The sequence below is a fragment of the Triticum aestivum genome, chromosome 7B, assembly GCF_018294505.1.
Source record: "Triticum aestivum cultivar Chinese Spring chromosome 7B, IWGSC CS RefSeq v2.1, whole genome shotgun sequence".
Classification (NCBI taxonomy): Eukaryota; Viridiplantae; Streptophyta; class Magnoliopsida; order Poales; family Poaceae; genus Triticum; species Triticum aestivum.
This window is the reverse complement of record NC_057813.1, coordinates 427630988-427703076: the sequence shown is the minus strand read 5'-3', so window position 1 is coordinate 427703076 and position 72089 is coordinate 427630988. Positions and strand designations below refer to the sequence as shown.

Here is a 72089-nt window from a genome sequence, read left to right as displayed (position 1 = left end):
ACCAACTTCCAGTTAACCTTGCATTTTTCTCCCATGACCTTGTCAGTCAATGTCCATAGAAAAGCGCATTGAATATTGGTGATGCTCTCTTTGGTACCCGTCAGCATATCTAGAGCGGTGATGTGTAAATCACAAGGGATGCCAGAACGGACTTGACAAGAGCTAAGCGGCCAGCCATATTGATGTTGTTGCCTTGCCAGGGTGGAAGCTTGGCTACCACTTTATCCACCAGAAATTGACAGTCAAATTACTTTGGAGAATGGTGGAAAGCGGAAGGCCAAGATATCTCAATGGAAACCCAACCTCTTAACCGGAAAACTTTGCAGTATGTCATCGAGGTTAAGGTTGTCAAGCGGATGGGCATGACCTGCTTTTGAGCGGGTTAGCTACCAGGCACGTGGCCAAGTTGGGCGAGAGATGATCAATGTCCTCTTTGATGGGAGCTACAAAGATGGTGGCGGCGGCTGCATAAAGGGAGGTGCGCACGGTGGTTGTACGGCCCCTCAGATGATGGAGGAGGCCTTGATCCGTGGCTTTGGCAAGGAGTTGCCGGAAGGGGTCGATGGCAATGATAAACAGAAACGGGGAGAGTGGGTCGCCCTGCCGCAATCCCTGCCCAGCTTAATTGGGTCCCGAGGCATGCCCTTGAGAAGAAACCGCGATGATGACGAGGGCCAAAGTGCAGCAATCCAGTTTTCTGAATTTCATGGGGAAGCCTCGGCGATGCAGTAAGTCCATAAGGTAGTCCCATCAAACCGATCTGAATGCCCTTTTGATGTCTAGCTTGAGAAGAAGGGTCTAGCTTGAGAAGAAGGGCTGACGTTTTTGTGCTGCGTAGTCGCCTGATAAATCCGCGAACGAACATGAAGTTGTCGTGGATACTTCTAGTCTTTATGAAGGTGCTCTGTGACCTGGAAACCGAGCCACTCATGAATGAAGCCAATCGGTTGGCCGTGATCTTGGCAATAATTTTGGCAAAAGAATGAATGAGGCTGATAGGTCAGAAATCCGCAATATCCTCCGCCACCTCCTTAGGCAGCAGCACAATATTTGATGAGTTCAGCCAATGCCGATATGTAATGTGCAGGTTCGAAAAGGAGTTGATCGCGTTCATTCTATTAACTTTAATGATATCCGAACAGGACTTGAAGAAATCACATTTGAAATCGTCCAGGCCAGGGGTTTTGTCTACAGGCATCTGGTTAATGGCGGCAAGTACCTCGACCTCGCTAAAATTATCGCGGAATCTTGAAAGGTCACAACTATCGAACTGCAAGGCCTCCCAGTTGAAGTCCTGATTCCTTCTCGAGCCTTTGTGGAAAATCGCCTTGAAATGGTATTGTGTCACCTTTTCCTTCTCGCTATGTGATGTGATACAGCCCTGGCCGACCTTGAGTCAGTGGATGAATTTGTTTTCTTCTTCTAGTGATGACTCTTAGATGAAAGGATTTGGTGTTGGCATTTCCTTCCTTGATTTTTTTCACTTTGGGCACATTGTTTCTTTCTTGCCCGAACCAGGGCTGCAAGATAAAGGCGATCATTTCTGCGCACCTATGACACCAGACACCACCATACGATTGGATTGGGTTTCCGTACGTGTTGACATCTGAGGCTGCACACCTCCGCCGCTGTAGTCGTCGTCATTGTGGAGGAAAAATTTCGTGTTTTGACCCTTTTCACGTCTAAAATCGGGATCTGACCCCGGTTTGAAATTATTTCGACATTTGACCCTTTTTACTACCGCCGGGCCCTGTGGCGGTAGATGTGTGCAGGCTACCGCCATGTTAGCTGGCGGTAGGGTACTTTGATGGCCGTCTGGCTGTTAACGGGGGCTGACGTGGCAAAGGGACATACCGCCGCAGGGCTTGGTGGTAGGCCCCAACACCCTACCGCCGAGGACCCCGGCGATAGGGTCCTGGAGATAATGTTTGGTGGGGTCCACTCACCACCCACCCACTCCACTCATCTTCTTCGTCCCTCCCGAGCTCACACTCTCTCCCCCTCTTCTCCCCCACCAAAACACCCACTAGATCCCCCTCCATTGCTTGAGATTTGGCCGGTGGATCGAGCTCATTTGCATCACCCAAGGTACCTCCCCCATCCCCCCTTCATTTGGTTGGTTCAAATCATCTACTTTTGTTGGAACGAACTAGTTTTGCAACCCCCTAGTTCTTCCTCTAGTTTAGCATTTATTGTGCATTTATGGCACATTTATGGGGCATTTATGGTGTATTCATGGTTGATCTAAGTAATATGTGTCACTCTTTGTTGTGGCAAGATAGCTTAAGAGTTAGGGTTAGGGGTATATTTAGGTTAGGGTTAGGGTTAGGGTTAGTGCTATGATTAAGGTAAACTAGTTGTTAGATTCAAAACCTTATATTTTAGATAGTTCATCCATATGAAATGACCGGTCCATGGATGACTCAATTTTGTTCCATTGTTTTTAGATAGATAAACTAGTGAATGTGCATTATTTGGACAAGGCGGCTTTCATGCATGGAAATGCCGACGAAGGGGAGGAGGCCATGGTTTTTGAGACAAGCCCGAGCTATGATGATATTGTCGTGAAAGTGAGGAACGTCCTCAATTGGATTAACCCAAGTGATGGTGTGAAGCTTATTGGACGTTATGATGTGGGAGTGGGAGTAAGATCCCGATTAAAGAGTATGCCCATCACCTCTCAATTGCATTGGGATGTGTATAAGGAGAAAGTTGAGGGATCACAAGAGAAGTCACTTGAGTTATTTGCCACAAGACAATTCAAGGTTGAAGTTCCTCAGCCACTACTTGACTTGAACCGGAATGTGTCCTCCCCAATACATGATGTTGTCGTGGTGTTTGACCACAATGCGGCTAGCCAACCACCAAGTAGCCAACCAAATGAAGAGGACATCATCAATGCTAGAGCAATAGTTCTTGTAGGTGATGATCATGTTGAAGATGAGGCCGTTGCTCATGTTGATGAACATGCAAATGTTCATGTTGATGGAGATGTCATTGCTCATGTTGATGGAGATGCTATTGCTCAAGATGATGTGTATGCGGAAGAAGAAGAGATTCATTACAATCCCATTGGTGTCTTGGATGTCATTGTGCATCAACAAGACATGGACCGGAACCTACCTTATAGCCGTATGTGTAGGTATGAGTCGGATGATGAGGGTCCACCAGAAGAATTGGATGAGGATGGATTCACGCCGCAAGAAAATCAAATTTACAAGAAGGTCAATGGAAAGGAAAGAGGACCCTCTTTGTTCCATGATCTAAGCCTTGCCGACAAGGCCGTTGTTGATGGTGGCATGAGGTTGGGCTTGATCGAACCATCGCCTTGCCCGAGGATGGGTGATCCAAGGCCACCGGGTGAGGACGAGAATGCTCATTTGAAGAAAGGGATCAAGTTTGGTTGTTTGCAGGAGTTCAAGATATGGTTGAGTGACTATGCCATTCAGAATCATAGGTCGTTCGTTGTTGGTCATTCCAACAAGAAAATGCGCTACACAATCAAATGTGACAAAGAAGGTTGCCCATGGAAGGTCCGTGGAAGAAAGATCAAGGAAACCGGGCAATGGGAGTTGAAGAATTGTGTGGACACCCACAAGTGCACACCGCCGGAGAAAGCAGACCGAAGCAAGGGACACCGCCAACTCACGTCCGAGTATCTAGGCTATAAATTATTGAATGAGATATCCCATGATCCAACCGTGAAGGTGAAGTTCCTAATGAGTTTGGTCTTCGAAAGATTCGGGTACCCGATCAAGTATGGAAAGGCGTGGATGGCGAAGGCAAACACTATAAGGATGTTGCATGGTGATTATGAGGCCGCATATAACATTCTTCCCAAGATGTTGGCAGCCATTGCTCATCGGAACCCGGGAATGCGCCATCAGGTGGAGTCAATTGAGGGAGTGTTTCATCGAGCTTTTTGGAGCTTTGGTCAATGCATCGATGCATTTAGGCATTGCCACCCCGTGTTGTCAATTGATGGCACGTTCTTGACCGAAAAGTACAAGGGCACATTGATGGTAGCAATGGCCCACTCGTCCAATGACAATGTGTTGCCGGTGGCATTTGCGTTGGTGCCTTCCGAGCACGATGATAATTGGCAGTGGTTTATGGATCATGTGAGGACGAAGGTGATTGGCCCCAAAAGAGAGGTGCGCATCATATCGGATCGCCATCATGGGATTCTCAAAGCAATAGAAGTTGATATTCCAGGCTATCCAAAGCTCCAACACCGTTGGTGCATGAGTCATTTCGTGGCAAACTTTTACCGTGCATGCAAGAGTAAGGAGTTTTGCAAAGATCTTACCCATGTTTGTGTGGCATTCAACACCGCCACATTCCAAAGCCGCGGATAAGCTATTCGAGGCTTTGAAAAAGAACAAAGGAGGGAGAGAATTCTTGACAAGGAATTTTCCGGAGAAGCATAAGTGGTCACGTGCTTACGACGAAGGAGGTTTCCGATACGGAGACATGACAAGTAACATGGTGGAATGCTTCAACAATGTGCTCAAGGGTGTCCGTTCTTTGCCGGTCACTACAATAGTGAAATATACCTTCCTCAAGCTCAACGAGTATTTTCTGAGGCATTCCGAAGAGACGGCCAAATGGATAGGTGACAAAATGGAATTTCCCTTCAAAGTTGAGGATTGGTTGAAGCATCAAGCGCGCAAGTCTTGGCGTCAACAAATCATTAGTTTCAATGAAAAAGAACAAATCTACCAAGTCGATGAGCCGAGTGGCACAACAAGGGACGGCATGACATATGGTGGAGTAGCATATGAGGTGCGCCTCAAGACCCGGTGGTGTCAGTGCGAGAGACCTCACAAGTATCATTGGCCTTGCTCGCATGTGATGACCGCCGCAAGGTTCAGAAACTTGAAAGTATCCGATGGTACCACCTTGCGGTTGCATGAGTTCACATTGGAACGAATGAGGTTGACATGGGCTCCTAGGTTTCATCCCTTCCTAGATCAGTCACAGTGGCCTGAGTATCATGGGCCACACATCGTCCCCGACCCCGAACTCATGGTGCCTACAAAGGGAAGAAGAAGAAAGAAGAGGTTTAGGGGTGACATGGATGACCTAGCTGGATACACCGGAATGAAACAATTTGGTAGTGGCCATTTCATGGAGGCACCGGACATCAACAGTTGTGGTAAATGTGACGAGCCGGGACACAATGTTAGAAAATGCACCAAAAAGCCACGGACCGATGCCAACACTCCGGATCCTAGTCAAAGTGGTTCCCGAAGAGGAGGTCCCGGTTGCACACGAGGCGGTAGGGGTGGTAGTGGACGAGGAGACAGTATGAGAGGGCGTGGGGGACGGACGAATCTTGGCGGTAGTGGACGAGGAGACAGTATGAGAGGGCATGGGGGACGATCGGGTACCGGTGGTCGTGCTCCTAGGACGAGAAGGGTTGATAGAGGAAGGCCTATTGACATCTTGCTTAACCTAGATGGTTGAAATAAGGTGAATGGTATTTGTTATTTGAACTTGTTTATTTGTTTTTTGCATACATACATGTTATTTTACTTTACTAACTACCAAATTTGTCTTTATAGGCATGGCTTCTTCCGGTTCCGTGACGAGGCCACCGTGTGCTAACCGCGAGGATATGCCGAACAAGTGGACAGAACGCCGAGTTGGATAAGGTGAAGGACAAAGATATGAGAACTCCATCATGTTGGTGTGGAGATGTTTGCAAAGTTAAGGTATCCACCGACCGCAAGAAATCATGGACGGAAGGAAGAAGATATTTTGTTTGTCCCAACTATGCCTACGATCGTCCTTGTCCAGCTCACGCCTATGATGTACCGCCGGTAAGTTGTTCAAGTTCAAACATGTCGCCAACCTTTGAATCTATCTTACTAATGACACCACATTTCTTCTTTATTCGTACCTAGTCGCCGCCTCCACTTTGTAAGTACTTCACATGGATAGATCAAGATGTGCCAGAAGATGTTAAGAAAGATCAACATCAAGATTGTCTAAGGAGGCAGCGGTTGTTTGAAGAAGCATTTCAGAGAGGCTTGGATGAAGAGCGTCGTGAAAAGGAGAGGATGGAGCGCAAGAAGCGTGAAGAGGAGAGGGCACACAAGGAGAAGATTGCTCGTCAAGAGGAGAGAGCAGGAAAGCTTGCAAGGGCTCGTGAAGCCCAAGAGGAGGATAAGGCACGCGACAAAAAAGGAAAATGGTCTCGTGTGACCCAATAAGGCCTTCGTTTCGAAAAACTAGTCATGAACTATGCCTTCGATTCGAGAAACATGTGATGAACTATGTCTTTGATCTGTGATACCTATCATGAACTATGTACTTTATTTGTGAAACCTGTCATTAACTACGTCTTTGATTTGATGAAACTATGTCATGAACTATGTTTGTTTTGCTGTTGCTGTGACTTGATTTGTGTTGAAGTGATGAAGAAGAAAAACAGAGCAAACTCTGCTCTGCTTTGCACCCTACCGCCAGACCACATGGCGGTAGGAAATGAAACCTTACCGCCGGAGGATATGGCGGTAGGTTGGCGAAATGTTCTGTGACCGAAACGGTCCCCTGTTCCTCGGTAGGGTTGGCCACCCTACCGCCGGAGCCGATGGCAGTAGGGGTGGCCACCCAAACGCCTGCTGTGTTGCCTCTTCTGTGGCCAAATCGGGCATTTTGGGGGCGGTAGGGGTGGGCACCCTACCGCCGGGGCCCATGGCGGTAGGGTTGGCCACCCGAACGCCTGCTGTGTTGCCTCTTCTGTAGCCAAATCAGGCATTTTGGGGGCGGTAGGGGTGGTCACCTACCGCCGGGGACCATGGCGGTAGGGGTTCTGTTCCTTTTCCCTCTTCCTATCTTTTTTAGCCCTTTGCCTTTGCATTTCTTACAAATTTCTGTGAACTAAGCATACAAAATGACATGCGAAAATGATGGAGTAGCAAAGACATACATAACTGAGCATAGTTCATTACATCCACAAATGACACTAGTTCAACTGACTTAAAACATCTAGCGATTCGAATGACATAAGTTCAAACTACAAAGCTCAAACGCGAGCATACATTTTCTACTTCGAAAAGAAAGATCTAAAACGCATAAGACATTCAATTTGTGCGTCACGATCAGGATTAGGCTTTAGTTGATAATCCGACGATCCTGCCCAATTCTCCAACACACCTTTCGTTTCGCCGAACCATGCCCATCGAGCACGGCATTCCGGAATCTCTGACTTGCCTTGCCTGATTTCCCATCCAATGACCTGTCCGGGTTTTCTCAAGTCCAGCTCGCGGAATTCTTCTATGTTCATAGAGAAAAAGATCTCCGTTGCAACAGAATGTCTGCAAGCATATTCCTTCTCATGCAGCTCATCAAGTATCTTCTGTTTTTCTTTCACAAGCCTACGGAAAACTTTTCTCTCCTTAAGATCAGAAGGTTCCTCTATGAATGGATACTTGTTGAAATCCATCATGGCAGCAATCTCCTCATCATTGCTCTTGAACCATGCTTCAAGCTCCCTTTTGATAGCAAGTTGTCGCTTCGGTACAATCTTCTCAGACTCTGCCGCCAAACTCTTAGATGCAATGCCACAACACTTCTCATATACTTTCTTCAACTGCTCTGGGGTCATGTTTTCCATGCTACATGAAATGGAACAAACCATAACTCAAATCAAATGATACAATACAAACACAAAGCATAACTTATTTATAATGACCTAGGTTACATAATGTTCTTACTGGTTCAAATGACATAGGTTGCATAATTGATAAGGGTACATGCCATTACAATCCAAATGACACTACAACATCATTTGTTTCAACCCCCTCTACTACTCCATCAACAAGACACCTTTGTCATACGGCCCGGGGTTGCAACAAATGACATCATTTCTTTCACGGACCCAAGCCCAACGAGTTGCCCGACTAAGTATCGCCGACGATGGTTGCATAACTAGCCAATCAATGATCTGGCCAGGGTTGTTAAAGTCCATCTCATTCACTTTATCCCTTGTTCCACACAATGCAATTTGCCTTGCAAGAGTGCGTCTATGATTTTTCTCTTCATTCTTGAGGTTGCTTATGTTTTTCTCTTTAGCTTCGTATAACTTAACTCTGGCATCGTCGCACTTCGACACATAACACTTTGGAAAAATCTCTACAAGCCGCATTCAATGCATCAACGGCTTTGACCCACAAGTCCATCTTTTCCTCAATGACTGCACGTTCACGCTTCGCCGCCGCCTCCGCGGAAGTCTCAACAAAAATGATCGATCCCATCCTACAAGTCGAGGTATTACTATAACGGTCATCCAAGGTAAAAATCCTAACCGTGTCTCGACAAAAACTTGAACCCTAGGAGTAGATCGAGCTATAATTCAAACTACTCTAACAAAACCCTAATTAAACTATAACCATAATGTTCGTCATATAGGCATTTACTTAAGCATAACCATAAACCCAACCTTAACCCTAACCATGTCATTAACCCTAACAAAACCCTAAATGATATTTCTTACTACCCAAACAATGCTACTGACACAATACATTGTCAAAGCACAAACATTACCCTAAATGCATCATATACAATGATTTCACCACAACAAAACCATGAACTAGTGATTCCAACAAATGAGCAAAATGCATGATTTGAATCAACCAAATGAAGGGGGGATGGGGGAGGTACCTTGGGTGATGCAAATGAGCTCGATCCACCGGCCAAATCTCAAGCAATGGAGGGGGGTATAGTGGGTGATTTGGTGTGGGGGAGAGGGGGAGAGAGCTTTAGCTCGAAAGAAGAGTGGGGTGAATGAGTGGGTGGGGGAGCAGCACAGCCCCCTCCTTCACAACCTTATCCAGGAACCTACCGCCAGCCATCTCGGCGGTAGGTTGAAACAGCCTACCACCGTAGGGTGTGGCGGTAGGTCCCTTTGCCATGTGTACACGGCCGTTAACGGCCAGACGGTGTCAGGAAACCTACCGCCATGAGGAGCGGCGGTAGCCTGCACACATCTACCGCCACGGAGCCCGGCGGTAGCAAAAGGGTCAAATGTCGAAATAATTTCAAACCGGGGTTAGATCCCGATTTTAGACGTGAAAAGGGTCAAAACACGAAATTTTATCCATTGTGGACTCGCGGTGACATATGAGGCATGCTGCACCCACCCATTACTGTGACGAGTAGTTGCCGTGTTTCCAGGTCAATGCATTGGCTCCGTTGAACAGATATACGTATCTCGTAAAGATCAAACACGCGTGAGTGTGCCCGGCCCTTACTGAAGAAAGCCAAATCCCAGTAGATATTTCGATATAAAACATCAATTGACCGGCCGCCGTCTAGTTAGTGTATTAATTGGACCTCTTCTCAGCTAATTTAGTCTTGGGAGAGGGACGGCCTTCGCTAATGCTAGGGCGACAAGGCACAAGGGAACAAGGAGGCCCCCGCGGCTAGCCTACCTGGGTGTGTATCCGTTGCGCAGTTGCGGAAACAGCTGGGTGTCATTACTAGCCGATGTTGACCTAACATGACCCTGCTGCACTAATTAATGGTCAGCTGCCAGCCATCAGCAGCAGATCTATTGACAAAACAGACTTCTTAATGATCAGCTCATCAGATTCCTCCCAAGCCAGATTAAGTGAGCAACTAGATTTCCCACTTGGGTGATTAAGAGCGCCACAACAATTGACCAACATCCTGGATCAAGGGGTGTCGGCCGCGAGCTGGCTTTCGGCTGATCTGCCGCAATCCTCTGCGTTATCCCCTGAGATTTCGCAAAAAAGAAAACAAAAACATCATCCCTGAGGACCTGAGGAGTACTTGACAATGACCCTTAACATCCACCATCCACCCGCCGGACGATGCCACTCTCTCCCGCTCGCAGTTGCTGCTTTCGCGACTGACAGCAGGCACCTAACTGTAGTACTACCACGGAACCTCGGTGGTTATTTTGGGAGTATGTTTATCATCCACAATCAGCCCTGATATCAACAAGATTGAGAGGGCCTTCCTCTGGTCAGGGTCGGACAAGAAGACCGGCGCAAAATGTAAGGTCAATTGGGACATGGTCTGCAGGCCTACGATCTATGGAGGCCTGGGCATCCTCAACACCGACAAGTTTGCTCGGGCCTTGCGACTAAGGTGGCCAAGGTACGAATGAAAGGAGCCTACCAAGCTTTGGGTTGGCTTGGGCAACCCGTGCATCGAGGAAGATATGGATTTCTTCTATGCCTCCACCACAATCATCGTTGGCAATGGTGCAAAAACACCATTCTGGGACTCCCCGTGGTTGCTTGGTCGCAATATTGCCCCTCTTATTTTTCAAGCCTCAAAAGGGAAGAGATCGTCTGAAGGCGCCGCCTTGGAGCGCATGGTTCGTCATATGTAGCTTCATTTCTTCGGGGCGGTAGTGCTAGGAATGATGTTGCTGCGCTCAACGCCTATGTATCCTGTCTTGGGTGTGTGCGTGTGTTGCGGTGGCGTGGCGTGTGATTGTACTGGATGCTTGTGGTTTGGTGTTTTATATATAAAACGGGGCGAAAGCCTTTTTCGATAAAAAGGAAGAGATCGACGCTTCGTCAGACCCTTTGAGGGAACGCTTGGATGACCCACATCAAGAATGACACTATTGTCTCCGTCGCACACATCCGGGATTTTTTCTCGCTTTGGGCTTGTGCATGACTTCCATCTTGACGATCACGTTGAGGACGACATTGTTTGGAAACATGCTGATGATGGGCAATACTCGGCGGCCACGGCATATAAGGCGCAATTCCTTGGCCTGACACACTCGCCCATTCACCACATGGTTTGGAGAGCTTGGGCCTCCTTAAGGTTAAATTCTTCGCCTGGTTGACCTTGCAAGACCGGAACTGGACTGTCGACCGGTTGGAGCGGCGTGGTTGGGATAATTGTGGGCTTTGCCTGTTTTGCAAACGTGAGCAAGAATCGGCATCCACCTCTTCGTCAAGTGCCGCTTCTCCATTAGGCTCTATCGATCGGTCATCGACAAGTTTGGTCTTGTGCACATAGACACCTCCAATTGGCACCTTGAGGATTCCTTCATGCAATGGTGGGATAGAAGGACCGACATGCGAAACCCAATAGACGAGCGATGGCCTCCCTCACCATGCTCGTCTCTTGGACTATTTGGAACGAGAGAAACGCGCGGGTGTTTCACAACAAGAGTGCACCGCCGCCTATCCTGCTCCAAAATATCGTGCTCGAGGCAAAACTATGGGTTACGGCAAGTGCTAAGAAACTAGGGCGTATTGTTGTACGAGAGTAATTGCCATGCCGTTTTGCAAGGGCGCTTGTAAAAACTCTAAACTCTATTCTTTTCTTATTTAATGGATGAGGCAAATTTTTTGCCTCCGTTTCGAAAAAAACAATCAGCCCTGATCACCGTAAGACGACGACGCGGCACGGCGGCATGCGGTTCGTCTCGCTGTTCTGTTACCCAAATCAGCATGGCTAGCTTCACCTGCTGCCGCCGCATCTCTGCCCCGGGTTTCCGTCTCTAGCTTTCGCGTGGGCTGTCGTCGTTGCGTGACACGAAGCAGCTTAGTCCACGTCACCGGCTCTATCCTCCAAACAAGCCGGTGTTATGCCGACCCTCTCGACGATTAACTGGTAAATGGCCCACCATGCGCCTGCTCCCCACCTGTCAGTCGGCGGGCACAGGTCCCCCGCTGGTGTACCGGGAAAGCGCCTTCCAGGCTAGCTAGCTCAGAGCTAGCGCCGCACGCTTCGACGCGGCGCGCGGGCCCACGCCCCCCATGTGCCAGCCCACCCCCACGCCGAGCCGAGGCCGGGCTGCCGTGCCAAGACCGGGTCCACGAGCCCCTCCGGCGGTCTCGCGTGGCCCCACGTGGCGGAGAATGGAGCCTCTGCGCATCGGACGCCGTGGACCGCGTGGACATTGCGGGCCCCACCCCCCGGCGCGGGGCTCACACGCCGTCCAAAGCTATCGCCCGCTTCTCTGGTCCTCTTTTTCTTTTGCTTTTCTATTCTTTTCCTGTCTTATTATTATTTGCCTCTTTGCTATTTGTTCCCCATAGTTTCAGTGATTTGCTCCAGAGTCCCTGTCCGAAAAACCCTGGTCAACTTTTCTCCCGTTTGGAACACGGTTGTTGACCACGGCTAGCATTGGAAGACTTTGTAGCTTGGGGAGAAAAATGAGGCAGATCGTGATCCACCATCGGAATTTCGAATGCTTAGTTTTTCTTTTAAAACTTTGGGCCTATCCTCAACTATTAAGATACTAGTAAAAAAATCATAAATAAAAATTACATCCAGATTTATAGACTATTCAAAGACGTGTCTTTTTTTAATAAACGGTCAGAAAGTCATCGTGTTTAAGACCCTACACGGCCAAAGACCATAACAGAACAATTATCGATGAAGAGAAGTATTGATAGGAAGAATTCAACCTGTAGAGACAAATACATACGAAGGAAGACCAGATCCATGTGGATCCTTCGAAAACAAACACTGCCTTACGGATCCCGCGAGATCCACCTGAGACAAACCTCAAAACGCCCTCCGACGACGCTAGAATCGCTGCCAAGACGGCAACTAGGCGGGGAGAATCTTATTCCATCTTCACAAATTGTCATTGTCTCGCATGTGCAAGCAAAACACAAACCCTAACAAAAAAACTCAAAAAGCATAAATAAAAATAATGGATGAATGAACAATAATATTTAGTTTAACATATGAAAATAGGGGCGAGAAGATCCCCGTGCAATAATTTTTACGAGGTATAGTTGGGCCTTGTTTGATCCTTTGGTGCAACCTCCTCCTCCTTCCCTTTTTTATTCTTCTTGTTCTTGCACCATGAGAGCATGTTTAATAATGTAGCCAATATCCGGTTATATGAAGTTGCCACGTTACATGGAGCCAACCTAATAGCCTGCTAGTACAATAGTTAGTCCTATCAGTATACTATACCATAAATATATGGCCCATTTTTTGTCTCACAAAGTATGTTGGAGCTTGTGCTACAGCCGGCTACAAGCTTGCAGCCCGCTTCTCTTCTCTCTCCTCTTCTCTCCCTCCAACTAAGCATAGATATATTATATTTAAATCCTTATAGCCTGCTTACATCACCTTATTGTACTTTCCCTTACTCCCTTGTATTATGGGCTAGTTTGGTTTGAGACATGGTGTTGAGGGCACCACAACCATAGCCAAAGACTCCGGCAATCATAGGTCCAATCACAAGAAGTCGCGCCAAACCAATAAGTGACCAGGTGAATGCTAACTTAAATTTTTACTATAATTTTGAACACATTACTCCACTTTCATTCCCATTGTTGTTGGTTGAACTCGGGTATTACATTGAAGAGACCCAACAAGATATGAGCTCTTGAAGAGACGGAGTTGGAGAAAATAAGTTTCAAGTGAAGTTGATGTTGTCAGTTCTTACCTCTGATGTTTGTTGTGTCGTACTCATTTGGAGGAGAGATGGGACCATAGGGGTATTATCACCAGAAGCTACATCAAATTTACTTTTTAGCGCAAAAAAATCTCACATCATTTGGAGTTGTGAGTCGTTCTAGCCATTCTTATGGAAAGTGTCCAGGTTGTCAAGACTTTGCAAATTTCTGAGTAGCTTTTCAACAACTTTCAAAGTTGACTGCTTGTTCACCCCAAGGGAGCTATGCAAACCTGATTATTTTTTAAAATCTTTTCACAACTAGCTAAGGGGGGTTGTCCCTCCTATAAAACCACATCTCCCCCATCCTTTTAGAAACATTTTGTCAAATCATTAAGCTACAGCTTATGCTGCAAGATTGTTGGAGATCCGAGAGATCCTTACTACCTTTACTCTTGTGAGTTCATCCAGATCCGGGAGAAGGTGTCGGATATCGGGTTCCGGCAAAACCCTTAAGGTTCGAACTCTGGGGTGCGCACGAAGATCTTCTCCCTACTGAAACACGCCCACAACCTCACCGCGAATCTAAGCTAGCACGATGAACAACACAAGAGACACGAGGTTTATACTGGTTCGGGCTACCGTTGTGGTGTAATACCCTAATCCAGTGTGTGGTGTGGTGGATTGACTCTTGGGCTGATGATGAGCAGTACAGAGGAAGAACAGCCTCACGAGGAGAGGTGTTCTTGTGGTGGCGGGTGTTCTGCTTAGTAAGGATTCGATCCCCTCCTACTGTGGTGGCTATTTCTATTTATAGAGGCCCTGGCCCTCTTCCCAAATATTGAGCAGGAAGGGAGCCAACGACGGCCATTTTGTAAGGGGACAACTAGTACAAGCTATCCTGACTAAAGGTGGTCTTCGACTGCCAAAGGCACTGGCGATGACCCCGTCTTGGGCTCCATGGTGACCTCCATCCTGTCGTCCTGCTGGTCTTGGTCTTGTTGCACTAATATGGAAACCTTTGCTTGATGCCTCGGTACTCCGCGCCTGCGCTTGCCCCCTTTGCACCAAAGAGGAAATGAGGACACTGCGCAGGCTGGCGCCCGCCTGGTCTTGATCGTCATGGCTCGCGTCACGAGCACCTCACGAGGTACCCCTTGCCTTGATCTCTCCGCCTCCTCGTGAGCCTGCCTGGTGAGGCCGCCCCTGAGGAGGCCTTGTGTCGTCTGCCCCGCGAGGCTTGGCCCCTCGCGAGGGTCTTGAGTGTTTGTTGATGAAGATGGGCCGTACTGGGCCGCTAGTGAGCCATGATGCAGGTCGCAGACCCCTGTTCCCAGAACACCGACAGAAGGAGCCTCTGATTCCCACTAATTCATGATCTACAATTCTGACTATTTTGTGTGGGTTAGTCCCAATTTATGGTTCTACGATTGTTCGGATTGCATGTCGAAGTTCTTACAGCTTCGGTCAGCCATCCCCAACGTACGAGTTGCATCCAATCTTGGCAGTTATAAAGCTAGTTATACCCGATTGCTTGCAGCTAGTTTTCCTCCTCGATTCGATCCTATGACGTGAAGATCGTACCACCATCGGCGTGAACCCATTCAACGGGTTTGCACCTATCATCTGGCAACATTTTTGCCTGGCGTGGAACTTTCGTGAAGCCTACCTGAATATTGTTTGGTTGGTGTTATGAATAGTCAAATACTAGTCTAACATGGAGCACTGATACGTCTCCAACGTATCGACTTTTCCAAACACTTTTGCCCTTGTTTTGGACTCTAACTTGCATGATTTGAATGAAACTAACCTGGACTGACGTTGTTTTCAGCAGAACTGCCATGATGTTGTTTTATGTGTAGAAAAGAAAAGTTCCCGGAATGTCCTGGAAATCCACGGAGGCACTTTTCAGAATTAATAAGAATTTTTGGCGAAAGAATCAAGGCCAGGGGGCCCACGGGCTGTCCGCGAGATAGAGGGACGCCCCCCCCCCCAGGGCGCGCCCTCCTATCTCGTGGGCCCCCTGGACACCTCCCGACCTCAACTCCAACTCCAGATATATTGTCTCGGGGAGAAAAAAATAAAGGAGAAAGTTTCAACGCGTTTCATGACACGGAGCCGCTGCCAAGCCCTAATCTCTCTCAAAGGGCTGATCTGGAGTCCGTTCGGGGCTCCGGAGAGGGGGATTCGTCGCCGTCGTCATCACCAACCATCCTCCATCACCAATTTCATGATGCTCACCGCCGTGCGTGAGTAATTCCATCGTAGGCTTGCTGGACGGTGATGGGTTGGATGAGATTTACCATGTAATCAAGTTAGTTTTGTTAGGGTTTGATCCCTAGTATCCACTATGTTCTGAGATTGATGTTGCTATGACTTTGCTATGCTTAATGCTTGTCACTAGGGCCCGAGTGCCATGATTTCAGATCTGGACCTATTATGTTTTCATGAACATATGTGTGTTCTTGATCCTATCTTGCAAGTCTATAGTCACCTATTATGTGTTATGATCCGACAACCCCGAAGTGACAATAATCGGGACACTTCTCGGTGATGACCGTAGTTTGAGGAGTTCATGTATTCACTATGTGCTAATGCTTTGTTCCGGTTCTCTATTAAAAGGAGGCCTTAATATCCCTTAGTTTTCGTAAGGACCCTGCTGCAACGGGAGGGTAGGACAAAAGATGGCATGCAAATTCTTTTCCATAAGCATGTATGACTATTTACGGAATACATGCCTACATTACATTGATGAATTGGAGCTAGTTCTATATCACCCTATGTTATAACTATTCCATGAGGAATCACATCCGGCATAATTATCCATCACTGATCCATTGCCTACGAGCTTTTCATATATTGTTCTTCGCTTATTTACTTTTTCGTTGCTACTGTTACAACTACTACAAAAACCCAAAAACATTTATCTTTACTTTTGCTACGCTACTATTATTATCATACCACTTTTTGCTACTAAACACTTTGTTGCAGATACTAAGTTATCCAGGTGTGGTTGAATTGACAACTCAACTGCTAATACTCAAGAATATTCATTGGCTCCCCTTGTGTCGAATCAATAAATTTGGGTTGAATACTCTACCCTCAAAAGCTGTTGCGATCCCATATACTTGTGGGTTATCAAGACTAATTTCTAGCGCCGTTGACGGGGGGCATAGCTCTATTCTCTGAGTCACTTGGGATTTATATCTGTTGATCACTATGAAGAACTTGAAAGACGATCGAACTACTATTTTGCCCTCAACTACGAGGGGAGGTAAGGAACTGCCATCTAGCCTTGCACTAGATTCTCCTTCCGTTATTAGTAGGCTTGCGACACCTAAACCTGCTACTGCTATGAATTCTGATATATGGCATGTTATTGATGATGCCACTTCTGCTATGCATGATGAAACTACTTCTGTGCGTGATACTACTTTGCCATTAGGTGAATTTCTTGATGAACAATTTGCTAGATTTAGGGGGAATGAAAATATTGAAGAACCTATTATTGATGATAGTGATGATGAAGGTCCCCCCAATGATTATGTATTACCTGTTGTTCCTAAGGGTTATGTTATGCATGAAACAACTGCTATGGAAATTCTTGCTTGCAATCATAGAAATGATCTCAAGAAATTATTAGCTAAATGGAAGCAGCAGTCTCTTAATGCTAGATTGAAACCTGATCCTGCTTTTGCTACTTCACCTATCTGTGTTACTGATAAGGATTATGAATTCTTTGTTGATCCTGATATTATTACTTTAGTTGAATCTGATCCTTTTTGTGGCCTTGAATCTGAAACTGTTGTGGCACATCTTACCAAGTTGAATGATATAGCCACCCTGTTTACTAATGATGAGAAGTCTCGCTATTTATATATCCTTAAGATATTTCCGTTCTCATTAAAGGGTGATGCTAAGACTTGGTATAATTCTCTTGCTCCTGGTTGTGTGCGTAGTCCCCAAGATATGATTTATTACTTCTCTGCTAAATATTTCCCTGCTCATAAGAAACAAGCTGCCTTGCGGGAAATATATAATTTTGTGCAAATCAAAGATGAGAGTCTCCCACAAGCTTGGGGGAGGCTTCTCCGGTTACTTAATGCTTTGCCTGATCATCCTCTTAAGAAAAATGAAATACTTGATATCTTTTATAATGGACTAACCGATGCCTCCAAGGACTACTTGGATAGTTGTGCTGGTTGTGTTTTCAGGGAAAGAACAGTCGACGAAACTGAAATACTATTGAATAATATGTTGACTAATGAAAATAATTGGACTCTTCCTGAGCCAATTCCTGAAGTAATTCCTGAACCAATTGATCCAACTCCTGAGCCTATTCCTAAACCCACTCTGAAGAAGAGAGGTGTTTTATTTCTCAGTCCTGAAGATATGCAAGAGGCAAAGAAATCAATGAAAGAAAAAGGTATTAAAGTTGAAGATGTTAAGAATTTACCACCTATTGAAGAAACACATGGTCTTAATATACCACCTGAAGAACCACATTGTCTTGATAACCCGACACATGTAGTAAAGGTAAATTCTCTCTATAAATATGATAAAGTTGAAGTACCCTCTACTAAATTTCATATCCCATGCTTAGATGAATTTGATGACTTTATGGCTAGACAAGAAAGTTTTAATGCTTATGTTGGTAGAGAATTAAAGAATAATGCTTTCGAGATAGGACGCGTAGGTGATAATCTGGTTAGAGTTAAAGATGAACTTCACCGCGTTAGCAAATATGCTTCTATGGTTGCTACTCAAGCTGAGCAAGTACTTAAAGCTCAAAATGATTTGCTTGATGAATTAAATAATAAAAATAACTTTGCCGTTAGAGTGGCTACTAGAACTGGTAGAATGACTCAGGAACCTTTGTATCCTGAAGGCCACCCTAAGAGAATCGAGCAAGATTCTCAGAGAAACAATTTAGAGGCACCTAGTTCTTCTAAAAAGAAGAAAAAGAAAAACGATAGAACTTTGCATGCTTCTAGTGAACCTACTGTAGACACACATGAGAATCCCAATGATATTTCTATTTATGATGCTGAAACACAATCAGGTGATGAACATGAACCTAGTGATAATGTTAATGATAATGTTCATGTTGATGCTCAACCTAGCAAAAACAATGATGTAGAGATTGAACCTGCTATTGATCTTGATAACCCACAATCAAAGAATCAACGTTATGATAAGAGAGATTTTATTGCTAAGAAGCACGGTAAAGAAAGAGAACCATGGGTTCAGAAACCCATGCCCTTTCCTCCTAAACCATCCAAGTCAAAGGATGATGAGGATTTTGAGCGCTTTGCTGAAATGATTAGACCTATTTTCTTACATATGTGCTTAACTGATATGCTCAAAGTAAATCCTTATGCTAAATATATGAAGGATATCATCACAAATAAAAGAAAGATACCGGAAGCTGAAATTTCCACCATGCTTGCTAATTACACTTTTAAGGGTGGAATACCAAAGAAACTTGGAGATCCGGGTGTTCCAACTATACCATGTTTCATTAAAAGAAATTATGTTAGAACTGCTTTATGTGATCTTGGAGCCGGTGTTAGTGTTATGCCTCTCTCTTTATATCATAGACTTGAATTGAATAAGTTGACACCTACTGAAATATCTTTGCAAATGGCTGATAAATCAACTGCTATACCTGTCGGTATTTGTGAGGATGTGCCTGTTGTGGTTGCAAATGTCACTATCTTAACGGACTTTGTTATTCTTGATATTCCCGAGGACGATAGTATGTCTATTATCCTTGGTAGACCTTTTCTTAATACTGCAGGGGCTGTTATTGATTGCAACAAAGGCAATGTCACTTTTCATGTTAATGGTAATGAGCATACGGTACACTTTCCGAGGAAACAATCTCAAGTTCATAGCATCAATTCTATTGAAAAAGTTCCAACTATCATATTTGGAGGTTTTGAATTTCCTCTCCCTACTGTCAAGAAAAAGTATGATATTCTTATTGTTGGGGATTTTCATATCCCCGTTGAGGTAACTTAGTGTTATTCGAAATTTCTCCGGTTCCGTGTTATTCGGAATGAGTTTGTTAACAAGACTTAATCAACCTTGTTAGTGGGTTCATTTTGATGATCACGAGATGGATGAAACTAGAAGGCACAACCTTCTGTACTCTCTTTTTACTTTCTGTTATTTAGAATAAATAAAGCAAAAATATTATTATTTGTCTGTTTTCTGAATTATCCATGCATTAAAAAATAGTCCGGAAATAAAAGTGCTCCAAATGCCCTGCAAATTTAGTATGATTTTTTCTGGAATATTTGAGGATTTTAGGCACTTAAAACACTGCAGGAGGGCCAAGCACCAGGCCACGAGAGAGGAGGGCGCGCCCCCCCTTTAGGGCGCGCCCCCCCTATAGGGCGCGCCCCCCTGTCTGTGGGCCCCTGGTGGGTCCCCTCCACTTATGCCAGCACCCACACACTTCATCTTCTACCCAAAAAAATCCCCATCCAGCTCAAGCCCGAGTTCTAGCTCGTTTTGCTGCGATTTTCGATCTCTTAGCTCAAAGCTCCATTCACAAAACTGCTTTGGGAGATGGTTGCTTGGTATGTGACTCCTCCATTTTGTCCAATTAGTTTTTGTTCTAGTGCTTTATTCATTGCAAATTTTTGCTGCATAGGTGACCATGTTCTTGAGCTTGCATGTTAAATTTTTGAGGTCCCAAGCAATTCCAATGCATGATATAGGCTCTAGGCACTTGTAGGAGTAGTTGCTATCAATCTTGTTTAGTTTTATCCACTTTTATTTTGAAGTTACTAAAATTTCAGAAAATTTCAGAAAAAGAAATATGCTTAGAAGAATGTACCAAGGTGGTTCCTCGACAAAGAAAGGGCCAAGGATTGCTATACGTGAACAAGATGTTAATTTTCCAAGGGACGCAAATGTACGGGCTTGCGAGTGGCCATCCGATGATTTTATGGTTGAAGCAGGCTTCAATGGGGAATTTGACGCGTATGTGCGTAATGCTGAGCTTGAGGACTTCTTACAAGATAAGTGTCCCCAATATTATCAGTTGACTGATTCCTTTGTGCGGAGGTTCGAATATATTTCTTCGCATAATTCCCCTAGTGTTATGTTTGATATTTATGATACATCTTATACCATGGATTTAGAGGATTTCACAACTGCTTGCAAACTCCCGCAGTGGGGTAATATTAATGATCCTCCCAAATCTGAAGTTAGAGATTTTCTTGCTAGTATTAGTGTGGGAGAATCTAGGGACGTAACATAAGCTACCATAGGGAGCATTCATTTTCCTGCTATACATTACTTTGCTCTCTTTATTGGTAGATGCATTAATGGTAAGGACGAAGTATGTCACATGTGTGCTCCTGATCTTTGTGTCCTCAAGAGTGATGTGTCAAGTTATAGAGGTTATAACTTGGGGGCAATAATTGCACGTAGGTTGCATAATAATAATAGAAGGGGAGATTTCTTTGGAGGAATTTATGCAACTCGTGTAGCTAATTTTCTTAATATAGCTCCACGAGAGGGGGACATGATTGTACCTCCTGTTTATTTGGATAAAGAGGCTATGTTTGATCATCATTTTCTTGAGAGGAGTGAACAATTCCTCCATTATCGACTAACCTATAACAGACGCAACGTCGTCCCTGTTACTCTTCCTGCTCCCTACCTTTTTGATTATCAGACAAAAGGAAGATATGTTGTCACCAGGGAAGAAGCCACTGAATATGAGAGGGGAATGGAGGCAGCTTGCCAACACGCTACTGCTCAGGAGGCGGTCGCCTCTTCATCTCAGTACTACCCCAGTTTCACTTATGGATATCAGCCAGGCGGTCACTGGTATTAGACCAACTTAGGCCAAAAGCCTAAGCTTGGGGGAGTACGTACTTCTCACCGACTTTACATTCATGTTCACACACTTGTCGTCGGTGCTCATACTCTTTCATTGTATTATCCATGCTAGTTTAAACTTCTGTTTCTAGTTTTCTTCTCGTGTGTTTGATAAACCTTGAGAAAAAACCAAAAAAAAATAGTTAGTTTAATTTCCATGCTTGTAGTAGAAATTAAAATGAAAACCCAAAAAGATTTCTCGTTCTTCTTTTTACTTGTTGGGAGCTTTCCCGTGTAAATAGTTTTATTTTATTTTCTTTCTTTTGGGGGTCGAGAAGACTATATTGAAAATGCTTAGTGGCTCTTTTATGCATGATTGTTTATTTAATACTTAGAGCCCATATCACTTGTCTTCTCTCTTGAGTTGAATGCTTGTAGATTCCAGCTTAGTCCAATGCACGTGCACTCTTATTATTATACACATCGTTCGGTCGTGCAAGTGAAAGGCAATAATGATGATATATGATGGACTTATTGGGATGAGAAAAGCTGGTATGAACTCGACCTCTCTTGTTTTTGTAAATACGATGATCCATCGTTCCTGAGTCAGCTATTATGAAGTAAACATATTTGCAATGACATTTAGAGATTGTAGTTACTTGTGCCATGCTTGATTAGCTATGAGTTATAATGGTTTACCTTGCGTGCCAACATGCTATTAGAATGATTATGATGTGGTATGATGGGATGGTATCCTCCTTTGAATGTATTAAGTGACTCGACTTGGCACATGTTCACGCATGTAGTTGAATCAAATCAACATAGCCTTCATGATATTTATGTTCATGGTAGATTATATCCTACTCTTGCTTGTACCCAGTGTAAATTAATTTTAATGCATGTTTACGACTGTTGTCGCTCTCTCAGTTGGTCGCTTCCTAGTCTTTTGCTAGCCTTCACCTGTACTAAGCGGGAATACTGCTTGTGCATCCAAACTCCTTAAACCCCAAAGTTGTTCCATATGAGTCCACTATACCTACCTATATGCGGTATTTACCTGCCGTTCCAAGTAAATTTGTATGTGCCAAACTTCAAACCTTCAAATGAAATTCTGTTTTGTATGCTCGAGCAGCTCATGTTACAACTACGGCTGCCTATATCTTCCATGCTAGGTGGGTTATTCTCAAGAGGAGTGGACTCCGCTCCTCATTCACGAGAAAGGGCCGATAACCGGAAGCCCAGTCCCATGATCCAAAAAGATCAAAACAAATCAAAATAATTAAACAAAACTACCCCAAGGCTGTTGTATATTGGAGGCACTCGATGTTTCGAGCAAGCCATGGATTGATGCTTGTTGGTGGTTGGGGGAGTATAAACCCTTACCATTCTGTTTGGGAACTGCCTATAATGCATGTAGTATGAAAGATACAGCCATCTCATAGTTGTTGCGTTGACAGCGAAAGTATGCCGCTCAAAATGTTATTCAATCTCTATTTTAAAATCGAGCTCTGGCACCTCTACAAATCCATCCTTCCCTCTACGAAGGGCCTATCTATTTACTTTTATGTTGAGTCATCATCCTTCTTATTAAAAGCACCCGTTGAAGAGCACACTGTCATTTGCATTCATTATTATTGGTTTATATTGGGTATGACTTGACTGGATCTCTTTTACCATGAATTACAATGTTTAGTCAGTCCTTGATCTTTAAACGTGCTCTGCATTTATGTTTTGCGGTCTCAGAAAGGGCTAGCGCGATATCATTTTGTTATATAATGTTATGATTATTTTGAGAAAGTGTTGTCATCCGAGTTTTATTATTATGGCTCGCTAGCTGATTATGTTATTGATATGAGTAATTGTGAGACCTATGTGTTATTGTGAGTACGGTTAGTTCATAATATTTGCTGAAACTTGAATGCTGGCTTTTCATGTTTACAACAACAAGAGCAACAGAGTTTGTAAAAGTTTTTCTTTATCACTTTCAGTTTATCAACTGAATTGCTTGAGGACAAGCAAAGGTTTAAGCTTGGGGGAGTTGATACGTCTCCAACGTATCTACTTTTCCAAACACTTTTGCCCTTGTTTTGGACTCTAACTTGCATGATTTGAATGAAACTAACCTGGACTGACGTTGTTTTCAGCAGAACTGCCATGATGTTGTTTTATGTGTAGAAAAGAAAAGTTCCCAGAATGTCCTGGAAATCCACGGAGGCACTTTTCAGAATTAATAAGAATTTTTGGCGAAAGAATCAAGGCCAGGGGGCCCACAGGCTGTCCGCGAGATAGAGGGACGCCCCCCCCCCCAGGGCGCGCCCTCCTATCTCGTGGGCCCCCTGGACACCTCCCGACCTCAACTCCAACTCCAGATATATTGTCTCGGGGAGAAAAAAATAAAGGAGAAAGTTTCAACGCGTTTCACGACACGGAGCCGCCGCCAAGCCCTAATCTCTCTCAGACGGCTGATCTGGAGTCCGTTCGGGGCTCCGGAGAGGGGGATTCGTCGCCGTCGTCATCACCAACCATCCTCCATCACCAATTTCATGATGCTCACCGCCGTGCGTGAGTAATTCCATCGTAGGCTTGCTGGACGGTGATGGGTTGCATGAGATTTACCATGTAATCAAGTTAGTTTTGTTAGGGTTTGATCCCTAGTATCCACTATGTTCTGAGATTGATGTTGCTGTGACTTTGCTATGCTTAATGCTTGTCACTAGGGACCGAGTGCCATGATTTCAGATCTGAACCTATTATGTTTTCATGAATATATGTGTGTTCTTGATCCTATCTTGCAAGTCTATAGTCACCTATTATGTGTTATGATCCGATAACCCCGAAGTGACAATAATCGGGACACTTCTCGGTGATGACCGTAGTTTGAGGAGTTCATGTATTCACTATGTGCTAATGCTTTGTTCCGGTTCTCTATTAAAAGGAGGCCTTAATATCCCTTAGTTTCCGTAAGGACCCCGCTGCAACGGGAGGGTAGGACAAAAGATGTCATGCAAGTTCTTTTCCATAAGCAGTATGACTATTTACGGAATACATGCCTACATTACATTGATGAATTGTAGCTAGTTCTATATCACCCTATGTTATAACTATTCCATGAGGAATCACATCCGGCATAATTATCCATCACTGATCCATTGCCTACGAGTTTTTCATATATTGTTCTTCGCTTATTTACTTTTTCGTTGCTACTGTTACAACTACTACAAAAAACCAAAAACATTTATCTTTACTTTTGCTACCACTACTATTATTATCATACCACTTTTTTCTACTAAACACTTTGCTGCAGATACTAAGTTATCCAGGTGTGGTTGAATTGACAACTCAACTGCTAATACTCAAGAATATTCTTTGGCTCCCCTTGTGTTGAATCAATAAATTTGGGTTGAATACTCTACCCTCGAAAGCTGTTGCGATCCCCTATACTTGTGGGTTATCAAGCATCTAGTGTAGTCATTAGCCTGGTTGAAACACTAGGCAAATTCATTAGCCTGGACCAGGTGTTCTGGATGTGCCGACCGGTGTTGGTCTAGAAATCTAATCCTCCATTTGATATATATATATATATATATATATATGTATATGTATATATATATGTATATATATATATATATATAAACCGAGAGAGATAACAACTATGCAAACCAGAATACTAACCCAACATATAGCTTTCAGGCTAGCCAACTATATATCTATGGCTAACACATACATATAATCTGACACAAAGATAATAGCTACATAAGCCAACCAATTATTTTCAAGTTCTCATGCCATAGTCATGCCCAGTTTTCTCTGAGGCATGCACACTAGGTCTTAATCCAAACTAGCCATACATCACCGTAATTTTCCAACTGAGCCCAAGCAGTTGCACAGGCTACTCAGATTTTGGATGGTTATCTTCACATGCATGTATAAAAACAATGCTATATAGATATATGATCTTGTCACAAATGTAGAATGATGAAAATTCATACATAAATGCTTGTCTTACATATAAAATAAATAAATAAAATAGTCATAGCTATCAGTGATTTGGAACCTATCCAAACGGCACTCCAAACCTGGTCAACAATCAATTTTTTGGTCGGACAACTGAGGGCTCCAAACCAAAAATCCCCTATAGGGTGAGCACTGAAGCAATTGACCTCATATCTCATCACTTGGCCAAAAATACCACTAAGACTTATTTTTTGCGGGAAATGACTTTTATTACTCACGTAGCCAAGCTACAATCGGACTTACACATTTCGACAATGCCGTCCGGACCAGCACCGATTCACACAGTTGTTCGTCCAGTAGTTCTATCCTAATTTTCTAGAGTATGACTAACATGGTTGTGGTTTCGTCGAAATGGGTAATATAAGTATTTCGAGACGCCATGAGTATACTAATATCACGCACCAAGAATCCATGTTTTGATATGTCTAAGCCATCCTCCTTCACCAGATTAATAGCTTCGAGACAACTAGACTCGATGTGGATGGGTAGGTTGCTCCACTATAAGGCAAGTGACAGACCTTATTTTATGGCCATTAGCTCTGCATCCAGACCATCATATCAGTAGTGTAAACATTCTGCGTGAAGAAAAGATTATGTCTCCTGTGTGATCCTGCAAAATCATGCCAGTTCTAGCAGTGTCATTCTCTGCGAGAAACTATTCATCCATAGTTTTACCCAGCCCTCTGATGTTTGCTTGAACTACGTCGGTATTTCCCCAAATAGGAAGGGATGATGCAGCACAGCAACGGTAGGTATTTCCCTCAATGATGAGACCAAGGTTATCGAACCAGTAGGAGAACCACACAACACAATGTAAGCAGCTCCTGCACACAAATAACAAACACTCGCAACCCAACATGTTAAAGGGGTTGGCAATCCCTTTTGGGCAACGACCCCAGAAATTGGCACAAAGAGGGGATAAAGTTTTAATAGATTGGATAAATAGATCATAAATAAAATAAAGTGCAGCAAGGTATTTTTGTATTTTTGGTTTAATAGATCTGAAAATAAAAGCAAATAAAAGTAGATTGCGAAGGCAAATATATTAAAGAAGAGACTCGGGGGCCGTAGGTTTCACTAGTGGATTCTCTCGAGAAAAATAGAAAACAGTGGGAAGACAATTACTGTTGGGCAATTGATAGAACTTCAAATAATCATGGCGATATCCAGGCAATGATCATTATATAGGCATCACATCCAAGATTAGTAGACCAACTCCTGCCTGCATCTACTACTATTACTCCACACATCGACCGCTATCTAGCATGCATCTAGTGTATTAAGTTCATGGGAAAATGGAGTAATGCAATAAGAATGATGACATGATGTAGACAAGATCTATTTATGTAGAAATAGAACCCATCTTGTTATCCTTAATAGCAACGATACATACGTGTCGTTTCCTCTTCTGTCACTGGGAGCAAGCACCATAAGATCGAACCCATCAGAAAGCACCTCCTCCCATTGCAAGATAAATAGATCAAGTTGGCCAAACAAAGCCCAAAAATCGGAGAAAAAATACGAGGCTATAATCAATCATGCATATAAGAGATCAAAGAAGACTCAAATAACTTTCATGGATAAAAACATATATCTGATCATAAACTCAAAGTTCATCGGATCCCAACAAACACACGCAAAAAGACTTACATCATATGGATCTCCAAGAGACTATTGTATTGAGAATCAAGAGAGAGAGAGAGAGAGAGAGAGAGAGAGAGGAAGCCATCTAGCTACTAGCTACGGACCCGTAGGTCTACAAAGAACTACTCACGCATCATCGGAGAGGCACCAATGGACATGATGAACCCCTCTGTGATGGTGTCTAGATTGGATCTGGTGTTTTTGAAACTTGCGGTGGTTGGAATTGATTTTCATCGACTCCCCTAGGGTTTCTGGAATATTGGGGTATTCATAGAGCAAAGAGGCGGTGCGGGAGGCCACCGAGGTGGGCCTGGTGGGTTGTGCCCCCCTCGAGGCACACCTCTGGTACTTTTTTGGCCCATCTTGTGTCTTCTGGTCCAGAAAAAATCCACAAAAAGTTTCGCTGCATTTGGACTCCGTTTGGTATTGATTTCTTGCGATGTAAAAAACAAGCAGAAAATAGCAACTGGCACTCAGCACTATGTCAATAGGTTAGTACCAAAAAATGATATAAAAGATTATAAAATGATGGTAAAACATCCAAGAATGATAATATAACTGCATAGAACAATCAAAAATTATAGATATGTTGGAGACGTATCAGCATCCCCAAGCTTAATTCCTGCTCGTCCTTGAGTAGGTAAATGATAATAACAAGATTTTTTATGTGGAATGCTGCCTAACATGTTCATCACATATTCTTTTCTTTGTAGCATGGACATTTGGACTTTTATATGGTTCAAAGCAATAGTCTATTTTTGACATGAATACTTTAATACTCAAGCATATCAACAAGCAACCATGTCGTTCAAAATATCAATGGTAAAGCTAGTTATCCCTAGCCCATTATGCTCAATCATTGATCCATTCATGAAACACACTCGAATACTAGCTATACACAATGCTCAAGTACGACCATAGTGCCCCTTTGTTGGTGCTTTATAAGAGAAGATGGATACTCAAGTAAAAATAAAAATTGCATAAAGTAAAAGAAAGTCCCTTCGCGGAGGGAAGTAGAGATTTGTAGAGGTGCCAGAGCTCAAAGCTAAAATTGAGAGATAACAACATTTTGGGAGGCATAATTTTCCCACCAATAAAAATGGTTTAGAGTTCCCAACACTTTCCATGCTAGATATATCATAGGCGGTGCCCAAACATAAAATAAAGTTTATTCCTTTTTCCACCATACTTTCACTTTCCCTGGCTAACCGCATCCACGGGTACCCTCCATACCAACACTTTCCAAGGAATTTATTATTTCACAACATAAAGTAAATTCATTTTTCATTTCAGGATTGGGCATCCCTAATACCTTTGTCGTCCTCTAGTGCAATGACAGGTGTATAAGCACTCATTGTGAGAATAAAACATCTAGCATGGAAAATATCGGCCACCCCTCACTGCCTCGCGAGCGGTACGAGCACACAAAAGAGAAATTTATTTTGAAAATTAGAGATGGCACATACAAATTTGCTTAGAATAGCACGGAAACACCGCATATAGGTAGGTATAGTGGACTCATATGGCAAAACTGGTATAAAGGGTTTTTGATGCACAAGTAGTGATCATACTTAGTGCAAAATGAAGGCTAGCAAAAAGACTGAGAAGCGTCCAACCAAGAAACAAAAAATCTCGTAAGCGAGCACTAAGCATAATGAACATCGAATAATGCACCACAAGTAGGATGTAATTTAATTTCATAATTATTGACTTTCGTGCTTGCATAGGGAATGACAAACCTTAACACCAATATTCTTACTAAAGCATAATTACTCATCAACATGACTCACATATCACATCGTCATATCTCAAAACCATTACAAAGAACCAAGTTTATTTTGTCCAATGGTCTTCATGAAAGTTTTTATTATATCCTCCTTGGTTATCTATCACTTTCGGACTAATTTCATATGTTGCTTTTAATAAGCTCAAACAAATTTAAGTGAAGAACATGAGCATAATATTTCTTTCTCTCAAAATGATCTAAGTGAAGCAAGAGAGAATTTCTTAAAAAATTTACTAACTCCCAAATAAACCTAAGTGAAGCATGAGAGCATTTCTTCAAAAATAACAAAGCACGCCGTGCTCAAAAAGATATAAGTGAAGCACTTGAGCAATTCCCAGGCTCTAAAAATTTAAGTGAAGCATAGGAGCAAGCATAGCATAATTTTTGTCTCTCTCAAAAAGGTGTGTCCTGCAAGGATTCTAGACTTAAAATACAAATCAAAACAAGCAAATACTCATATCATACAAGACGCTCCAAGCAAAACTCATAATATGTGACGAATAAAAATATAGCTCCAAGTAAAATACCGATGGTTGTTAGAAGAAAGAGGGGATGCTACTCAGGGGCATCCCAAGCTTAGTTGCCTCGGGCATCCCCAAGCTTAGACTTTTGCTAATCCTTATTCCTTCATCCATCGTAATGTCACCCAAAACTTGAAAACTTCAATCACACAAAACTCAACAAAAATTTCATGAGATCCGTTAGTATAAGAAAACCAACCACTACTACAAGTATAGTTGAAAACCCATTCATATTTTATTTTTTCATTATATATACTATATTCCAACTTTTCTATGGCAAAAACTATTCAAAGAAAACCATAGAATCATCAAAACAAGCACACAACACAAAGAAAACAGAATCTGTCAAAAACAGAACAGTCTGTATCAATCTGGATACTTCGAATACTTATATAACTCCAAAGATTCTGAAAATTTAGGAGAACGTAAGAAATGTGATTATTAATCTTCTGAAAAAAGAATCAACTCAAAATCTCTCTTCTGTTAAAAATGGGAATTATTTTCGTGAGCGCAAAAGTTTCTGTTTTTCAGCAAAATCAAATCAACTCTCACTCAAATCATCCAAAAGGCTTTGCTTGGCACAAATGCTAATTTAAACAACAAAACACATCTAAACAAAGGCATAATTGAGTATTTTATTGAAAATAGCACGAAAACCAAAAAGCAAAAAGATACAAGTTGATTTGCCTACCAACGAGCGCTATCGTTTTACGCCCCTAGCTTGGCATAAAGGTTTATTGATGCTCGCACAAAAGATAAGAATTGAAGGACAAATAGAGCATCACAAAACATGTGACAAACACACTTAAGTGTAACATAATTCCTACGCATAGGAATTTTATAGGAAAACAAATTAGCAAGACAAGCAAGATCTAGCATATGCAAGGAAGAAGAAAGAAACAATAGCAATCTCAACATGAAGAGAGGTAACTTGGTAACATGCAGATTTCCACAACCATATTTCCCTCTCTCATAATAATTATATGTGGGATCATATTAAAGTTCAACAATATAGCTATCCCATAACATATTTTCTACATGATCCACATGCATGTGAAGTTGACACTCTTCCAAAATAGTGGGATTCTCATCTAATAAAGTCATGACCTCTCCAAACCCACTTTCATCAAAAATTTCATAAGATGGAACACTCTCCAAATATGTGGGATTATTTTTACCTAAGGTTGACGCTCTTCCAAACCCACTTTCAATATTATTGCAAACATTATTATCACTATCATATTCATCATGAGGCTTAAATAAATTTTCAAGATCATAAGAAGAATCACCCCAATCATGATCATTGCAACAAGTAGTGGACTATCAAAATTAGCATCCCCAAGCTTGGGGTTTTGCATATTATTAGCACAATTGACTTTGATAGAATTTATAATAACACCATTGCAATCATGCTTTTCTTTCAAGGAACTATCGTGAATCACTTCATAAATTGTTTCTTTTAGCACTTCATCATAATTTCCAAATTCATGAATTTCAAGCAAAACATCATAGAGATAATCAAGTACACTCAACTCACTAGCAATTGGTTCAACATAATCAGATATTTTGAAAAGATTAGCAAGTGGATGAGTATCCATATCAATAGATTTTTAGCAAGCGAAGATGCAAGCAAATAGAAGGCACATGGCACACAAGCAAACATAAGATCCGACGAGAAAAAGGCAAATGAAAAAGAGGGCGAATAAAACGGTAATTTTTTGGTGAAGTGGGGGAGAGGAAAACGAGGGGCAAATGGAAAATAATGTAAATTGCAAGGAGCTGGGATTTGTGATTAGGAACCTGGTTGATGTTGATGATGTCTCCCCGGCAATGGCGCCAGAAATTCCTTTTGATGTTTGCTTGAACTATGTCGGTATTTCCCCAAAGAGGAAGGGATGATGCAGGAAAAAAACGGTAGGTATTTCCCTCAGTGATAAGACCAAGGTTATCGAATGTAGCGAGCAGACCTCAAACGGTCAAGTCTCTGTGCATCAGTGTCATCCCTAGATTGGTAATGCTGACACACACAGTACTTGAGGAATTATAGCAGAGTTTCAATCACACACTTATTACATTGAGTCCTCATAAAGAGTATGATTACACAAAAATATCATGGCTGAAGGCCATCTAAACTAGATAATTGCGGAAGCTTCGAAGGTAAATGAGTCCATCAACTCCAACGGCATAGCTGAGTGCAAAACAACGACCTATCGCACCTTATTCGTCGTCTGAGTAGTCTGCAACATGAGACGTTACAGCCATGTAGGTCAGCACATTGAATATGCTGGTAGAGTTACACTATAAAGCAATGAAATGCAATAACTATATCTACATGCAATATTTCACTGGTGGAGGCTATAAGTTTATGAATTTGCATAAAGCTAGTTTTTCCCTACAAAAAAGGAATAAATTTATTTAACTACTCCCAAGTTGCCCAATACTCGAGAAGGTAACCCCAACTCAAATCCCAATTAAAAGTATCATTATTAACCCAACGAATTCATTAAGTAAAGTGATGAGACCACATCAATAGATTCAAGTACTAGATACTCAAGATGTCAATAACCGGGGACACGGCTAACCATGATTAGTTTATACACTCTACAGAGGATTACACACTTTTCCCTGCAAGACTCGACCACATCCATGATCGGATGATCGGGACATAGACTTTCTGAAGCATTAACTCTCTACTCCGGGCGGACCGGTAGACCTACTTTCCCCTACATCTTCTAGTCCACCTCTTCAAGAGCTCATGCAACTTACTCAACTATGCCAGAGCCCATAATGGCTTGTGGCTGCACACGGAAGTTTCAAACATAAATAATCTTATGATCCCTTTGAGCTTGGGTGGCGAACCGTAGGAAAAATCACACAGGTACCCCGGGATTTCCTGAAACAGGCAACACTGGGTTCCCCAGGGGCCTCAACCAATCCACCCAGATGTATATTAAAGTTGCCACCTTAATGTTATCCATGATTAAATAACTCTCAAACTTCCATGTGTAAATCATGATCCAATCCCCGTCTACTAGCATGGTTAAGCAATAATAAGCATAACATATATTCCCGAGGTGATCAAAAGGTATTAGGTTCCTACCTCAAGTACTACAACCAAACCACATGTTCCCAATCCTACTCATGCAAAATTTTGAGGGGCAGAACTAATGCATAGTAAAAACTAGGTATAAAAGAGTATGATCAAAGTGTAACTTGCCTTGCTGACGATCTGCAAACTCTAGTGATTCGTAGTAATAAGCTTCGCACTCCGGTTAATCTAGCGTAGACAAATAGTAGCATACATAAGCAATCACTCAAACGAAACAACGAGAAAACCGAGAAAAGATCCAAATCGAACACGAAACAAGAAAATGGCTTAAACTAAGAAAAGTCAAGCCTAACAGCATTATTATCATGTGGATAGATCTTAGTAGTAGGTATAAGTGATTAGCTACGATTTGCAAAAATATCCAACTCAAACGGAGAAACGAAACTCAAAATACGAACGAAACAATTTCGTTTAATAATATGGACTAAACTCAAATTTTACAGTATCAAAATCATGTTCAAGTTGGTTAACTGCAAAGAACAGGATGATACGAAGATTTTGGCGCTGGTTTCATCTAATTTGGATAAACGGGTAAAAAGTTATACTAGTTTAAAGATCAGGGGCTAAATCACGATAAAACTCTTCGTAGATAGGTCCCTGGCCGAAAATAAACTAAAAAGAAAAAACTACGGCGCGAACATTCGCTAACAGAACTAATTCGACGAAAACCGTCTGTTAAAATGAAAGAACGAACTAATGTTCGTTAAATAAGAAAACCCTAAAGAAAAACCGATCTAACTAAACCGAACCGAAGAAAACCGAAAATAAACCGAGATTGACCGGTTCGTGCCGGTTCGACTGCGGCGGCCGCGCGACTCGGCGGCGGTGCGGGCGGCGTGGGTCGACGACACGGGCGGCGTGGGGCTGTGGGATGGCGGCGCGGGGCTGGTGCGGCGAAGCGGCGGCGGTGGCGCAAGGCGGCAGCGGCGGTGCTGGTGGTGGGGCTGCGGGCCGGCGGTGACGAGATGAGGAGGAGGCGGCGGCCTTGGGGCGGCTTATAAAGCCCCCTCGGGTTCTCCGACTTGGAGAGGGGGTCAGCGAGGCGGCGGCGGCTCGGACTCCTTCGGGAGTCCGGCGACTCCACGGCCAGCGATGCGAGCAAGGCGGCGGCGCGGCCCGGCTCGGCTCGCGCCGGCCCAGAACTTTTTTTAAAAAAACAATTCCACCGAAGAAAAAATATACTAAATAAATATAAAAAAAATCTAAAGTTCCAGAAACAATTTTCATCATCCAAACATAATATTTAGGATAAGATGAACATTTTTCTGGACTAATATGCAATTTTTAAAAATGCAATTTTTTCTAATTCAAATAAAATAGCAAATAGAATACCAATAAAATAATAATTTGATTTTTAAATTCTTTCTCCAATATTTCTCTTAGGTTGAAGAAGTCATATTATCTTCTCTCATATATTTTTAATATTGGAAATAACTGGAGAGAAAATAATAAAATCAAATTGATCCTTTCTTCAAATTTGAAATAAATCCAAACATGAATTTTTTGAAACCTCCAACTCTCTCCTTGGGTACTTGAGTTGCTTAAGATTTCTAGGATCATAACAAAATGCAAGAATAAATATGATATGCATATGATGATCTATGTATAACATCCAAATTGAAAATTGGGATGTTACAAACCTACCCTCCTTAAGATGAATCTCGCCCTCGAGATTCAGGTTGGTCAGCAAAATGGTTTGGGTGGTTTTGTGGAAATCTTCTTCTCGCTCCCAGGTGGCTTCCTCCTCGGTATGATGGCTCCACTGAACTTTGCAAAACTTGATAACCTTGTTGCGAGTAAATCGACTGGAAAACTCGAGAATCTTGACTGGCTTCTCTTCATAGGTCAAATCACTGTCTAACTGAATTGCTTCCAGTGGCACTAGAGCTCTCAGAGGAATATCGGCCATCTCTTCCTGTCACTTCTTACACTAGGAAACATGAAACACATCATGAACTCCTGACAATCCTTCTGGCAATTCCAGCTTGTATGCAACTTCTCCCATGCGTTCCAAAACTCTGTATGGTCCCACAAAACATGGTGCTAGATTTCCTTTGACTCCAAAATGTTTCACTCCTTGAAGTGGGGACACACGAAGATATGCTCTGTATCCGACTTCGTAAACTATCTCCTTCCATTTAGTATCCGCATAACTCTTCTGCCTAGACTGGGCTACCTTGAGTCTATCGCGAATCAACTTAACCTTCTCTTCAGAGTCTTTGATTAAGGCTAGTCCGAACAACTACCGATCTCCAACTTCATCCCACGATAATGGGGTCCTGCACCTCCTTCCGTACAAAGCTTCGAAAGGGGCCATCTTCAAACTGGCTTGATAACTGTTGTTATAAGAGAACTCTGCATATGGAAAATTGTCATCCCAACTAGATCCATAATCTAGCGGACAAGCTCTCAACATGTCCTCCAGAATCTGATTGACTCTCTCAGTCTGTCCATCTGTCTATGGATGAAAGGATGTACTGAACTCTAGCCTGGTACCCAAAGTTTCATGCAACTGATTCCAAAACTTTGAAGTAAACTGGGTTCCTCTATCTGATACAATAGTCTTCGGAACTCCATGCAGACATACGGTCCTGGTCATGTATATCTTTTCTAACTTAGCACTCGTATAGGTTGTCTTCACCGGGATGAAATGAGCTACTTTCATCAAACAATCGATTACAACCCAGATAGAGTCATGGCCTGAACGAGTCCTGGGTAATCCAATGATAAAATTCATGCCAAGCTTATCCCACTTCCATTCAGGTATCAGCAATGGCTGTAGCAATCCAGCTGGCTCCTAATGCTCTGCCTTGACTCTCTGACATGCATCACATACTGCTACATACTCGGCAATATCTGTCTTTATTCCTGTCCACCAGAAACTTTCCTTCAAATCCAGATACATCTTAGTGTTTCCTGGGTGAATCGAGTACGGCGAATCATGGGCCTCTTGCAAAATCAACTTCCTGATCTCGGGGTCATTAGGCACATATATGCGATCCTCAAACCATAAGGTGTCGTGCTCATCCTCATGAAATCATTTAGTCTTTCCTTTGCTCATCCTTTCCTTTATCTCAGCAATCTCTTTGTCAGACTTCTGGGCTTCTCTGATCTTACCCAACAAAAGTGGACTGAATTTCCAATGCTGCAACACAACCTCTCGGAACTATCTCCAACATAGCTCTCGAAGGTCGTCTGCTAACTCATTTGGCAATCCTCCGGTTATGAGCGTGTTAATATAACTCTTGCGGCTCAACGCATCTGCTCCGACATTGGCCTTTCCGGGATGATAGTGCAATTTCATATCATAATCCTTTATGAGCTCCAACCATCTCCTTTGCCTGAGGTTCAACTCCTTCTGTGTGAAGATGTATTTCAAACTCTTATGATCCGTGTAAACATCACAATGTTTTCCGGTGAGAAAGTGTCTCCATGTCTTCAACGCATGCACTACAGCTGTTAACTCCAAATCATGTAGCATAATTTAACTCATGAGGTCAAAGCTATCGTGAGGCATATGAAACAACTCTTCCTTCCTGCATAAGCACACCTCCAAGTCCTTGACGTGAAGCGTTGCAATATACTTGGTAATCCTTACGTTGGTCTAGGAGAATCAGCACTGGGGCTATAACCAAACATTTCTTCAACTCCTGAAAACTGGCTTCACACTCCTAGTCCATTTAAACTTAGTGTCCTTCTTCAATAACTCCGTCATGGGCTTTGCAATCTTAGAGAAATTCTCGATAAACCTCAGGTAATAACCTGCGAGTCCAAGAAAACTTCTGATCTCTCCAACTGACATGGTTGCCAACCATTTAGTGATAGAAGCAACCTTGGTAGGGTACTTCTATTCCTTCTTCGGATATAACATGTCCGAGAAATCCAACTTCTTTTAACCAAAACTCACATTTGCTGAACTTGGCATACAACTGATGTTCTCTGAGCTTCTGAAGAACCAAATGCAAATGCTCCTTATGCTCTTCCTCATTCTTCGAGTAGACCAATATATCATCAATGAACACCACGACGAACTTATCCAAAAACTCCATAAACACTTTGTTCATCATATTCATGAAACAGGCAGGCGCGTTAGTCAAACCAAACGACATAATGGTATACTCATATAGCCCGTACCTTGTGGTAAAAGTTGTCTTAGGTATATCCTGCTCGGATCTTCAACTCGTGATTAACTGATCGAAGATCGATCTTGGAGAAAACTTTAGCTCCTTGTAACTGGTCAAACAAATCATTGATCATCGGTAGTGGGTATTTGTTCTTGATTGTCACCTCATTCAACGCACGATAATCAACAACCATCCTCAAAGATTCATCCTTCTTCTCCACTAGAAGCACTGGGGCTCCCCAAGGTGATGAACTTGGTCGAATGTAACCTTTCTCTAGTAACTCCTTTATCTGCATCTTAATTTCCTCTAGATCCTTTGCGGCCATCCGACGGCCTCTTTGATATTGGTCTGGTGCCTGGCAATAGCTCAATAAAAAACTCAATGTCTCGATCTGGTGGCATGCCTGATAACTCCTCCGAAAATACGTCGGGGTAGTCCTTCACCATTGGTACTTCCTCCTGTACAACTCCTGATAAGGAATTCACCTGAGTCCTCCTCGGCGCATGTTGGGATGCATACTTGATCCTCTTTCCTTCTAGGGTGGTGAGATGAATTGATTTACTGGCACAATCAATGTTTCCTTCAAAGTTGGATAGCCAATCCAGTCCTAGTATCACATCCAATCCTTGTGACTCCAGAACAATTAGGTCAGTGGGGAAAACATGTCTACCTATGGTTAGTGGCAACTGATAGCATCCCCTACTAGCCATATACTCCGTTCCTGGGGAACTTACTAACATAGGTGACTTAAGGGCTACGGTTGGTAGGTTATACTTATCCAAAAATCCCCTAGATATGTATGAATGCGATGCACCAGTATCAAAAAGAACAAGTGTGGTAAATGCATTAATCAAAAACTTACCGACAACTGCGTCGGGTTGATCCTCAATCTCCTCCACGCTGACATGGTTCACCTAACTTTTGGGTGAGGGGGTTGGGCTTCTTTGCGGAACCTCCATTGCCATTTCCATTCTTTGCTTGAGGACATTCAAGGCATAATGTCTGGTCTTCTGGCACTTGAAACAGGTGATGTGGCTCCGATCCCTCTTGGCTGGTGTTGAAGGGTTGGAACGGTTCAGGCTGCTACTTCCTCCATTCCCATTGCCATTCTTGGGGCCACTGCAGTTGTGCGAACTTGCTCCATTGTGCGTATGTCCTCCATGGTTATGGCCTCCATGGTTGTGGTTATGTCCTCCCGAGTACGGGGAATAGCGGGGCTTCTGCTGAGCTCCTGAAGCGTACCTTCCCTGTCCATACTTCCTATTGCGATTATCAATTTGTTGTTGCTTGCCTTCAATCATGAGAGCCCTGTCTACCAACTCCTGGTAGTTGTTGATTGTTGCCACCATCAACTGCATGCTCAGCTCATTGTTGAGTCCCTCAAGAAACTTCTCCTGCTTAGCGGCATCTGTAGCTGCGTCATCAGGGGCGTAGCATGCTAACTTGCTAAACTCATCCACATACTAGCCCACTGTACATCCTCCTTGGCACAAGTTGCGAAACTCGCGCTTCTTCATGCTCATAGCTCCTGCTGAAATAGGGTAGTGCGGAAAGCCTGCTGGAACTGATCCCATGTAAAAGTGTCAATGGGGTAAGTGGCGGTGAAATTCTCCCACCAAGATGCTGCGGATCCATCAAGCTGGTGTGCGGAAAAATGCACTCTCTCCGCATTTGTGCATCCTGCAGTGGTCATCTCTCTTCCAATCTTGTGGGGCCAATCATCTGCAACAATCGGCTCGGTGCTACTAGAGAACACCGGCGGGTTCAACCTTAGAAAACGGGCTAGGTGGTCAACAGAGGGTGGTGGCGGTGGGTTGTTGTTGTTGTTGCTCTGGTTCTGATTCTGAATTAGTATCTACATCAAGGCATTTTGCTGCTGGATCAACTGAGTGAGCTTTGGTGGGAATGCAAATCCATTGTCACATCTCGGAGGCATCTGATGGGTTAGAAGGGGTGAGAAAATAGAATAGAATTGAGGTCTAAGAGAGATTCACTACCCATATGCTCATGAGACAAAACACAATCAAATCACTTCATTCAATAGCACACAAGATTCACACAATCGGCCTAACCTATGATTACAAACTCGATCGTTGCTAACTACTTGGAGGAATACTACTAGTTACAATGGTGGTCATCTAGAAATTTTCATTAGAGGAAGACTCCATAATATCTGCTCCAGCTTCGTCGATGTAGTCGTCATCGTTGTCATCATTTGCATCACTATCCGTGTCAGTGTCGTCCAGGATGATGTAGTCCTTCGAACGGATCTCCGTTGCTCGCTTGATATTCTCCACTGATATTCCTACCTTCCTCTTCAGGTCTTCTTGCTTCTCTAGTAGTACGGCAATCTCTTCCTCGTATCCATCACGTGTAGACTTGAGTTCCTCTTCTAGCTCGTTATTTCTCTTCACCAGTTTCTTGATCTTCTTCATGTGGATAATTTGTTGATTCTCTTGTCGACGGATATGATCTCCCATCTCTTGAATGTAGGCTGCAATTGATCCATCCCTCCTGGTACGAATCATCTCCCATTTTTCATCTTGGCAGCCACATATTTGATAAACAGTATTCTCCAACTCCTTGTGATACAGCTCACATATGCGTCCAAAGGTGATATGGGCTGCCATGCTCTTTCCTACACTCCAGCTTGGTGCATCTAGGAAGAAATCAATAGGCTCCGTTGTTGGCGCAAATGTCCTCCCAGGTACCCAGACTTTTATCTTCTAGTGCTCCTCTTCCGGTACATATGTAGAGAAAGTCCTCGTGAAGCTTGGTAGTCCGATGTTCAAATACTTAGTGACTTCCTTCAAGTGGCGTCCGAAAGGGGTGTCGTCATCCGGCTGAGTGAACTTATTCCTGGGATCCGCCATCTATAGAGTAGAAAGAGAGGAGAATTAGAAATGAGTAGAGAAGAGAAATCTTGTGGTTTATTCTAATGGTCGCGTCCTATAGTCAGTGTGTGTGCTCTGATACCATCTTGTAGCGACCAGACCTCAAACGGTCAAGTCTCTGTGCATCAGTGTCATCCCTGGATCGGTAATGCTTACACACACAGTACTCGAGGAATTATAGCAGAGTTTTAATCACACACTTATTACATCGAGTCCTCATAAAGAGTATGATTACACAAAAATATCATGGCTGAAGGCCGTCTAAACTAGATACCCGCGGAAGCTTCGAAGGTAAATGAGTCCACCAACTCCAATGGCATAGCTGAGTGCAAAACAATGACCTATCGCACCTTATTCATCGTCTGAGTAGTCTGCAACATGAGACGTTGTAGCCATGTAGGTCAGCACATTGAATATGCTGGTAGAGTTACACTGTAAAGCAATGAAATGCAGAAAAACTATATCTACATGCAATATTTGGATGATGCAGGAAAACAACAGTAGGTATTTCCCTCAGTGATAAGACCAAGATTATCGAATGTAGCGAGCAGACCTCAAATGGTCAAGTCTCTGTGCATCAGTGTCATCCCTGGATCGGTAATGCTTACACACACACAGTACTCGAGGAATTATAGCAGAGTTTCAATCACACACTTATTACATCGAGTCCTCATAAAGAGTATGATTACACAAAAATATCATGGCTGAAGGCCATCTAAACTAGATACCCGCGGAAGCTTCGAAGGTAAATGAGTCCACCAACTCCAATGGCATAGCTGAGTGCAAAACAATGACCTATCGCACCTTATTCATCGTCTGAGTAGTCTGCAACATGAGACGTTGTAGCCATGTAGGTCAGCACATTGAATATGCTGGTAGAGTTACACTGTAAAGCAATGAAATGCAGAAAAACTATATCTACATGCAATATTTGGATGATGCAGGAAAACAACGGTAGGTATTTCCCTCAGTGATAAGACCAAGATTATCGAATGTAGCGAGCAGACCTCAAATGGTCAAGTCTCTGTGCATCAGTGTCATCCCTGGATCGGTAATGCTGACACACACAGTACTTGAGGAATTATAGCAGAGTTTCAATCACACACTTATTACATCGAGTCCTCATAAAGAGTATGATTACACAAAAATATCATGGCTGAAGGCCATCTAAACTAGATAATTACGGAAGCTTCGAAGGTAAATGAGTCCATCAACTCCAACGGCATAGCTGAGTGCAAAACAACGACCTATCGCACCTTATTCGTCGTCTGAGTAGTCTGCAACATGAGACGTTGCAGCCATGTAGGTCAGCACATTGAATATGCTGGTAGAGTTACACTATAAAGCAATGAAATGTAATAACTATATCTACATGCAATATTTCGCTGGTGGAGGCTATAAGTTTATGAATTTGCATAAAGCTAGTTTTTCCCTACAACAAAGGAATAAATTTATTTAACTACTCCCAAGTTGCCCAATATTTGAGAAGGTAACCCCAACTCAAATCCCAATTAAAAGTATCATCATTAACCCAACAAATTCATTAAGTAAAGTGATGAGATCACATCAATAGATTCAAGTAGTAGATACTCAAGATGTCCATAACCGGGGACACGGCTAACCATGATTAGTTTATACACTCTGCAGAGGATTGCACACTTTTCCCCACAAGACTCGACCGCATCCATGATCGGATGATCGAGACATAGTCTTTCTGAAGCATTAACTCTCTACTCTGGGCGGACCGGTACACCTACTTTCCCCTACATCTACTAGTCCACCTCTTCAAGAGCTCACGAAACTTACTCAACTATGCTAGAGCCCATAATTGCTTGTGGCTGCACAAGGAAGTTTCTAGCATGAATAATCTTATGATCCCTTTGAGCCTGGGTAGCGAACCGTAGGAAAAATCACACGGGTACTTTGGGATTTCCTGAAACGGGCAAAACTGGGTTCCCAAGGGGCCTCAACCAATCCACCCAGATGTATATTAAAGTTGCCACCTTAATGTTATCCATGATTAAATAACTCTCGAACTTCCATGTGTAAATCACGATCCAATCCCCGTCTACTAGCATGGCTAAGCAATAATAAGCATAACGTATATTCCCGAGGTGATCAAAAGGTATTAGGTTCCTACCTCAAGTACTACAACCAAACCACATGTTCCCAATCCTACTCATGCAAAATTTTGAGGGGCAGAACTAATGCATAGTAAAAACTGGGTATAAAAGAGTATGATCAAAGTCTAACTTGCCTTGTTGACGATCTGCAAACTCTAGTGATTCGTAGTACCAAGCTTCGCACTCCAGGTAATCTAGCATAGACAAACAGTAGCATACATAAGCAATCACTCAAACGAAACAACGAGAAACCGAGAAAAGATCCAAATCGAACATGAAACAAGCAAACGGCTTAAACTAACAAAAGTCAAACCTAACAACATTATTATCATGTGGATTAGATCTTAGTAGTAGGTATAAGTGATTAGCTATGATTTGCAAAAAGATTCAACTCAAACAGAGAAACGAAACTCAAAATACGAACAAAACAAGATCGTTTACTAATCTGGATTAAACTCAAATTTTACAGTACCAAAATCATGTTCAAGTTGGTTAACTGGAAAGAACAAAATGATACGAAGATTTTGGCGCTGGTTTCATCTAATTTGGATATACGAGTAAAAAGTTATACTAGTTTAAAGATCAGGGGCTAAATCGCGATAAAACTACTCGCGGGTAGGTCCCTAGCCAAAAATGAACTAAAAAGAAAAACTATGGCGCGAACGTTTGCTAACAGAACTAATCCGACGAAAACCGTTTGTTAAAATGAACGAACGAACGAACGTTCGTTAAATAAGAAAACCCTAAAGAAAAACCGATCTAACTAAACCGAACCGAAGAAACCCGAAAATAAACCGAGATTGACCGGTTCATACCGGTTCGACGACGGCGGCGGCGTGGGGCTGCGGGGTGGCAGCGCGGGGCTGGTGCGGCGAAGCGGCGGCGGTTGCGCAAGGCGGCGGCGGCGGCGCTAGTGGCGGGGCGGCGGTGGCGAGATGAGGAGGAGATGGTGGCCTCGGGGCGACTTATAAAGGCCTCCCCGCTTCTCTGACTTGGAGAGGGGGTCGGCGAGGTGGCGGCGGCTCGGACTCCTTCCGGAGTCCACCGACTCCACGGCGAGCGACGCGAGCAAGGCAGCGACGCGGCTGGGCTTGGCCCGGCTCGGCTCGGGCCGACCCAGAACTTAAAAAAAACAATTCCGCCGAAGAGAAAAATCCTAAAAAAATATAAAAAAATTCTAAAAATTCTAGAAACAATTTTCACCGTCCGAACATATTATTTAGGACAAGATGAACATTTTGCTGGACTAATATGCAATTTTCAAAAATGCAATATTTTTTCTAATTCAAATAAAATAGCAAATAAAATACCAATAAAATCACAATTTGATTTTAAAATTCTTTCTCGAATATTTCTCTCAGGTTGAAGAAGTCATATTATCTTCTCTCAAATATTTTCAATATTGGAAATAATTGTAGAGAAAATAATAAAATCAAATTGATCCTTTCTTCAAATTTGAAATAAATCTAAATATGAATTTTGTGAAACCTTCAACTCTCTCCTTGGGTCCTTGAGTTGCTTAAGATTTCTAGGATCACAACAAAATACAAGAATAAGTATGATATGCATATGGTGATCTATGTATAACATCCAAACTGAAAATTGGGATGTTACATCGAACAAGTAGGAGAACCACGCAACACAGTGTATACATCTCCTGGATACAAATACCAAATACTCGCAACCTGAAGGGTTAAAGGGGTTGTCAATCCCTTTCGGGCAACGACGCAAGAAATTGGCACAGAGACGGGATAAAGTTGTAATAGATTGGATAAATAGATCGCAAATAAAGTAAAGTGCAACAAGGTATTTTTGTATTTTTGGTTTAATTGAACTGAAAATAAAAGCAAATAAAAGTAGATTGCGAAGGCAAATATATTAAAGAAGAGACCCGGGGGCCGTAGGTTTCACTAGTGGCTTCTCTCGAGAAAATAGCAAACGGTGGGAAAACAATTACTGTTGGGCAATTGATAGAACTTCAAATAATCATGATGATATCCAGGCAATGATCATTATATAGGCATCACGTTCAAGATTAGTAGACCGACTCCTGCCTACATCTACTACTATTACTCCACACATCAACCGCTATCCAACATGCATCTAGTGTATTAAGTTCATGGAAAAATGGAATAATTCAATAAGAACGATGACATGATGTAGACAAGATCTATTTATTTAAAAATAGACCCCATCTTGTTATCCTTAATAGCAACGATACATACGTGTCGTTTCCTTTTCTGTCACTGGGATCAAGCACCGTAAGATCGAACCCATCACAAAGCACCTCTTCCAATTGCAAGATAAATAGATCAAGTTGGCCAAACAAAACCCAAATAAAATACGAGGCTATAATGAATCATGCATATAAGAGATCAAAGAAGACTCAAATAACTTTCGTGGATGAAAACATAGATCTGATCACAAACTCAAAGTTTATCGGATCCCAACAAACACACCGCAAAAAGAATTACATTATATGGATCTCCAAGAGACCACTGTATTGAGAATCAAGAGAGAGAGAGAGAGAGGAAGCCATCTAGCTAGTAACTACGGACCCATAGGTCTACAAAGAACTACTCACGCATCATTAAAGAGGCACCAATGGACATGATGAACCCCTCTGTGATGGTGTTTAGATTGGATCTGGTGTTTTTGGAACTTGCAACGGCTGGAATTGATTTTTATCAACTCTCCTAGGGTTTCTGGAATATTGGGATATTTAAAGAGCAAAGAGGCGATGCGGGAGGACACCGAGGTGGGCATAACCCACCTGGGCGGGCCTGGGCCCCCGGGCGTGCCCTGGTGGGTTGTGCCCCCCTCAGGGAACCCCTCTGGTACTTCTTCGGCCCATCTTGTGTCTTTTGGTCCAGAAAAAATCCACAAAAAATTTCGCTGTGCTTGAACTCTGTTTGGTATTGATTTCCTGCGATGTAAAAAACAAGCAGAAGACATCAACTGGCACTGGGCACTATATCAATAGGTTAGTACCGAAAAATGATATAAAAAGATTATAAAATGATTGTAAAACATCCAAGAATGATAATATAACATCATGGAACAATCAAAAATTATAGATACGTTGGAGACATATCACCCTCCTCCGGAACTATCAAAACTGCCCCGTCTTGAACATCAATCACACTCTTTTTTGGATTCGTTATCTCTCCCAGCATGAATTTACCTTTGATGGGATCAAGACGCAGCTCATAATGTTTGTTTAGAAGAGACTACACATAGCTTGATAGGAAGCGTTTGGAGACATCAATAGTGAAGGAAATATGCCCTAGAGGCAATAATAAGGTTGTTATTTTACATTTCCTTATTCGTGATAAATATTTATTATTCATGCTATAATTGTATTGATCGGAAACCTAAATACATGTGTGAATATATAGACAAACACTGTGTCCCTAGTGAGCCTCTACTTGACTAGCTCGTTGATCAGAGATGGTTAAGGTTTCCTAACCATGGACATGAGTTGTCATTTGATAACAGGATCACATCATTAGGAGAATGATGTGATGGATAAGACCCATCCTTTAGCTTAGCATATTGATCGTTCAGTTTTATTGCTATTGCTTCTTCATGTCAAATACATATTCCTTCGACTATGAGATTATGCAACTCCTGGATACCGGAAGGATGCCTTATGTGGTAGCAAACATCACAACGTAACTGGGTGATTATAAATATGCTCTACAGGTATCTCCGAAGGTGTTTGTTGAGTTGGCATAGATCGACATTAGGATTTGTCACTCTGAGTATCGAAGAGGTATCTCTAGGCCCTCTCGATAATACACATCATAAGAAGCCTTGCAAGAAAAGTGACTAATGAGTTAGTTGCGGGATGATATATTACGGAACGAGTAAAGAGAATTGCCGGTAACGAGATTGAACTAGGTATGAAGATACCGACGATCAGATCTCGGGCAAGTAACATACCAATGGACAAAGGGAATAACGTATATTGTCATAATGATTGACCGATAAAGATCTTCGTATAATATGTGGGAGCCAATATGAGCATCCAGGTTCCGCTATTGGTTATTGACCAGAGAGGTGTCTCGGTCATGTCTACATAGTTCTTGAACCCGTAGGGTCCGCACACTTAAAGTTCGTTGATGATATAGTATTAATCCAGAGTCCCGGATGAGATCACAGACATGAAGAGGAGTCTCGAAATGGTCGAGAGGTAAAGATTGATATATAGAACGATTGTATTCGGACACCGGAAATGTTCCTGAGTGTATCGGGTATTTATCGGAGTAGCGGAGGGGTTACCGGAACCCCCGGGGGAATATATGGGCCATATGGGCCATGGAAGGGGATTAAACCAACCCACAAGGGGTGGCATGCCCCCCTTATGGCAGGAGGCCAAATAGGAGGAGGAGAAGAGGGGGTTTGCCCCCTTCCTTCTCTTCTTCCCCTTTCCTTTTTCCTTCCAGCAATTATGGAAGGGGGAGACGAATTGGGGAAGACCCCAAGTAGGATTCGGCCTACTTGGGGCGCACCCCTTGGCTGCTCCTCCATCCCTCCACCTATATATATGTGAGGGGGGGCGCCTAGCACAAGACACATCAAATGTTAGCCGTGTGCGGCGCCCCCTCCACCGTTTACTCCACGGTCATATCTTCGTAGTGCTTAGGCGAAGCCCTGCGCAGATCACTTCACCGTCACCGTTACCATGCTGTCGTGCTGATGAAACTCATCTACTACCTCGACGTCTTGCTGGATCAAGAAGGCGAGGGACGTCATCGAGCTGAACGTGTGCAAAACTCGGAGGTGCCGTACGTTTGGTACTCGATCGGTGGATCACGAAGAAAGTTCGACTACATCAACCGCGTTGTGAAACGCTTCCGCTTACGGTCTACGACGGTACGTAGACACCCCCCCCCCCTCGTTGATATGCATCTCCTAGATAGATCTTGCGTGAGCGTAGGATTTTTTTTTGAAATTGCATGCTATGTTTCCCAACAAATAGGAAGCTCTACTTTATGATGGGTGTTCTCATTTCAAACAAAACCAGATCCTCCATAGCAACACGAGCAAGTGTAGGCGCAGGTGTTTAGCTATATCACCTTTGAGGTGAAGCAACCACTCGGTTCTTGTGTTCTCAATCTCAAAAACCGGTGGTAGAGGCTAGATCTCCTCCATTGCATACCACAATGCAATCACATGAGGGCAGCGACAAAGGGCATGAAAGGTGGTTTCCTTCTCAATTCCACAGATAGGGCAATGAACATCAACTTCTAGGTTTATCACATTCTTACGTTCCCATGTAGGTCATGCACTATTCGAAGTGCGTCAAGCAAAAACACAAAGTTTAGGTGGTGCCAGGCTTCCCCAAATCTGCTTTCAGTACCCTCTCTCACCCCTGGGTGAGATGCTAGAGGATGATTGAGACTACTGATAGAGTTCATCAAAGGCCATTTTATACGCACTACGAATAGAGAAATTTCCTGACGGCTCACACGCCCAGGTGATGAAGTCCACACTATCTGCAACGCGAAGTTTTAGTTTCAGGATCTTCGAAGCATCAAGGGGAAGGTATCGTCTGATCATTTCCTTCTTCCATGCACCATTCACGCCGGTCAAGTCTTACACCCACTTGAGGCGGCAGTGGCGGATCCAGGACCCAGGCCAAGGGGGCCTGGGCCTGGGGCGTGGAGAATAATCACAGGCTTGACTGTAGCATCTCAGGTACTGTAGTGACACTGTTGCGCATTTGTAGCAGGCCTGGGGCCTGGGGCTTGGCCCAATTTTAGCTCCGCCCCTGTGAGGCGGCATCTTCTTTTACATGAGACCACGTTGAAGTCCGGTCCCCTGAGTATCCACCTATCCCTCCAAATCCAAACTTGTGTCCCGTTACCAATCCGCCACAGTAGACCATTTTTCATTAGTTCCAGTCCATGGGTGATGCCTTGCCACGATGAAGACGGGTTCGAAGCAAACACCATGTCCTTGAGGCGCCCATTGGGGAAGTATTTGTCTTTCAGCAGCCGTGCACACAAGCTCTCAGGGTTCGCAATGAGACGCCAGGCTTGTCACGCAAGCAAAGCTTGATTGAACAGTCTGAAATCATGGAATCCATGGCGCCCAAACCTTTTGGTTTAATCATCTTTTCCCATGACTTCCCCTGCGTCCTCCTTTTCCCTTGTTGTGACCCGCACCCATAATTCCTACTCATCTCATTTAGACCATCACAAGACCAAAGGGTAGCTTGAAAATACTCATTATATACATTGGAATAGACCGTGCAATTGATTTAATGAGAGTTCCATTTCCACCATGAGATGGGCATCCCCACAACATCATACGTTTTGATAATTTGGAGTGCAATTATGAAACTAGCCCTTAGTCATATGGCCATCTGGCATCGGTAAGACCAAGTACTTCTCTTCAAAATGTAAGTTATCCACCGACATTTCAGATGTGGCCTCTAATTGTTGGCCAATAGAGTAAGAGTTCGCAAACAAAATTAAACACTTTGCTGGGTTTAGAGATTGCCCCATAGCCAACTCATATGTGTTAAGCACACTTTTTTCATGTGCTGCAGCGTCTCTGTTTGCTTCAAAAAAATAGAAGTGTATCATCCGCAAAAAGAAGATGTCAGATTCCAGGAGCGCTCCGACAGATTTATTAGCCTTATATCAAAAATAGAGAAAGTACGTTTCGAAGATAGTTATAAAAAACGTCTTTTATATTATGAGACGGAGGGAGTATGTTGCACAAACTTACTGGTCTGAAATCGGTGAGCTTCACCGGGTTAGGATTTTTGGGATGAGCACATTAATAGTATCATTGACATAATCCGCCATGACACCATTGTGAAAGAAATCCCTAACCACTTTGATTACATCATCCTTAACAGTAGCCCAATTTGTCTGAAAGAAAATGGCCGGAAACCACTAAGACCTTATTATAAGCCAAAACAAAGGAAGTAAGACAATATTGTCATTTTCGGTTGTAATTTCGTACACAAGATATGAAGCTGATTGGCTTGATTACCTTTCCGAAGTTTTCCTTGGACGACGATGGTGACAACGCTGGTGAAACTCCGATACCTGAAAAGACAGGGTGCAATCTGCAAAATGAGAAATTGCATCGATATTTGCAAATAACCTCACCTTCCATAGCCCTCTCTCTCTCTCCCTCTCTCTTCCCCCTCCCCTCCCTTCCCTTCCCTTCCCTTCCCACTGAGATCACTGCGCGAGCCACCCCCAGCCATGGCTCCACCGCCGCCGGCGACGATGCACTAGGGACGCTTCTCGATTCAGTCGCGCCCGATCCGGGTTCGTGCGTGCTATGTTCTCTTCTCTTTTTTCCCTTCCCCCCCTCGAAGTGAGCGATCTTGTGGCTGTAGATTAGTATCTGTTCTTCTTCCTCGCCTGAAAGAATGTTCTTGGCGTGGTGCTCGCGGGTCGCGAAAGACGCGATACTTATGGTTTGATTAGTGCCTCTGTGTACGAAAAGAGGGATTTTCCGGTTATTTTACTCATCTGTGTGGTGGAATCAGGTTTGGATTAGTCCGGAGGGGGAAGAAACATCGTAGATTGAACTCTGTTGAAGAGAGTCTGGTGGAGATGGCTTCGGAAATGGTGAAGGCGGCGACGAGCGAGAAGCTCAAGGAGATGGACTGGGCCAAGAACATCGAAATCTGCGAGCTCGTCGCTCAGGATCCGGGGTAATCTTGCCGTTCCCTTGCAGAATACCCCCTTGTTACGAAATCTTCAGTCATGCGTGTAGCATTGCAACTTCTTGCCAGTTCAAAGATTTAGTTTATGATTTTGCAACATATATTATATTATCTCCCTGTTCTCTTAAAAATATTTTTTTTATCCCCGTATTTTCTTTCGTGAAAGGTGAATCAATCTGAAGGAGCGATCGGTTCTTCTTGGCATGCTGATTTTTTTTAGACATCCATGGCTCTTAGGTTGCCATTTGGAATGACGGCGTTTGTTTCCTCGAATGATCCATTTTTCTCACTCCCTGTTACTGTCACCAGGAAAGCGAAGGATGTGATCAAATCTATAAAGAAGTGTGTAGGAAGCAGGAGCAAGAATGCTCAACTTTATGCTGTCATGGTGAGTTATACGTGCCGAATTAGTCTCTTTGTGGCTTGGTTCTTCGACCAGCTGCGGTGTTTGGGGTTATAGATTAGTCATATGAACCTCTTAGTACTTCTTAATAAATATCTGGGACATGTAAGAAGAAAGTGATTATCTGCGCCTCTGCTATTGCAAAACAAAACTCAGCAAATCCTTTATTTGGTTTGGTGCAAACCAGCCTCCCTGGTGCCCTGATCACTGATTTTTTATAAAAGAGAACACAGAGGGCCCCTAATATGCTTTTGTCTGTGCGGTCAATTGTGTGATGTTAATCTATTTTTTTCTCATACTGTAACTAAATAACCTGTCATATCCCAAGAGAAAATTAGTAAATCCATTTTCATTTATAATCAACATCCATTTGCGGTGCTATTTCTTCCAGCTGTTAGAGATGCTCATGAATAACTGTGGAGAGCCTATCCACAAGCAGGTCATTGATAATGGGCTTCTTCCAATACTTGTCAAAATAGTGAAGAAAAAGGTGACTTCTTTTTCGCTTGTTGTTGGAGGACAGTTGTGTACCCTTACTAACTGATGTTGACATAACAAATACTCTTTTGTTTCAGACGGAATTGCCAGTTCGGGAAAAGATATTTCTTTTGTTAGATGCGACCCAAACATCCCTTGGTGGAGCTAAAGGAAAGTTCCCCCAGTACTATGAGGCGTATTATGAATTAGTGGTAGGTTAAAAAAATATTATCTATCTTGATTTCCTTTCCTTCTTCCATGTACTGCAACAAAATTGGATCGTGCAGAGTAGTATAAGGAATTTCATTACTGTAATATTTTCCCTGGACCGAGAGAAATACATGTGCTTATGAGGCATACTATTATTAACTTTTGAGTCCTTAAGTATGTTGCAATAATATCTGTTGGTCGTTCTATGATTTGTGCATTAACAACCTTACAAGTTACTACTCCAATATAGTCACTATGCAGTGATTATTTGAATATTAGTAGTTTTAAGTAGATAGTAGGAGCTGCTCTTTTTGGTATATAGCTGATATATGTTTTCATGTTCTTAGTCTGCTGGTGTGAAGTTCTCGAATTGTCCAAATGTTGTCATTACACAAGTACACAATCCTGTGCCAGAAGCAATAATCGAACCGAATAAGGACAATCTATCTAGCAGATCGAATGGTGTTCAACAGGAAGCTAACGTGCAGCCTGTTTCTGACACGAGGTATTTATGGGGCTGGTAGTAATCATTTCATCTGCAACCTGTATCCCATCTTTGAATATGCTTTAATTTTGTTTTGTGCCAGTATCTTAGTTTGATACATTTTTAAGCTTCTAATGAAGCTAACATGTTCGCATTCCAGTCTCTATGCTCAAAAATCCGTGACTAAACCTTTCATGCCTAAATAACTGAAATTATTTTTATTTCTAGTATAAACATGGCTCCTTCTGATGATAATTATAAGCATGTAAGTGTCATTGACACCTCTCACCATCCTGTGTCATTTTAGCAAAAGCAGATTTTACTGTTCATGTATTGTTCTTCTGGTTATTGTATATGGTGTTACCCAATGGTTTCAATTAGGACTAGGACATGTAAACACTTGGATGTCAAGGTGTGTTTGAGGGCTGTTACATTTCTGACTTGAGAAATCCATTTCTATCACTTAACTAAACCAGTTAGTTCTATTTGAGGTGCCACCTGTGTTTCGGCTGAGCTATCGTTGTTGACATTGCATGGTAGGAGCAAGTAACATGCTGTTTGACTATTCGTAGTTATGAGTAGCGCCCACATGGAGCAGCAAGGATCAATGTTCCAAATATCAGCCAGTTAATCGGCATCTCCGTCAGTTAATCGCTACTGGGTGGGTCACCGAATAGCCGATTAACTGATTTTTTGGCCGATTCACCTATTTATCCCTACCCAGCACCCGACTGATGTGGCACCAGTTAGCTATATCCTGAACATTGACAAGGATAAAAACACATGTTTCAACATGATATTATTCCAGATTTAGTAGCAGGAATACTTAGGGAGCAAGTACCAGTATGTATGGTCCTCTGTTACTTATTAACAAGATAATTCCTGTGATGCGACAAATATATTGTTTCCTGTTGTGATTATCTAATTGCCTTTTGCACCATCAGTTGTGTTGTTCTGACAGTGCACTTTTCTGTGTTTCAGTATAATTCGAAAAGCATCTAGTGTCATGGAAGTTCTAAGGGATGTACTAAATTCCATGGATCCTAGACATCCTGAGGTATATATTAACCATTACTTACATCCTCAACTATAGGTCTGACTGCAGCAGTTATTTTCTTCTGGGGAAATAATTTTGGTGGAATGCACTATGTTTCTTTTTGTAAAGATAAACCTACTGTGAACTCTTACATCAGTGTTTCTGTTCTGTAGGGAGCAACAGATGAGTTTGTGTTGGATCTTGTAGAGCAATGTACTTTTCAAAAGCAACGAATAATGCATCTGGTTATGACATCAAGGTAAGGGTTCAATTTTTGGAGCTGCTTATCCGTTTTCCCTGCTTCTTTCTATGCAAGTGTGGACATTTCCTTTTGAGTTTGCTCCTTCAGTATACTGTCATTGCATTGATGTGTTCATTGTTATAACTACTTGCTAGGGATGAAGTAGTGGTATCGCAATGTATAGAATTGAATGAAGAGCTGCAGAAGGTTCTTGTACGGCACGATACACTGCTTTCAGTTCACCCAACTACGACGACAGTACCATCTAATCTCAAGGAGGACGAGGAGGAAGAAGATGCTGAAAGTCTATACCGGAGGTATGATCTATCACTCTATTCCTTCATTGGTTGAAGTCAGGCCTTCTTACCAAATTTCCTGTCACCGGAGCAGACTGCGGAAGGGGAAGGCTTTATTGCAAGACCACATAGACGAGTCCATGCCATCGTTTCGATCTATACCCGTGGAGAAGATGCGCCGCCCGCTCACCATCCAGCCGCCTCTCCCTGACAGGAAACCCACTGCACTGAACATCCGCTCACCAGACCACCCGGAGGCGAGGCCTGACCCTGCTGTCTTGATTCCGCCGCCACCCGCCAAGCACGCCGAGAGGGAGAGGTTCTTCCGCGAGAAGAGCATGGACGGCGGCAACCTCCCTGGCCACCTCAGGGGCCTTTCATCGCAGAGCAGCCGGGATGGCAGCAGCTCGTGCAGCGGCAGCACGGATTACGGTGACTGAGGGGGCGGGCAGTGATTGGTATATACAGTTCTTTTTTTTTTGCTCTTTATTAGTATGGATGCTCCTCTGGATGCTTGCCTGGCCGGCGATACATTGATCTGTTCAGAGAGGGGGAGGCCGCCTTGGCCTCAGCCTTCCTAGTTCCTACTGACACCCCTGTACACAGACTTGGTTGGCTTGATGATTCTTTTCCAGTTTCTTGCTTGTCCTCAGCTGACTGACATTGTTGTAGACAATTCGTCGGTGTTGTGCTGTCAGTTAGTCACTTATCAGTATTATAGTTAATCTGTTTTAGGCGAGAGATAATTTCATGGGTAACAAGTGGAGTTAGGGAGTGATCCACCATTCCATGAGACTTGCACTTGCCTCTGCTTTTGTATGCTTTGTTCTTTTGAGTTTTCTGTATCAGCAGTACTTTGTGTCAGAGGCTTGGCGTGCTCTCCACTGCTCAGATGCCTTTAGTCGGCGGTCAATGGAGTGGATCATGTCCACTGGAAAAGGCTACGCGCGTGAGCTATTAAGCATGTTGGATCTCTATGGCTCCTACCTCGTCAGTCATGGATCATGTTCACATCGTTCCTTACACATTCTTGCATCAAAGTTAGATTTTTTTTGTTAGGCCAACTCCAACGGACGTCCGTTTAGTCCGGACTATGTCCATTTGGGGTCGTCCTTTTCTGCATTTGGACTTTGAATTTAAACCAAAAAATATTAAAAGATAATTTGAAATGATATATATTACATTAACTTAAATGTCCATGTCCACAAAGTCATGGCTGAAATATTGAAAATAAACCTGAAATTTAAAAAAAATGAGAATAAACCTGAAATTATATTAAAAAAAAGAAACCCTAGACCGGGTCGCCCGTCGCTGCCGTGTTGTCCGTCTTCAATCGCCGCTGTCCTCCTCGTCGTCCATGGTGAGGTCGATGTACATGGTGGATGCCATAGGTAGGGTCGTCGTCCAACCATGGTGAGGTCGATGTACGTGGTGGCTGCCATAGGTGGGGTCGTCGTCCAACCATGGTGAGGTCGATGTATGTGGTGGCTGCCATAGGTGGGCTGGCGGCCCTGTCGGTGGCTGCCGAAGTGGGGCGGGCCACGCCTACTCTGGCTGTGGCAGGGCCGGTAGCCCCGACTCGGCGGCCGCCCATGAGGAAGGCAATGATGGTGGGCTGCATGGCACCGTGGATGTCCACGTCCATGACTGCCCACCAACGTCGGGTTCAAGGTCACGATGGGGGGCTCCTCCATCACCTTCCCCTTGACCTCCAGCTTTGGTACGACGACGTTGTCGGCGGTCGACAGTGCCATCATGAAGTCGAGGCCCTCCCACTAGGCGTGGTCGTGCCCCGCATAGAGTCCATGAGCACCCTCCTCACCAGCTCCTCCTCGACGGGCATGGTGGGAGGTGGTGGTGGCAGGGACGGCGAGGGGGAGGGTGTGGGAAAGCGCACGTGAACCCGTGTGCGGTCATGTGACCGGGGCAGGCTGGGAGCATGCGCGCAGCTAGCAGAGCACGTCCGTGGAGGGCTCGAAGCACGACCAACAAAATAGGTTTGCCAATGCAAATCGTGCTCGTCCCGGAACAAGTGTCCCGCATGGGGGAATCCACGACGTACATGGACCTGTTGAGGAGGTCCGGAGGAAGGCGCGTGCGGCGGCGGTTGATCTCCACCAAGCGGGTGCGACCACTCGCCGGGATTGGCGGCACAGGCACCCCATTTGGGCTTACGTGCTAGTTGTTTGGGAGATGCACGTCGCTCCACTGCCTGTCTCTCAGTAGCGCAGGCAGATCTCCACCTTATATACGGCCACGCACGACGAGGCCGCCGACGGGGAGATGGAGAAGGCGGGCGGCAAGGTGGAGTGGGCGGCGACGCTCCCCGGTGACGTGGAGGATGAACACGCCTCATGGTCGTGCTTCCCATTCTTGTCGGGGATCCACTTCCACATCCCCATGGCAAGAGGCGGCGGCGGCGGGGAAGGGGGAGGGCGCGAGGGTGGAGCGGCGGCCGGAGCTAGGGTTTGGGTGTCGAGGCTCGAGGAGGCAGTGATGGATGGAAGTGGAAGTGCACTGCCCGGTCCATGACTTCCACATTAAAAAGGACGGGCGCGGACAACTGGGCGGCTGAGTTGCGGGCCTCGTCGGGCGTGCAGACTAAATGGGACCGATGGAAAACAATTGGACGGCCGACAGGCGGGCCCGGGGCAGACGAGGAGATAACACACGTGCGTTCGTCCAGTGTCCGTGTGGATGCAAATCCGTCCCAAATTTGCGCCGGATTTGGGTCGAGCCGGACACGAGCCGGATAGTATTTGCGGTTGCCGTTGCACGTTGGGCCTTGGATTATGTGAAGGAAATATGCCCTAGAGGCAATAATAAAGTTGTTATTTTATATTTCCTTATTTCATGATAAATATTTATTATTCATGCTAGAATTGTATTAACCAGAAACTTGATACATGTGTGGATACATAGACAAAACACCGTGTCCCTAGTAAGCCTCTACTAGACTAGCTCGTTAATCAAAGATGGTTAAGTTTCCTAACCATAGACATGTGTTGTCATTTGATGAACGGGATCGCATCATTAGGAGAATGATGTGATGGACAAGACCCATCCGTTAGCTTAGCATAATGATCGTTCAGTTTTATTGCTATTGCTTTCTTCATGTCAAATATATATTCCTTCGACTATGAGATTATGCAACTCCCGGATACTGCAGGAATGCCTTGTGTGCTATCAAACGTCAAAATGTAACTGGGTGATTATAAAGATGCTCTACAGGTATCTCCGAAGGTGTTTGTTGAGTTGCCATAGGTCGAGATTAGGATTTGTCACTCTGAGTATCGGAGAGGTATCTCTGGGCCCTCTCGATAATACACATCATAAGCTTGCAAGCAAACGACTAAGGATTTAGTCACGAGGTGATGTGTTACGGAATGAGTAAAGAGACTTGCCGGTAACGAGATTGAACTTGGTATGAAGATACCGACGATTGAATCTCAGGCAAGTAACATACCAATGGACAAAGGGGAATTACGTATGTTGTCATAACGGTTTGACCGATAAAGATCTTCGTAGAATATGTAGGAGTTAATATGGGCATCCAGGTTCCGCTATTGGTTATTGACCTGAGAGGTGTCTCGGTCATGTCTACATAGTTCTCGAACCCGTAGGGTCTGCACGCTTAACGTTCGATGACGATATGATATTATATGAGTTATGTGATCTGGTGACCGAATGTTGTTTGGAGTCCCGAATGAGATCACGGACATGACGAGAAGTCTCGAAATGGTCGAGAGGTAAATATTGATATATATATATGATGATGTTAGTCGGACACCGGAAGTGTTTCGGAGGGTACCAGGTACTTATCGGGTCACCGAAAAGGAGTTTCGGGCACCCCCGGCAAAGATATGGGCCTTATGGGCCAAGAGAAAGAACACTTGTGGGCTGGTACGCCCCTATACAGGCCAGCCCTATGAGGAGGAGAAGGAAAGAGGGGAGAGCAAGGAAAGTGTGGAGTAGGACTCCCCCTTCCTTCCTTCTCCCTCCCTCTTTCCTTCCCCCTTGTTTATAGAAGGAAGGGGGGGGGGGCGCAGGGCAAGGCAGGAGCCCTAGGGGCCGGCGGCCAGCCCTAGGGCGCACCTGGCTGCCTCCCTTCCCCTCCCACCTATATATTGAAGGAAATATGCCCCAGAGGCAATAATAAAGTTATTATTTATTTCCTTAGTTCATGATAAATGTTTATTATTCATGCTAGAATTGTATTAACTGGAAACTTAGTACATGTGTGAATACATAGACAAAACATAGTGTCTCTAGAATGCCCCTACTTGTCTCGCTAGTTAATCAAAGATGGTTAAGTTTCCTAACCATAGACATGTGTTGTCATTTGATGAACGGGATCACATCATTAGGAGAATGATGTGATGGACATGACCCATCCGTTAGCTTAGCATTATGATCGTTACAGTTTCATTGCTACTGCTTTCTTCATGACTTATACATGTTCCTCAGACTATGAGATTATGCAACTCCCAAATACCGGAGGAACACTTTGTGTGCTATCAAACATCCCAACATAAATGGGTGATTATAAAGATGCTCTACAAGTGTCTCCGAAGGTATTTGCTGGGTTGACATGGATCGAGATTAGGATTTGTCACTCCGTGTTTGAGAGAGGTATCTCTGGGCCCTCTCGGTAATGCTCATCACTATAAGCCTTGCAAGCAATGTGACTAATGAGTTAGTTGCGGGATGAAGTATTACGGAACAAGTAAAGATACTTGCCGGTAACGAGATTGAACTAGGTATGATGATACCGACAATCAAATCTCAGGCAAGTAACATACCGATGACAAAGGGAACAACGTATGTTGTTATGCGGTTTGACTGATAAAGATCTTCATAGAATATGTAGGAGCCAATATGAGAATCCAGGTTTCGCTATTGGTTATTGATCAGAAATGTGTCTCGGTCATGTCTTCATAGTTCTCGAACCCGTAGGGTCCTCACGCTTAACGTTCGATGACGATATGTATTATGAGTTATGTATTTTGATGACCGAAGTTTTTTCGGAGTCCCGGATGAGATCACGGACATGACGAGGAGTCTCGAAATGGTCAAGACATAAAGATTGATGTATTGGACTATGTTATTCGGACATCGGAAGTGTTCCGAGTGGTTTCGGGTAAAAACAGAGTGCCGGAGGGGTTACCGGACCCCCCCCGGGGGAACTAATGGGCCACCATGGGCCTTAGTGGAGAGAGAGGAGGGCGGCTAGGGCTGCCCCCCCCTTTAGCAGTCCGAATTGGACAAGGGAAGAGGGCGGCGCCCCCTTTCCTACTCCCTCTCCCTCTCCTTCCTTCCCCCTCTCTTCCTTGTAGAGGAATCCTGAAGGAAATATGCCCTAGAGGAAATAATAAAGTTATTATTTGTTTCCTTAATTCATGATAAAATGTTTATTATTCATGCTAGAATTGTATTAACCGAAAACTTAGTACATATGTGAATACATAGACAAAAACATATAGTCCCTAGTATGCCTCTACTTGACTAGCTCGTTAATCAAAGATGGTTATGTATCCTAACCATAGACATGTGTTGTCATTTGATTAATGGGATCACATGATTAGGAGAATGATGTGATGGACATGACCCATCCGTTAGCTTAGCATTATGATCGTGTCAGTTTCATTGCTACTGCTTTCTCCATGACTTATACAAGTTCCCCAGACTATGAGATTATGCAACTCCCGAATACCGGAGGAACACTTTGTGTGCTACCAAACATCACAACGTAAAAGGGTGATTATAAAGGTGCTCTACAAGTGTCTCCGAAGGTGTTTGTTGGGTTGGCATAGATCGAGATTAGGATTTGTCACTCCATGTTTCAGAGAGGTATCTCTGGGCCCTCTCGGTAATACTCATCACTATAAGCCTTGCAAGCATCGTGACTAATGAGTTAGTTGCGGGATGAAGTATTACAAAACGAGTAAAGAGACTTGCCGGTAACGAGGTTGAACTAGGTATGATGATACCGATGATCGAATCTCGGGCAAGTAACATACCGATGACAAAGGGAACAACGTATGTTGCGGTTTGACTGATAAAGATCTTCGTAGAATATGTAGGAACCAATATGAGCATCCAGGTTCCGCTATTGGTTATTAACCAGAGACGTGTCTCGGTCATGTCTACATAGTTCTCGAACCCGTAGGGTCCGCACGCTTAACGTTCGATGACGATTGGTATTATGAGTTTATGTGATTTGATGTACCAAAGGTTGTTGGAGTCCCGGATGTGATCACGGACATGACGAGGAGTCTCGAAATGGTCGAGACATAAAGATTGATATATTGGACGGCTATGTTGGGACACCGGAAGTTCTCCGGGGAAGTTTCGGATAAAACCGGAGTGCCAGAGGGTTATCGCAACCCCCGAGGGAACTAATGGCCCTCGATGGGCCTTAGTGGAGAGAGAGAGAGGGGCGGCCAGGGCAAGCCGTGCGCCCCCTCCCCCTTGAGTACGAATAGGACAAGGAGGGGGGCGCCCCCCTTTCCTTCCCCCTCTCCCTCTCCTTCCTTCCTCCTCTCTCCCTTTTGGTGGAAACCTACTAGGACTTGGAGTCCTAGTAGGATTCCCCTCTTGGGGGCGCGCCAAGGAGGGCCGGCCGGCCTCCCCTCTCCTCCTTTATATACAGGGGAGGGGGGCACCCCATAGACACACAAGTTGATCTTTTAACCATGTGCGGTGCCCCCCTCCACAGTTTTCCACCTCGGTCATATCGTCGTAGTGCTTAGGCGAAGCCCTGCACCGGTAACTTCATCATCACCGTCACCATGCCGTCGTGCTGACGGAACTCTCCCTCGGCCTCAACTGGATCTAGAGTTCAAGGGACGTCATCGAGCTGAACGTGTGCAGATCGCGGAGGTACTGTGCATTCGGTACTTGATCGGTTGGATCACGAAGACGTTCAACTACATCAACCGCGTTACATAACGCTTCCACTTTCGGTCTACGAGGGTACGTGGACACACTCTCCCCTCATTGCTATGCATCGCCTAGATAGAACTTGCGTGATCATAGGATTTTTTTTGAAATTACTGCGTTCCCCAACAAATCCTACTAGGACTAGTAGTCCTAGTAGGACTCCCTCTCCTTGGGCGTGCCCCTAGGGCCGGCCGGCCTCCCCCTCCCTCCTTTATATACGGGGGCAGGGGGCACGCTAGTGAAGGAAATATGCCCTAGAGGCAATAATAAAGTTATTATTTATTTCCTCGTATCATGATAAATGTTTATTATTCATGCTAGAATTGTATTACCCGGAAACATAATACATGTGTGAATACATAGACAAACATAGTGTCACTAGTATGCCTCTACTTGACTAGCTCATTGATCAAAGATGGTTGAGTTTCCTAACCATGGATATGAGTTATCATTTGATCAGTGGGATCACATCATTAGAAGAATGATGTGGTTGACTCGACCCATTTTGTTAGCTTAGCACTTGATCGTTTAGTATGTTGCTATTGCTTTCTTCATGACTTATACATGTTCCTATGACTGAGATTATGCAACTCCCATTTACCGGAGGAACACTTTGTGTGCTACCAAACGTCACAACATAACTGGGTGATTATAAAGGTGCTCTACAGGTGTCTCCGAAGGTACTTGTTGGGTTGGCGTATTTCGAGATTAGGACTTGTCACTCCGATTGTCGGAGAGGTATCTTTGGGCCCACTCGGTAATGCACATCACTATAAGCCTTGCAAGCATTGCAACTAATAAGTTAGTTGCGAGATGATGTATTACAGAACGACTAAAGAGACTTGCCAGTAACGAGATTGAACTAGGTATTGAGATACCGACGATCGAATCTCGGGCAAGTAACATACCGATGACAAAGGGAACAACGTATGTTGTTATGTGGTTTGACCGATAAAGATCTTTGTAGAATATGTAGGAGCCAATATGGGCATCCAGGTTCCGCTATTGGTTATTGACCAGAGAGATGTCTCGGTCATGTCTACATAGTTCTCGAACCCGTAGGGTCCGCACGCTTAACGTTCGTTGACAATATAGTATTATATGAGTTATGTATGTTGGTGACCGAATGTTGTTCGGATTCCCGGATGAGATCACGGACATGACGAGGTACTCTGGAATGGTCTGGAGATGAAGTTTAATATATGGGATAATGTTGTTTGGTCTCCGGAAGGGTTCCGGAATTCACCAGAAGGGGTTCCGGATGTTTCCCGAAATGTTTGGGTACGAGAACACGTTATTTGGGCCAAAGGGGAAAGTCCACAAGGTTTTTGGAAAGCGCAAAAGGAAGTTTTGCGGAGTCCAGGGGCCAGACGCCAGGGTCCCTGGCGTCTGGGTCCAGACACCGGGAACCCTGGCTTCTGGCCCTGGAGTCCGAGAAGGACTCTTGCCTTTCGGGTGAAACCGACTTTGTGGAGGCTTTTACTCCAAGTTTCGACCCCAGGGCTCAACATATAAATAGAGGGGCAGGGCTAGCACCAAAGAGACATCAAGAAACACCAAGCCGTGTGCCCGCAACCCCGTCCCCTCTAGTTTATCCTCCGTCATAGTTTCCGTAGTGCTTAGGCGAAGCCTTGCAGAGATTGTTCTTCACCAACACCGTCACCACGCCATCGTGCTGCCGGAACTCATCTACTACTTCGTCCGTCTTGCTGGATCGAGAAGGCGAGGACGTCATCGAGCTGAACATGTGCAGAACTCGGAGGTGCCGTGCGTTCGGTACTTGGATCGGTCGGATCGTGAAGACGTACGACTACATCAACCGCATTGATAAACGCTTCCACTTAGCAATCTTCAGGGGTATGAAGATACACTCCCCCTCTCGTTGCTATGCATCACCATGATCTTGCGTGTGCATAGGATTTTTTTTGAAATTACTACGTTCCCCAACACCTAGAACACACAAGTTTCTCTTAACCGTGTGCGGTGCCCCCCTCCATAGTTACACACCTCGATCATACCATCGTAGTGCTTAGGCGAAGCCCTGCGCCGGTAACATCATCATCACCGTCGTCACGCCGTCGTGCTAACGGAACTCACCCTCGTCCTCAACTAGATCAAGAGCACGAGGGACGTCATCGAGCTGAACGTGTGCTGAACGCGGAGATGTCGTACGTTCGGTACTTGGATCGGTTGGATGGAAGAAGTTTGACTACATCAACCGTGTTACTAAACGCTTCCGCTTTCGGTCTACAAGGGTACGTGGACACACTCTCCCATCTCATTGCTATGCATGTCCTAGATAGATCTTGCGTGATCGTAGGAATTTTTTTGAAATTACCGCGTTCCCCAACATATATATGTGGGGAGGGGGCGCCACATAAGAGGACACAACATTGTCTTAGCCGTGTGCGGCGCCCCTGTCCACCGTTTACTTCCTCGGTCATATTTTCGTATTGCTTAGGTGAAGCCCTACGGAGATCACATCACCATCACCGTCACCACGCCGTCGTGCTGACGGAACTCATCTATTACCTCGCCGTCTTGCTGGATCAAGAAGACGGAGACGTCACCGAGTTGAACTTGTGCAGAATGCGGAGGTGCCGTGCGTTCGATACTAGATCGGTTGGAGCGCGAAGAAAGGTCGACTACATCAACCGCGTTGTGAAACGTTTCCGCTTACGGTCTACGAGGGTACGTAGACACACTCTCCCCTCTCGTTGGTATGCATATCCATGGATAGATAATTGCATGCTATGTTCCCCAACAGTGGCATCATGAGCCAGGTCTATGCATAGATGATATGCACGAGTAGAACACAAAGAGTTGTGGGCGGTGATCGTCATACTGCTTACCACCAATGTCTTATTTAGATCCGGCGGTATTGTTGGATGAAGCGGCCCAGACCAACCTTACATGACCATGTTCATGAGACCGATTCCATCGACAGACATACAACTAGTTTTGCATAAAGGTGGCAGGCGGGTGTCTGTTTCTCCTACTTTAGTTGAATCAAATTTGACTGCGGTCGGTCCTTGTTGAAGGTTAAAGCAGCAAACTTGGTAAATCACCGTTGTGGTTTTGATGCGTATGTAAGAACGGTTCTTGGTCGAAGCCCATAGCAGCCACGAAAAACTTGCAACAACAAAGTAGAGGACGTCTAACTTATTTTTGCAGGGCATGTTGTGATGTGATATGGTCAAGACATGATGTGATATATGTAATTGTATGATATGATCATGTTTTGTAAAAGTTATCGGCAACCGGCATGAGCCTTATGGTTGTCTCTTTATTGTATGAAATGCAAACGCCATGTAATTGCTTTACTTTATCACCATGCGTTAGCGATAGTTGTAGAAGCAATAGTTGGCGATGACCACGACACAACGATGGAGATCAAGGTGTCGAGCCGTTGACGATGGAGATCATGACGATGCTTTGGAGATGGAGATCAAAAGCACAAGATGATGATGGCCATATCATGTCACATATTTTTGATTGCATGTGATGTTTATCCTTTACGCATCTTATTTTGCTTAGAATGGCGGTATCATTATAAGATGATCCCTTCACTAAATTTCAAGGTAAAAGTGTTCTCCCTGAGTATGCACCGCTGTGACAGTTCGTTGTGTTGAGACACCACGTGATGATCGGGTGTGATAGATTATACGTTCACATACAACGGATGCAAGATAGTTTTGCACATGTGGAATACTCAGGTTAAACTTGACGAGTCTAGCATGTACAGACATGGCCTCAGAACACTGGAGACTGAAAGGTCAAACGTGAATCATATAGTAGATATGATCAACATAGATATGTTCACCATTGATGACTACTGATACGCCTCCAACGTATCTATAATTTTTGATTGCTCCATGCTACTTTACCTACTGTTTTGGATTATATTGGGCTTTATTTTCCACTTTTATATTATTTTTGGGACTAACCTATTAACCGGAGGCCCAACCCAGAATTGCTGTTTTTTGCCTTTTTCAGTATTTCAAAGAAACAGAATATCAAACGGAGTCCAAACGGAATGAAACCTTCGGGAGCGTGATTTTCTCATCAGATAAGACCCAGGAGTCTTGGACCCTCCGTCAAGAAAGCCACGAGGCGGTCACAAGGGTGGAGGGTGCCCCCCCTGGGCGCACCCCCTACCTCGTGGGCCCCTCGAAGCTCCACCGACGTACTCCTTCCTCCTATATATACCTACGTATCCCCAAACGATCAGAACAGGAGCCAAAAACCTAATTCCACCGCCACAACCTTCTGTATCCACGAGATCCCATCTTGGGGCCTATTCCGGAGCTCCGCCGGAGGGGGCATCCACCACGGAGGGCTTCTACATCAACACCATAGCCCCTCCGATGAAGTGTGAGTAGTTTACTTCAGACCTTCGGGTCCATAGCTAGTAGCTAGATGGCTTCTTCTCTCTTTTTGGATCTCAATACAATGTTCTCCCCCTCTCTCGTGGAGATCTATTTGATGTAATCTTCTTTTTGCGGTGTGTTTGTTGAGACCGATGAATTGTGGGTTTATGATCCAGTATTATCTATGGAAAATATTTGATTCTTCTCTAAATTCTTTTATGTATGATTGAGTTATCTTTGCAAGTCTCTTCGAATTATCCTTTTTGGTTTGGCCAACTAGATTGGTAGTTCTTGCAATGGGAGAAGTGCTTAGCTTTGGGTTCAATCTTGCGGTGTCCTTATCCAGTGACAGAAAGGGTTGCAAGGCACGTATTCTATTGTTGCCATCGAGGATAACAAGATGGTTTTTTATCACATTGCATGAATTTATCCCTCTACATCATGTCATCTTGCTTAAGGCGTTACTCTATTTTTACTTAATACTCTAGATGCATGCTGGATAGCGGTCGATGAGTGGAGTAATAGTAGTAGATGCATAATCATTTCGATCTACTTGTCTTGGACGTGATGCCTATATACATGATCATTGCCTAGATATACTCATAACTATGCTCAATTCTGTCAATTGCTCAACAGTAATTTGTTCACCCACCGTAGAATACTTATGCTCTTGAGAGAAGCCACTAGTGAAACCTATGGCCCCCGGGTCTATTCTCATCATATCAATCTCTATCACTTTATTTACTTGCTTTGTTTTTACTTTGCCTTTACTTTTCACTTTGCATCTATCTATCAAAAATACCAAAAATGTTATTTATCATCTCTATCAGATCTCACTTTCGTAAGTGACCGGGAAGGGATTGACAACCCCTAAGCGCGTTGGTTGCGAGTTGCTATCGTTTTGTGTAGGTACGAGGGACTTGTGCGTGGTCTCCTACTGGATTGATACCTTGGTTCTCAAAAACCGATGGAAATACTTACGCTACTTTGCTGCATCATCCTCTCCTCTTCGGGGAAATCCAACGCATTGCTCAAGAGGTAGCAAGAAGAATTTCTGGCGCCGTTGCCGGGGAGGCTCACGCAAGCAAGTCAACAATACCAAGTACCCATCACAATCCCTATCTCTCGCATTACATTATTTGCCATTTGCCTCTCGTTTTCCTCTCCCCCACTTCACCCTTGCCGTTTTATTTGCCCTCTCTTTCCCAATCTCCTCCTCTCTTTCCCGTTTGCCTTTTTCCCGTTGCCTTTCTGTTTGCTTGTGTGTTGAATTACTTGTTGCCATGGTGCAAGATAATACCAAAGTGTGTGATTTCTCGAATACCAATAATAATGATTTCCTTAGTACTCCGATTGCTCCTCTTAATAATGATGAGTCTTGTGAAATCAATACCGCTTTGCTGAATCTTGTTATGAAAGATCAATTCACCAGCCTTCCTAGTGAAGATGCCGCTATTCATCTAAACAATTTTGTTGATTTGTGTGATATGCAAAATAAGAAATATACGGATAACAATATTGTCAAATTGAAGTTATTTCCGTTTTCGCTTAGAGATCGTGCTAAAGTTTGGTTTTGATCTTTGCCTAAAAATAGTATTGATTCTTGGAACAAGTGCAAAGATGCTTTTATCTCTAAGTATTTTCCTCCCGCTAAGTTTATCACTCTTAGGAACGATATCCTGAATTTTAAGCAACTTGATCATGAGCATGTTGCCCAATCTTGGGAAAGAATGAAATTAATGCTTCGCAATTGCCCTACTCATGGTTTGAATGTATGGATGATCATACAAAATTTTTATGCCGGATTGAATTTTGCTTCTAGAAATCTTTTAGATTCGGCCGCGGGAGGCACGTTTATGGAAATTACGTTAGGGGATGCTACCAAATTGCTTGATAATATTATGGCTAATTATTCTCAATGGCACATCAAAAGATCTTCTAGTAAAAAAGTGCATGCTATAGAAGAAATCAATGTTTTAAGTGAAAAGATGGATGAACTTATGAAGATGTTTGCTCCTAAAAATACTCCTCTTGATCCCAATGATATGCCTTTATCTACTTTGCTTGAGAATAATAATGAATCTTTGGATGTGAATTTTGTTGGTAGGAATAGTTTTGGAAACAACGCGTATAGAGGGAATTTTAATCCTAGGCCTTATCCTAGTAATCCTTCTAAGGATTATGGAAATTCCTACAACAACTCTTATGGAAATTTTAATAAGATGCCCTCTGAATTTGAGAGTAGTGTTAAAGAGTTTATGAATTCACAAAAGAATTTTAATGCTTTGCTTGAAGAGAAATTGCTTAAAGTTGATGATTTGGCTAGGAACATTGATAGAATTTATCTTGAAATTGATTCTTTAAATCTTAGATCTATTCCTCCTAAGCATGATATCAATGAGTCTCTCAAAGCCATGAGAATTTCCATTGATGAGTGCAAGGAAAGAACCGCTAGGATGCGTGCTTCCAAAGATGCCTTTATTAAAGCGTGTTCTTCCAATTCCTATGAAAATCAAGATGAAGATCTAAAAGTTATTGATGTGTCCCCTATTAAATCTTTGTTTTGCAATATGAATCTTGATGAAACTGAATATGATCTTCCTTTACCTAGAAGGCGTTCTAAGAATTCGGAGTTTCTAGATCTTGATGATGAAATTGATGAAAGTGGGATTGAAAGAAATAAAAACCTACATGTTGCTAAACCCACTATTTTGGATCTCAAGGAATTTAATTATGAAAATTGCTCTTTGATTGGTTGTATTTCCTTGTTGCAATCCGTGCTAGATTCTGCTCATGCTTATAGCCAAAATAAGGCCTTTACCGAACACATTGTTGATGCCTTGATGCAATCTTATGAAGAAAAACTTGAGTTGAAAGTTTCTATCCCTAGAAAACTCTATGATGAGTGGGAACCTACTATTAAAATTAAAATTAAAAATTATGAGTTTCATGCTTTGTGTGATTTGGGTGCTAGTGTCTCTACTATTCCCAAAGCTTTGTGTGATTTGCTAGATTTCCATGATTTTGATGATTGCTCTCTAAACTTGCATCTTGCGGATTCCACTATTAAAAAACCTATGGAAAGAATCAATGATGTTCTTATTGTTGCAAATAGGAATTATGTGCCCGTAGATTTTATCGTTCTTGATATAGATTGCAATCCTTCATGTCCTATTATTCTTGGTAGACCTTTCCTTAGAACGATTGGTGCAATTATTGATATGAAGGAAGGGAATATTAGATTCCAATTTCCCTTAAAGAAGGGTATGGAACACTTCCCTAGAAATAAAATAAAATTACCATATGAATCTATCATGAGAGTCACTTCTGGATTGGCCTACCAAAGATGGCAATACCTAGATCTATCCCTGCTTTTATGCCTAGCTAGGGGCGTTAAACGATAGCGCTTGTTGGGAGGCAACCCAATTTTATTTTGTGTTTTTTTGTTTGTGCTTCTGTTTAGGAATAAATAATCCATATAGCTTCTATTTGGATGTGGTTTTATCTTTTAATTAGTGTTTGTGCCAAGTAAAACCTATAGGATAACCTACGATGATAGTTGATTTGATTCTGCTGAAAAACAGAAACTTTGCGCACACGAATATAGTTATGTTAAATCATAGGAACGTGCTTTTGCGTTGATTCTTTTTGATTATGTTAAATAAACAAATTGTCCAGGACCTCCTATTTTGGTAGAATTTTTAGAGTTCCAGAAGTTTGTGTTAGTTACAGATTGCTACAGACTTCTCTGTTTTTGACAGATTCTGTTTTACGTGTGTTGTTTGCTTATTTTGATGAATCTATGGCTAGTAAAATATTTTATAATCCATAGAGAAGTTGGAATACAGTAGGTTTAACACCAATATAAATAAAGAATGAGTTCATTACAGTACCTTGAAGTAGTCTTTTGTTTTCTTTCTATAACGGAGCTCACGAGATTTCTGTTGAGTTTTGTGTTGTGAAGTTTTCAAGTTTTGGGTGAATTCTTTTGATGGATTATGGAACAAGAAGTGGCAAGAGCCTAAGCTTGGGGATGCCCATGGAACCCCCAAGATAATCCAAGGACACCAAAAAGTCAAAGCTTGGGGATGCCCCGGAATGCATCCCCTCTTTCGTCCACTTCCATCGGTAATTTACTTGGAGCTATATTTTTATTCACCACATCATATGTGTTTTGCTTGGAGCATCTTGTATTATTTGCGTCTTTGCTTGTTAGTTTACCACATTCATCCTTGCTGTACACACCTTTTGAGAGAGCCATACATGAATTGGAATTTGTTAGAACACTCTATGTGCTTCACTTATATCTTTTGAGCTTGATAGTTTTGCTCATAGTACTTCATTTATATCTTTTGAGCGTGATAATTTTTTGCCCTAGTGCTTCACTTATACCCTTTAGAGCATGGTGGTGGATTTGTTTTAAATAAACTATTGATCTCTCATGCTTCACTTAGATTATTTTGAGAGTCGTTAATAGCATGGTAATTTGCTTAATGTTAATATACTTGGTGTTCAAGATATGTGAAACTTTCTTTTGAGTGTGTTGAATACTAAGATAAGTTTGATGCTTGATAATTGTTTTGAGATATGGAGGTGATAATATTAAAGTCATGCTAGTTGGGTGATTATGAATTCAAAGAATGCTTGTGTTTAACTTTGCAAGTCCCGTAGCATGCACGTATGGTTAAAGTTGTGTAACAAATTTGAAACATGAAGTGTACCTGGCTTGTGCATCCTTATGAGTGGTGGTCGGGGACGAGCGATGGTATTTTCCTACCAATCTATCCCCCTAGGAGCATGCGCGTAGTACTTGATTTTTGATGACTTCTAAATTTTTGCAATAAGTATATGAGTTCTTTTGACTAATGTTGAGTCCATGGATTATACGCACTCTCACCTTTCCGCCTTTGCTAGCCTCTTTGGTACTGTGCATTGCCCTTTCTCACCTTGAGAGTTGGTGCAAACTTTGCCTGTGCATCCAAACCCTGTGATACGATACGCTCTATCACACATAAACCTCCTTATATCTTCCTCAAAACAGTCACCATACCTACCTATTATGGCATTTCCATAGCCATTCCGAGATATATTGCCATGCAACTCCCACCATCATCATCATGACATACATTACTTTTGTCATATTGCCATTGCATGATCATGTAGTTGACATCGTATTTGTGGCAAGGCCACCATGCATTATTTTTCATACATGTCACTCTTGATTCATTGCACCATCCCGGTACACCGTCGGAGGCATTCATATAGAGTCATATCTTGTTCTAAGTTTCGAGTTGTAATCCTTATGTTGTAATCAATAGAAGTGTGATGATCATCATTATTAGAGCATTGCCCAAATAAAAAGAAAAGAGAAAGTCGAAAAAAGGCCCAAAAAAAGAAAAGAAAAGGGCAATGCTACTATCTCTTTTTCCACACTTGTGCTTCAAAGTAGCACCTTGTTCTTCATGTAGTGAGTCTCATATATTGCGCTTAAAAGTAGCACCTTGTTCTTCATGTAGTGAGTCTCATAAGTTGTCTTTTTATACTACTGGGAATTTTCCATTATAGAACTTGGCTTGTATATTCCTACGATGGGCTTCCTCAAATGCCCTAGGTCTTCATGAGCAAGCAAGTTGGATGCACACCCACTAGTTTTCTTTTGTTGAGCATTCATAGCTCTAGTGCATCCGTTGCATGGAAATCCCTACTCCTCATGTTGACATCAATTGATGGGCATCTCCATAGCCCGTTGATTAGCCTCGTCAATGTGAGACTTTCTCCTTTTTGTCTTCTCCACACAATCCCCATCATCATATTCTATTCCACCCATAGTGCTATATCCATGGCTCACGCTCATGTATTGCGTGAAGGTTGAAAAACTTTGAGATTATTTAAGTATGAAACAATTGCTTGGCTTGTCATCGGGGGTGTAGAAGTTGGGAACATCTTTGTGTGACGAAAATGAAGCATAGCCTAACTATATGATTTTGTAGGGATGAACTTTCTTTTGCCATGTTATTTTGAGAAGACATGATTGCTTTGATTAGTATGCTTGCAGTATTATTATTTTTGTGTCAATATGAACTTTTGTCTTGAATCTTTCGGATCTGAATATTCATATCACAATTAAGAAGTTTTACATTGAAATTATGCCAAAGTATCACTCCGCATCAAAAATTCTTTTTTATCATTTACCTACTCGAGGATGAGCAGGAATTAAGCTTGGGGATGCCTGATACGTCTCCAACGTATCTATAATTTTTGATTGCTCCATGCTACTTTACCTACTGTTTTGGACTATATTGGGTTTTATTTTCCACTTTTATATTATTTTTGGGACTAACCTATTAACCGGAGGCCCAGCCCAGAATTGCTGTTTTTTGCCTTTTTCAGTATTTCGAAGAAACAAAATATCAAACGGAGTCCAAACGGAATGAAACCTTCGGGAGCGTGATTTTCTCATCAGATAAGACCCAGGAGACTTGGACCCTCCGTCAAGAAAGCCACGAGGCGGTCACGAGGGTGGAGGGCGCCCCCCTGGGCGCGCCCCCTACCTCGTGGGCCCCTCGAAGCTCCACCGACGTACTCCTTCCTCCTATATATACCAACATATCCCCAAACGATCAGAACAGGAGCCAAAAACCCAATTCCACCGCCGCAACCTTCTGTACCCACGAGATCCCATCTTGGGGCCTGTTCCGGAGCTCCGCCGGAGGGGGCATCCACCATGGAGGGCTTCTACATCAACACCATAGCCCCTCCGATGAAGTGCGAGTAGTTTACTTCAGACCTTCGGGTCCATAGCTAGTAGCTAAATGGCTTCTTCTCTCTTTTCGGATCTCAATACAATGTTCTCCCCCTCTCTCGTGGAGATCTATTCAATGTAATCTTCTTTTTGCGATGTGTTTGTTGAGACCGATGAATTCTTTTATGTATGATTGAGTTATCTTTGCAAGTCTCTTCGAATTATCCTTTTTGGTTTGGCCAACTAGATTGGTAGTTCTTGCAATGGGAGAAGTGCTTAGCTTTGGGTTCAATCTTGCGGTGTCCTTACCCAGTGACAGAATGGGTTGCAAGGCCGTATTCTATTGTTGCCATCGAGGATAACAAGATGGGGTTTTTTATCATATTGCATGAATTTATCCCTCTACATTATGTCATCTTGCTTAAGGCGTTACTATGTTTTTACTTAATACTCTAGATGCATGCTGAATATCGGTCGATGAGTGGAGTAATAGTAGTAGATGCAGAATCGTTTCGATCTACTTGTCTTGGACGTGATGCCTATATACATGATCATTGTCTAGATATACTCATAACTATGCTCAATTCTGTCAATTGCTCAACAGTAATTTGTTCACCCACCGTAGAATACTTATGCTTTTGAGAGAAGCCACTAGTGAAACCTATGGCCCCCGGGTCTATTCTCATCATATCAATCTCTATCACTTTATTTACTTGCTTTGTTTTTACTTTGCCTTTTAGTTTTCACTTTGCATCTATCTATCAAAAATACCAAAAATATTATTTATCATCTCTATCAGATCTCACTTTCGTAAGTGAACGTGAAGGGATTGACAACCCCTAAGCGCGTTAGTTGCGAGTTGCTATCGTTTTGTGTAGGTACGAGGGACTTGTGCGTGGTCTCCTACTGGATTGATACCTTGGTTCTCAAAAACTGAGGGAAATACTTACGCTACTTTGCTGCATCATCCTCTCCTCTTCGGGGAAATCCAACGCAGTGCTCAAGAGGTAGCAACTACCCCATCTCACATGATGATCGGACATGAGTTAGTTGATTTGGAGCACGTTACACTTAGATGACTCGAGGGATGTCAGTTTAATTGGGAGTTCTTAAGTAATTTAATTAATTGAACTTAGTTTACCACGAACTTAATCCTGATAGTATTTGCAAATTATGTTGTAGATCAATATCTCACGTTGTAGCTCCCCTATGTTTTTTGATATATTCCTAGAGAAAACTAAGTTGAAAGATGATAGTAGCAATGATGCGGACTGGGTCCGTGATCTGAGGATTATCCTCATTGCCGCACAGAAGAATTATGTCCTTCATGCAATGCTAGGTGACAAACCTATTGCAGGAGCAGATGCAGACGTTATGAACGTTTGGCAAGCTCGATATGATGACTACTTGATAGTTTAGTGCAGCATGCTTTACGGCTTAGAACCGGGACTTGACATGTCAAACTAATAGTGCCAAACCCAAAGTTCTTTTTTTATGATGGCCCTAACATTTCCCTTATTGAGCATATGGGAAGTCCAATTCATTTTCAGTGCATGCAATCAAGGGATCCGAATATACTTGGAGACCATCTTGATTCTCCAAGTGCCATGAGCTTTGCTATGTCTTTGACATTTGGTTCTCTCTACTTCGTTCTAAACACGTTGACCACTGCAAATAGCAAATCTCACCATGGCTTCAAGGCATGTGCTCTCGGACATCTGGAGGTACTAATCCTGTTGGTTTGTGGTTGTGCCATACACAAGCATCATTAGAGC

The 72089-nt window shown here is 43.3% G+C and overlaps 1 protein-coding gene across 2 annotated transcripts; it reads left to right on the top strand.

The window, feature by feature from the left end:
* The first annotated feature begins 48533 nt into the window (after nt 1–48533).
* LOC123157680 (TOM1-like protein 5) lies at nt 48534–53048 on the top strand. 2 transcript variants are annotated; one of them, XM_044575923.1, is made up of 10 exons: nt 48534–48709; nt 48934–49101; nt 49423–49501; nt 49956–50006; nt 50092–50205; nt 50551–50708; nt 51669–51744; nt 51897–51982; nt 52120–52281; nt 52355–53048. In XM_044575923.1, the coding sequence occupies exons 2-10, from the start codon at nt 49001–49003 to the stop codon at nt 52698–52700; spliced, it is 1173 nt and encodes a 390-aa protein (XP_044431858.1). In that variant the 5' UTR covers nt 48534–48709; nt 48934–49000; the 3' UTR covers nt 52701–53048. The 2 variants fall into 2 exon arrangements, with proteins under 2 accessions (XP_044431858.1, XP_044431857.1); XM_044575922.1 differs by having other exon boundaries at nt 49908–50006.
* The last annotated feature ends 19041 nt before the right edge of the window (nt 53049–72089 follow it).

Bases quoted from the DNA above. Each gene is read 5' to 3' on its own strand.
- LOC123157680 (XM_044575922.1), top strand. From the start codon at position 49,001: ATGGCTTCGGAAATGGTGAAGGCGGCGACGAGCGAGAAGCTCAAGGAG. The intron at 51,745-51,896 runs GTATATATTAAC...TCTGTTCTGTAG, and splicing joins TGGATCCTAGACATCCTGAG to GGAGCAACAGATGAGTTTGT. The intron at 51,983-52,119 runs GTAAGGGTTCAA...ACTACTTGCTAG, and splicing joins CATCTGGTTATGACATCAAG to GGATGAAGTAGTGGTATCGC.